General features: G+C 32.0%; 1 protein-coding gene and 1 long non-coding RNA gene across 3 annotated transcripts in view; both read right to left on the bottom strand.

Moving 5' to 3' along the window:
• Nucleotides 1-25,406: 25,406 nt before the first annotated feature.
• On the bottom strand, nucleotides 25,407-28,146 carry LOC107915025 (uncharacterized). Of its 2 annotated transcripts, XR_001689162.2 has the most exons (5): nucleotides 27,627-28,146; nucleotides 27,334-27,413; nucleotides 27,179-27,247; nucleotides 26,565-26,967; nucleotides 25,407-26,471 (listed from the first exon to the last, which is right to left on the bottom strand). It is a non-coding gene; the product is annotated as an uncharacterized lncRNA (long non-coding RNA). The 2 variants fall into 2 exon arrangements; XR_001689161.2 differs by having other exon boundaries at nucleotides 25,407-26,967; nucleotides 27,627-28,140.
• A 43,835-nt stretch (nucleotides 28,147-71,981) lies between these two features.
• Nucleotides 71,982-72,089, bottom strand: part of LOC107914372 (homeobox-leucine zipper protein ATHB-6) — a 1,922-nt gene continuing 1,814 nt past the window's right edge. Inside the window, exon 3 of the mRNA XM_016843272.2 lies at nucleotides 71,982-72,089. This exon is cut by the window's right edge and continues 686 nt beyond it. The gene's annotated coding sequence lies outside the window, so the exon portion shown is untranslated.

Here is a 72,089-nt window from a genome sequence, read left to right as displayed (position 1 = left end):
TCTACAAGAAAAAGAGAAATGCGGAAGGAAAAGTGGAAACACACAAAGCTAGACTTGTAGGGAAAGACTACACATAGAAAGAAGGCACCAATTATGATGAGACCTTATCTTCAATAGCCTTGCTCAAGTCTATCCGCATACTTTTATCCATTGTCATTACTTTCGATTATGAGATCTGAAAAATGGATGTCAAGACAGCATTTTTAAATGGCTATCTTGATGAGACCATTTATATGGCTCAACCTATTGACTATGTTGTCAAATAAAAGAAGTAGAAAGTTTGCAAATTGTTAAGATCCATTTATGGATTTAAGCAGGCTTCCCACTTATGGAATAAAGGATTTGATCAAACGATCAAGACATTTGGATTTGAGCAAAACATTGATGAACCTTGTATTTATAACCGTATAAAGGACAAAAAGGTGGTCTTCCTCGTTTTGCATGTCGATGATATTCTACTTATCAGAAACGATGTAGAAGAATTGTCATCAGTTAAATTATGGTTAGCTCAACAGTTTAGCATAAAGGACTTGGGTAAAGCTAGTTATATGTTTGGAATTTGAATCCTTAGGGATCGAAAGAATAAAATAATAGCTCTATCCCAAGCTTCATACATCAATAAGGTACTAAAATGTTTTGTAATTACCGATGCAAAGCCAAGCGCTCAGCCGACTGCATCAGGTTTTCATATTTCCTTAGATGACTGTCCTAAAATAGCGGAAGAAAGAGAGCATATGAGTAAGGTTCCATATGCTTTGGCAGTTGGAAGCCTTATGTTTGCAATCCTTTGCACACATCCAGATATCTGTTTCACAGTAGGAATGGTTAGTCAATATCAGGCGAATCCAGGTCTCAGGTATTGGCAAGTTGTAAAGCATATATTAAGGTATCTTAAAAGAACCATGGATTATATGCTTGTGTATTCTGGGGAGAACCTTACTCCTGTTGGATACATAGACTCAATCTTCCAAACCTGTAAAGATTTGAGGAATTTGACGTCAGGAAATATATTTTTTCTAGGTCATAGAACCATAGTTTGTAGAAGTGTAAAACAAACTTGCACTGCTGACTCTACTATGGAGACCGAGTGTGTGGCTGCTTTTGAGGCAGCAAAAGAAGCAATATGGCTTTGAAAGTTCTTAACCAAACTTGAAGTTTTTCCGGGTATGGAAAAAGCTATAACACTGTATTGTGATAACAGTGCTGCAATAACAAATACCAAGGAAATGAGAAGTCACAAGAGAACGAAACACATTGATTGGAAGTATCAATTGATACGAGAGGCAATAGCCAAAAGAATTGTAGATGTGATAAAAGTAGCTTCTGAAAATAACCTTGCGGATCCGTTTGCTAAGACTCTTGTAGTTAGGAGTTTTAACAAACACGTCGAGGATATGAGATTGCGAAACATGACACATTTACTTCACTAGGGCAAGTGGGAGATTATTGGGAGATGTGCCCATATTGTAATAAATATGTAACTATTTTCTATTTATTTAAACGATGAATAAATAAATAAATAAAGTTAACTTCACATTTCACTATTATGTCTTTTGTACTTATGTCTTTTATATTTTGCATGCATAGCGAAATTATGACAAGCAAATATTAGCTGATTTATTATCTAAGTTCAAATTGAAGATAGGTAGCATTGTAAAAACGTTTATATTGCTAAAAAAATAACTTACTTAAGTAGATAATCAAAATGAGCCTGTAATCCCGTAAAAAAATCAAAGTGATCATTTGATTCAAATACTGAGAATGATTATTATGTCATCTAAATTCCAATTGGGGAGATGGCTAGTCTTGGCTATTGAAGCAATAGACTTCATGAGTAGAGACATAGATGTATTCATTGGTAGAATGATTCATTGGATTAGACCCAAGATGAATTAATTATGAATCTGTTTCTGACTTAATTAACTTTTGATGTTCATGGTGTGATTTACCTAAATCCTAAGTCAGTCATTGACCATGCGTATGCAACTCATGTGCTTTGATATAAGTGGAGGCTTATGCTCTATAGATGATTGAGCCTATACTCGGTATGTTGGGTGCATGACTTGTGTATGGCATGGCTTTACTAGCAATAGTGGAATTCATAGCTCAATTAAAGAGTTGATGGTATCTTCTCATTGGTACTATGTGGATTGATAAATATGGAAAGTTGTCACGGGTTGCTTGTTCTCGAACGAGCAATTTATTAGTGTCATTTGTTGATAGTGATCATATTAATCATTAAGAAGACACAATGGGGTCAATGTGATAAAATAGGATTGTATCGAGTGAACGAATTGAACTTAAAGGAACTAAGGATATCATATGAGGGTAACTCACACATGACGAAGTCATTAGATAAAGCAGTTGGATGAATTACTTTCGTAAAGAGTATAGAATAATGATTTTTCAATCATGGTATTTCTTGTGAGCTGACTCCATGATTAAGTAATCGCAAATTATCGAAATGATGCTTCCGGACACAATTGCAATCACTAGAGCCTATTTATATGTTCGTTATGTCCCTTTACTAGCTCAACAAAAGCTCGATTAGACTACATTTTAATTAGAAAAAATTTCTACGACTTCGGGAATAATTTAATTGAGTCGAATTATTCGATGTGAAATTAAATTAGGTGGTCGTGAGAATTGTTCAACTAAAGAATTTGATTAAATAATTTTCTTGAAAAATTGATTTGGAAAATATAAGTGATTTTTGGAAAAATTAATTTTGATCAAGTAAAATTAAATTAATCAAATTAATTGAAATTAATATAATATTTTTGGAAATTAATTTTCAAGTTAGACAATTGACCCAATGGGTAATTGAACTTGAAAATTGGATCTGAGATCATAAGTTGGACTCGGGAGCCCAAAATCGAGACTAAGACCCAAAAACTAGTAAAATCGGGCCTAGTATGTGAAACCGGACCGACGATCCAATCGGTGGCTAGACCAGACTGGTCGGGTCGTCACTAACCCAAACCAGACCGAACCAGCAGCAGCCAAACGGGCTCGGGGTGACGTAAGGGTATTGTAGCTACATCATCGGACATGGCGATGCCAGTGGCTGCAACGGCGGCGGTTGGTCATCGGTGGTTGAGCAGTAGAAAAGTTACAGTCCTTCTGGGACTCTACTAAAGAATTTGATTTTAGATTAATTATTCCAAAAATAATAATATTTAATAGTTTAATATTAAATTAAATTTAATACTTATCTTAATAGTATTTTATTAATTTAATATTGAAGTGATTATCTTAATATTAAATTTAATTTAATGTTTATTTTGTGGATAAATATTCTATTATTTTAATAAGATTTAATATTAAATTTAAAATATTATATTAATTTAATATTAAACTCTTCCTATATAAAGAGAGCATTGGGTCATTATTTACACACATTTGGATTCAAGAGAAAGTTGTAGAGAGAAAATTCTCTGAAAAGATTATTTTAGAAAATTTCTAGAGATATTTTTCTGATTTATAAGTTGACCCAAAAGTATAGAGAAATTGAAAAACTAACCCCATCGGTAATTTTTGTGAAAATTTTTCTGATTCGAAGCGAGCCCATACTCGGCAAACATGAGCTTGAGGATAACGGAGAAGACTACTCGGTCGAAGCGCTCATCCTAGTCGAATGAAAAATGTAGAATTTTGATTAAGTGTTTATTACTTTAGATATCATAATCAAGATCTTGTGTTGGAAAAAATTTTAAAACTCTGGTTTTTCTCTAAATTTATTTTTCGCAACGTTTTCTAAACCCGTTTTTTTCCAACAACTTTAACATCAGGCAAACTCTAATATCGGGCATATACTTTCTTCCTTAACATCAGGCGAATACTTTCATCCTTACACCAAATAGAACTTTAACCTTAACAAAGCTACCACTTCCCAACCAAATACAATCTTTTCTAACACATATATTTGCATTTCAAACATCTCATCAGGCTAAATCAGACGCGCATTCATTAGGGCGGATTCTATACACGAAATACTAATACTTAACAAATGCATTACGTTTCTAACACAACGAATAGGGAACAGAACTTACCACTTAACATTCAACTTTTCCTTTCTGTCAACAATTGTACATAACATTTAACACCTACAGAGTTATATTAACTTACTATTTTCAATACATAACATATATCACATACAGAGTCATATTAACTTACTCTTTTCAAATATTTCCTAGGGTTAAACCTCGGATCCCCCAACCACATGTCATAACATATATAACATTTCTTATCATTTTGAACACATGTGTGTTCTTGTAAATTCAGGGCTATTTTCCATGGTTAACAACTAACATGCCCTACCGTAGGCAGTACCTATATTGCTAGGCTGGTTAGCAACTAACGTGCCCTACCAATTCTAGCACTCACGCCAACTGGTTAGTAACTAATATACCCTACCAGTCGTCGCCATTCTGGTTAGCAACTAGCATGCTCTACTATTGGCTCTTCATATCTGGATATCGAGTTTATACCCCAAGGAAGTTATATCCATTTCATGCAATAGGCACGCACACACAAAAGATTACATGTAACAGATTCACAAAGCTTCATGCCAATGGGTTCACTTGAACACTAAGCTATAACGCCCACAATTAGTGGTACACAAGATAAAAGGAAACTCATAGAAGAGCAAAACAAATTGGATACTTACAGATATTTCCAACGAGGTTTGTTATACTCTCTATTGCTACACGCACAACTATTCATTACTAATCGATCACTTGCTGATCCCTCTCCAACAAAGAACTCTTCCTTAAGAAGAATACTAGAGTATAAATGAGTAAGAAAAAAGGGAAGAAGAACCCTCAAGCAAAAGTCCCACTGATATTTATAGCTCGCAACTCCTCTCAAAACTAACACGTAGCTAACATGTAAAGCTAACTCATACTTTATTGTGGCCAACATAATTATTCCTAGGTATATCACATAATAAAATCATCATAAAACTTCGGTTAATTCTTAACTAGATCTGAGTAAGAGCTCAACTAAAGTGGAACAGTAAACATACATTTTCAAATAAGAAAAGTAATCGATTCCATAATCCCACATTCTACTACTGGCGTATACTAACAGAAAGATCTATCACACATCCTACCAAGAGAAGACACTGATTGGAGGGTGCCCACAATGACTACGTTAAAACACAAAACCAAAAATTTAACACTTCGCCCAAAAAGTGATCCTTTCAACCAAAATCATTACAAACCTACCAGATTAATTAGATAATCCATCATTCATGGCATAATAAACATTTCAAAATACAACATTGGTGGATAGAACATAACTCAGCCTTTCCATAGTTTAATTTTAGCTAACTCTCAACCCACACAAACCATCAACAAGACTGTGCCAGACGGAGTGTTACAGGATCCTACAGGGTCACACCCTATGGTTGAAATGATCAGAATAAAAAAATGTTAAAATTATATTTGTACCAACCCGCCCGATGAAGCCCTAGTATTTGGGTGTTGTTTTATAAGGAAGAATTTTGGAATGAGTTATGAATAAGTAAAGTGATAGATTTATTTAAGAAATAGAAGTTTACGAGTACGCCTTTGGGCGAAGTCCTAAAATTTTGAAATATAGTCTATAGGAATAAGACTTAAGGGGGATACTTTTGAGTGTCCAACGTTAGGATTTGATTAAGTATAAGTTAGTTTTCGAGTACACTGTTAACTCTAGTTTTTCAAGTACTTTGATATAATAAAAAGTATATTAAAAATTACCTACTTAAATTTGTAAAAATTGTTTATAAGTCCTTAAAATTATTTTCAAAGTGTTGGACAAAATAAGCTTTTAAAAAGCCTTGAATTAACTTAACTTTGAACGAGTTTTTGAAGTCTGAAGAACTTCTACCGGTGCTTAGGCGGACAAGTATTGGTAGAACTCAAGATGGAAAGACCTTGAAAAGGCTACATAATTCTACCGGTTAAACTGAGAGTTCTATTGATACAATTCTGGGTTCTACCGATACAACTCGGACTTCTATCGATAGAACGTACTTCAATGTGCAAGGCAGTTTTGGCCTGGGATCTTTACGATACCCTGATTCGATCTACTGGTAAACTAAAGTTCTACCGATACCTTGAGAACTTCTACCGAAACAAGTCAAGGCTATAGCAAAAGTTCAACCTCCCTTACACTTTTACTAATACTCTGTTGGGTTCTATCGATACCAGTTGAAACCCTCAGATTTCTACCGGTACAAAAAGACCTCTACCGATACAATGAGTCTAACGGCCATATTTTAGAAGGACTTCTATCGATACAAGTCCCCTTCTACCGACACAACGAAGCTGCAGACTGCATTTAATGCTAGTTTTTATGGCTACAACGATTCTATTTTGTTTCCAACGGCTACATACATCCACAAGGTTGTTAGAGGACTTAAATACAAGGTCAAGGCTCCTCATTAAGTAATAGAAACAAGTGTCTAAATTTCAGTAACTTAATTTTCCAATTTTTCTCAATCTTTTACTAAATATTTCTTGTACACACTTGTGGGTTAAGTCTTCTATCATTATTTCAATTGTTGTAACTTTGTGTGAGAGTGCTTAATTATTGATTATCTACCTTTTAGAGGTATCATCTAACTCATCATTATTTTCTCTTATTTGTGAGGTGTTACTTAAGGTTTTGTGTAGAAAACCTTAAGAGGAAGTGGTTCTATCTTACCTTTGAAAAGATAGAAATTTGTAAGGTTAAACCTTGTCCTTAAAGTTTAAATCTAGTGGATTTCAGAAATCCTCAGTTGAGGAAAGCTAAGGTAGTGGAGATAGGCAATTGTGGCCGAACCACTATAAATACTTGAGTCGTTTTATTTTTTGCTATTTCCTGAAAATGTTTTAATACACCAATTCACCTCCTCTTGGTGTATTTCGATCTTAACATACACCAATGATGCTCTGGTTTGACGGATTCTAAAGGAACGAAGCCTATGGATAACCCAGGGAAAAATTAAGTATGATGAATCAAGAGTAGTGGTAAAGGTATAGGTATGTGAATAAGTTGCCTAGTTATAAAGACGTACAATAATCTAAGTAGTGTTCGCCTAAAAAGACCCATTTTGGCATATAAAGTTGGCGAACCAAGAGTATTTTGTTTATACGGCCCTTTGTAATAGGAACTATTAAGGAACCATAGGGAAGAATATTTGGCTGAGTAATAATAGTCTCCCAAGTACATTTTTGGCATATAGAATGGGCGAACTTTGATATGGAAATAAGTAAATAAAGATTCCTAGTGAGATTAGGATGATAAGTGAAACAAAAGTGATGGTTACAAGAAGGATTGTTATGAGGTATGAGGTCATTCTAGAAGGTGTAATACCTTCAGTGACTAATGTGGTCCCATACCAATTGATTTGTAAGGAAAACTAGTTGGGAACTAACCAAACGTGAACTAGAAGAGTCAAAAGCTGAATGAGTATCAGGTAAGTTTCTTAGACGTGACAGATTTTGATAAATCACTTAGTCTTGACGTGAAGTTCACCAAGTTCGCATGAAGACTTGGGTTAAGTTAAAAGGGCACCCGGGTTAAGTTAAATGGGTTATCTTTCTTCTTAAGGATGAGGGCTAAGAGCAGATGAAAGCTGCCCCTCATCAAATGAGTCTGAAACCCCCAATTTCTACTAATAAGCTCTCTCTCAACAACTTATGTCTCATAACTCTGTCTACTAAAGAAACGCAGACCTGTGAGTATACTTGAAGAAATAAGGCTTAGTGATATGTCTTAGTTAAAGTAGAGGTAAAAGGGTTACCCGAATGAGTTCTAAAAAGGTCACTATTTGTTGAGGCGAGAAAGTCGTAACATCTGGCTAATTGAATGATTTAGAGCTCAAACGGTTGATTTCAAGAAGAAAGGGATAGATCTGAAGCTAATCCACCATTGAGATTATAAGGTGGGTCTCTAAGCTGACTCTTGTAAATGTATTATGCATGCTAGAACCATCTGTGAAAATGAGCTTAAAATGCATGATGTGATGATTCTATGAAGAATGTATGTCTGATGAACTTGCATGAATTAGTCATATAAATATAATCTCTATGGACAATGGTTAGTCTGTCTGAAGTGTGTACATGTGTGTTTTGATGACATGAACAAGTGTGTTGTGAAAGAGTCTGTCAAGAGTAAGTCAGATGTGAATGAGTCTGTCAAGTATGAGTTTGCATGAGGTGTCTGTCTCTGTCTTCAGAGTCGTCTAAAGGGGCCTGTCGAGACTAAAAACACGAAGCCCTAACAGGAAAACTCCATGGCACTCTGAAGACCATATAATGTAAGACCATGGCTAGGTCATGGCATCGTATGTAATATGTAAAGGACGGTTGGGTGAGTACTAGCGATGAGAGGCAAACCTCACAATAGTGAGTTTAGGCGAATTCTTATCGTCAAAAATACCAATTTTTGTATAAAGAAGCTTTTTTTGTCTATCTTAGTTAAACGAACGCCTTTTTAGTTTTCTTAGTGAAATGAATGCCTTTGTGGCGATCTCAGTTAAAAGGATGCCTTTGTGGCTACCTCTGTTAAAAGGATGTTTTTGTGGCCATCTCTGTTAAAGGAACACCTTCGTGGTGGAATATGAAGAATGGGTCTCATGATGACCATCTGAATACAACGCCTTTAGGTGGATACTGAATGAATGACGAACCTCGTATAGTTACAATGGAGGAATAGAAAGGCTAGTGTGTGCTATAGTATGTGGCGAGGCAAAAATATGAGTTATGAGTAAAAATAGAGAGTGTACTAAAGTAAGGAAGATATGGGCAAATTTTGATATAAGTATTGGGTGTAGTCTACCCCGCCTATAAATAATGATAAGACTAGTGAGTATGAAATAAGTTATTAAGTCTGATAATAAGGTAAATAAAGAAGTTAAGGATATGTAAAGATAAGATTTAAGAAAGGATACAAAAGGTAAAGAGATGTTAAGTATAATACGCATAAAAGAAGGAGAATTGTTCTGAAGAAAGAAAGATGGTAGCCTCAGTATTGTACTCGCCAAAAAAGGTAGTAAGGTCAAGAAACACCCCAATGATGCGCAAAAAAAATGCAATGTAGAATGAATGAAAAAAAATATATTAAGTTTTAGCTCACTAAGTTCTTACAGACTTACAAAATTTTTTTCTATTTTCACGTCTATAAAGGAAAATGCACCGAGAGACGATGCCAGGGATACGCTAAGGGAGCAACGCGTTGGGCAGTTATGCATATAGAGGAAATCAAAGGGCGTGTCAAAGTGTGCGCATAAGTCATTTAAGTAGAAATTGAATATGTTTATAGCTAAAGTCTGGGCCTAAATAAATAAGTAGTACTCCAAGATGTACACAGTAGACTTAGAGAGAAGTAGGAAAGTTTGATATTTTATTGAGTCGAAATGATAACCATGCATTATATTTTGACAAGAAACTTTGTAGTAGCCTTAGATAGTAGTTCATACATAGGCAAAATGTAAATGTATGCCAATACGAGATTCTGTTACACTCATAGATAGCCTTTTACATAGATGAATAAAAGAAAGAAATTTCAAGTTACATATGTAAGAAGGATGTAACACCCAAGATTCAGATCTAATAGATCGGGTCGGGTCGGGTCGGGTCGAGGGTGTTACAATATTTACCATGTCAGACAAATTAAATTAATTATATAAATGTTCTTATAATTAATTTAATTTGACATAAATAAAAATAAGAAACAATATTGGTAGAGGATCCAATTAAAACCATGTAAAATGTGTTTTACATATTTTAACTGAGCATAATCTGATTTATTGAAATTATTAAGTAGAGTACTTACAATTCAGTCAACGAGATTATAAAGGATTTTTCTATTAAAACAAAAATTCTATTTTATGGAAAGTAGAAATTTTGTTTTATGAGATTTTCTAAAATCCTCATTTGATTGATTCTTATTAAAAAATTAAAAGGGTTTTTAAATGAGGCTGAATAGCAAAAATTTTCCCTTCCTTTTGGTTACTTGAAATATCACTATTTGACTAGCAACAAAAGTCTTTGGTTTTCTCTCTAAAAGGTTTGGAGAGTGTTCTGACCGTTGTTCAACCGGGTGAATCATGTAGAGGTCGGGACATTTTCATTGCGACTAAAGTTTTCCATATCAACAGATGTTTCAAACTCATATCGATGTTGTTTTTAGATCATTTTAAGGTATATTTTCAACTTTTCTCAACCTGGATTTGTTCCTCGTACATAAAGCCATAGGTTGTGATCGTTGAATTTTTTTTCTTGCTACGACATGGGGTGTACCGACGTTTCAACAATTATACACCTATACCAACATGTTGTTATAGAGAGATAATTGTTGTAAACCATCATAAAATTTATATTGTGAATTTTCATCAAATAAAGAAAGTGGAAATCAAATCAACAAAATTAAAAAATATATAGCAGGTGCATGCATTAGTACTTTTATGCATTTTTTATTTTACATTCTTTAGTATGACAAATTATGAAATTCATAAATCTAACAAGTTTAATTAATTAGTATAGGTTATCAAATTAATTAATTAATTAATTATGAGTTATTAAATTCAAGCAAGCAATTTATAAATTTATGATGTTTCAAATTCATAGTAGAATATTTAATCAGAGAACTTACTAGTTTATTAAATTGATATATTTAATTCCACTCATTGAAGATTATTATTATTTAAAAAAATATGATTAATAAAAAATTTAAACATTTTATTTGAATAATATCACTTTTATTTAATAAATCATAAATAATATACTTACTTATATGAAATAATTATAATTACTTAAAATTTTAGAAAATATGAGGTTTTTCACCCTCATTAATATTGTCCAAAATAGAACAAATTTTGCTAAAGATCGATTTGCTAAATCTGATTTCCAATTGAAAAAAAAATTGCTAGTTGGGATGAAAAGGATAGAAAAAAGATTATGTAACAATATGGAGAAACATTTCCTAGTTTGGGATTTATTTTATTTTATTTATATTAATGGTAATAAAAAAGTTATATGGAATGAAATGCACAGAAATCAAAGGGGGACAAAGGTTGAGATGCTTCTAGGGATTTGTGAAAGTAAAAAACTAAAACGGCCTTATTATGCCTGTTTTTTAGTGTATCTCAAAAGGTTCCCACCCTCTATCACAATCGACGACTACTCCATGAAAGACAACCAACTCCTAGGCCCCACCTCTTTCCCAACCAAATTACACTAGAGGATCAGAACATAAAGATTTTTTATGCATTTTATATTTACTAATTTAATCCTTGGCCTGATTTTATTAAATATTTAAAATTTTGAAATAATTTTAAATAAAAAAAATTAAATCAGAAAACATTGATCTACAAATAAGTAATCCGACTTTTAGCTTGATATATATATATTAGGAGAATGAAGGCAGATGCCAGAAGTGGTTCACATGCTTGGTTTGAGGGCATGGACAGCATCAAGTTGGCATATAAAAAGATGTTCCCCAAAACAGGAAATTGTAATTTCATGCACGCACATATATATATAAACAAGGGATCCTTCCAGCTGATGTTCTGTAATATGTTGGAAATGGGTAAATGTAACAACCGGCACACAGCGTACTTAATACCAGTTGGCGCTTGCTAAATTATTGGATCCATCTACTATGAGTGTTGGTAGTATTTTGTTTGTAATCATCCAAGTTTGTTCCTAAAATGAAGACAGAAAAGCAATTTCAAATGTTTTGTGCATATTTGTATGATGCATTTCATTGTTTTTTTTTAGATTGGTATGGGATGTGGTCACGTTCCACCTTCTACTTCAACAACGGATGGTAATGGAGGGGTCAGGAAATTTAGATTTTGGTGTTATTTCTTTAAATTTTAAAATATTTATAAAATTCAAATGAATTAATACATAATTATTTTTCTTGTTCTTCCTTTATTTCACTAATAGATTTTGTTTTCATTTTTGTTTAAGTATTTAGAACAAATAAATCTAAGGGTCTGTTTGATTGAAGGAATTGATTTTCCGGAAAATCATTTCCAACTTTTCCAGCGTTTGATTGACGGAAAACATTTTTCATTTGAAAAATAAACTCCAAAACAAGGGAAAATGGGTTACATTTTAGGGAAAATGTCTTACCCTTTCAATTTCCGTAAGACATTTTCCGTGCTCTCCTCTCTATCGCCTCCTTCATTCCTTCCTTCATTTCCGGTAGAAAATTGCTTCTATTTATCGATTTTCCAGTAACTTGTTTTTTTAATTATTCAATACTTGTTTTTTAACACAATTACAAATAATTTATTTGATATTAATTTTTTTCAATTTATAACGATTAATATTGTGGCTTAATAATTGAGTATTATTATAAATAAATCATTGCAATATATGTAAAAATAATTTAAAATATAAAAATTTATTAATATATATCAATATATGTAAAAATAATTTTTTCGAAAAATATTTCCAGGAAATCTGCCAAACAGCCGAAAATATTTTACACAGATTCAATCAAACACCAGAAAATATTTTCCAGTAAATCATTTTACAGAAAAGTAAAACATTTTCCTGAAATCATTTTACGGAAAATATTTTACTGGCAATCAAACAGACCCTAAGTCTTAAACACATAAAGGTGTTCATGAAGCCAACATACAACTAGTAATTTTTGTTTACAAAAATAAAAATCATTTAACTACTTTTTGATGCCATGAAAATGCAAATCAAATTTTCAAATACAAGATTCATAATAATCATAATGGCAACAATCACGAGGCTATTTAGGAGTATGTCAAAGACTTCAACAAATTGATGCTCTAAATCTCTTAATTGAATGAGAAAGAAGAATTCTACTTGTTTAAAGATGGGCTAAAGCCGTAAGCAAAATAGGAGTTGCGCCAACAGGGCATCACTGAACTTACTTTAGCCATGATCGAGACAGAGTCCTTTATCGAGCTGGGTCTAAGGAAAGACAAGTTCGAATCTTCCAAACCCAGATAGCCGGGCAGTGGTGGGGGAGACCATGAGGAAGAGGGACAAATTAAAAATGGCAACAAGGGCAATGATAAGAATGGTGGCAATGGGAAACCACCTAATAGGAAGTGGAAGCCCAACAACAAACCGAAGGGGTTAGTGAAATGCTTCCATTTTGATGGTCTACATATGGTAAGGGACTATTCAAAGAAATTTATGCTTTCTAACATTAAATGTGTGATGAGCCAGACAATGCAACGATAATACTTGGTTTGATTGTGTTTCTGTCGAAGCCAAGAGGGTCAGAAAGAATGAGAAAAAAACCAATAAAGTGTTATTTATGTTGTGGCTTGCATAGGATGTGGGATTGTCCAGAGCGATCTAAGTTGTCCTCAATTACTAAAGAAGATGAAGCTAATCTAGCGAGTGAGATTTTAAAATTTAAGTTAATGATACTTAATTATACAAAAGCGAAGAGGGATCACAAGCAGAAAGGGTTGATGTATGTGGACATCAACATCGTAGGTTAAAAAAAGAGTGCTTTTATTGATATGGGGGCATCATACTTATTCATATCGAAGAAAGTCATGGGTAAACTTGATCTTTCGGTTAGTTAATCGACCAAGAAGATTAAGACCGTAAATTCAAAAAAGGTCCTAATTATGATAGTAGCACAAGGATTTAAGCTACAGGTTGGTTAATGAAAATGAAAGGAAGACCTCGAGGTAATTCACTTGGATGATTACGAGTTTGTTCTTGCTTGAATTTCCTTGACAAGATTAATGCTCTTTTGGTTCTTTTTTCCGATTGTTTATGCATCTTAGATACTTGACAACAATAATGCATTGTACCGATAAGTCGAAACATGATGGGTGGAACCAAGGTATTGTTGACAATATAACTAGCCAATAATGTTCTGTTTGGTGGGAATATTGACTTGGTAGATCAGAGTGCTATAAAGACCCCCTTGAAAAAACTAGAGGGGTAGAATACCTATATGAAGCCTGTTGAGTTATCTTTAAGGCTACTATTCATTAGAGGGGTGGGTGGTGCATCAGACTTTGTGGGAAAAGTAGCGATGCAAACTGGACAGTTGAATTGAGTAAGTGCTATGAGTAAGGTACATCTCAAACACTTAACTAGTGTTTTAAATTATGACCTATTGTTGACTTGGCAAAGACAAATGGGCCCTTTTAGAGTTTTGAAGTAGGTAAGCTGAGGGACTTACAGACTAAAGTTAGCAGCAATACTCAAGGTTAACTTGATGTTCAATGTGAGTGTGCCAAATTTTTTTATGTAGATCAAGAGGACCCTAATTGAGGCAAGTCACAATAGGAGCAAGCAATAGCAGTGGTCTCTTACGATCGAGATGTACAAGAGAGAAATACAGTTTGGGTTAGGCAACGATGGTGACATAAGTCGAGCAAATGTTCCGATGAGCGAAACTACCTGACAGAGAGACTATTTGAGAATTAGCTGAGGCATCGAGACTGTTTTAAGACGAATCATATCAATGTCATTCTAGGGACATGACAAGAGTGTCGTGAGAATGGGTGGGGGAGAATGTCACGGGCCGCAGATGAAAGCCCGTGACTATTGTGCATAGAATGTCTCGTAGAGGTCAATTTATTAAATGAGGCTCATTTGACCTGCTTGAACTGGTCCAACTCGTTGAACACATGGAGATGCCCATCTACTTGAAGCCTTGGCGGCCCAGTAAAACACTCTAGTAGAACTAGAGTTACCAATGTAGTTATTGTAAATCCTAAGGAATAAAGACACATAGAGTTTAAATCTCTTATGATTCTTATCTTGTAGATAAGCACTAATCTTAGCCGTCGATGTAATTCAATATGTACCATTGGATCTGGGGGAACTCAACTATAATTAGAGGCATTCCCCCTCATTTGTAATCACTCAATTGTAAACCTTTAAAGTAATAGAGAACTTTTAGGAGAACATTTACTTAAACATTTAGTGTGTAGTATTTTTTGTTCATTCGTGGCTTTTTTCTCTTTCGAGTTTGCTTTTGCTTTGCTTTGGTACCTTATAGAATTTCTACGAGAATTCTCATTTTTCGAGTGTAAGCCTAACTTAGGCGGATTTGAAGTTAAGAAATCGCCTAAGGTCGCGCGATTTGCTAGACTAAAGTTCTAGCTTCGTGACACTGGCATGAGTAAATCAATATCCTACATACACCACTAATAGGTAATTATTACAATTCAAACCTACAACATCACCATAGAGATGAGCACTAGCCAATGAGTCGAGCGCTAAAGTTCAACTCATTATTAATATTTTGATATATGAAATATAAATTTTAAATATTTTTTTAAGCAACTAATATAAGTTATTTGTAAATTTTATTTTAAATATATAAACTATATTTTAAATATTAAAATCATTGTAAACATAATCAATACAAAATCAAAGATATAATACTATAGATTTAAAATAAATTTCAAAAGGAAAATCAATATATACCCTATATAAATATTATAAGAAATACACTGGGTGATAAATGAGGATTAAAAACATAACTTTTAACTCTAAAAATGATTTTCCAAACCCACAATTTATAAAATGTAGCTTTTTTACATTTAAGTTTTAAAAATACTTTTTAAAAAAACTTTTGCTTTCTAAAATTATTTGTTCAACTTATGGTTTGAAAATTGTTTTTACTCCAAAAATGCTTTTTAAAAGCAATTGTGAATACAACTTTAGACACCCAAAGTATAATTTTTTATTACACCCCACTTTTAAAATTAAAAAAAAAAAACTTGAGATAATTTTCAATATAATTTTACCCATACTTTTTCCAAAATTTTTATTTTCCACCTACATTGCAACAGTCAGTCCCTTAAACATCCGTCTTTACAATCATTAACCTTTTGCCTAAAAAATTAAAAATGGTACTTTAAAATGCATGGCTTCATTGTGCTACTATTTGTAATTATTTTAGTAGTACAGAAAAATTAAGTTATAAGAATTTCATGAGTTTGAAAATAAATAAAAACTGATAGTAAAAATACATGTATAAAACATATAATTAGATTTGTGAAAGATATATAAATATTATTAATAAAATAAAATATAGAAAAAAACCTATTAAATTTAAATGAAATGATATTTTCTTCTTTGAATTTTTATTTTATAATGGATCTAAACTTGAGTAGAGGTATATACTTTACAGATTTTAAAATCTTGATTATCTTCATTTTTAAATTTCTTAAAAAATTAATAAAAGAAAATATCTCTGCCCAGTTTCTCATCCCAAAGGCATTCAGACTCATTCGCCTTCATCTAGAAGACTACACAGCGAATTAATTTTTTTATATATTTTTCGTTTCAAATATTAAAATATTGCGTTAACTTTGTTTTATTTATCATATTAATCTATTACTATTTTTTTTAAAATGGATTAACTACAAAAATAGTTACTTTTGTTTGAAATGTTACGTTTTAGTCACTTACGTTATTGTCTTGTTACGAAATGGTCACTCTACCGTTAAACTTCATTACATCCCTAACGGCGTCCTACGTGGCAGTCCTACGTGACCACTTCATAACAAAACAATAATGTAAGTGACTAAAACGTAACATTTCAAATATAAGTGACTAAAATGTAACCTGAGCCAAACAAAAGTTACTATTTTTGTAGTTTACCCTTTTAAAATTTATTTAAAAGATAAAATATCCATTTAAAAGAAATTCCAAGTTCACAAACATGTGAAACTAGCAATTTACTTGGACCAAAGTTTGATTCAAGGTTATAGTTAGAAAAAATTAATATATTGAGAGGTATTTGAATATGGTAATTTATACTTATTTATTATTATTTTTATCTAATTGGTACTTAAATTTGAAAACCTTAAGTTAAGTTGGTTCCTTTTATTGGTTTTTGACTAATACTATTAGATTTTGGACTGACAACTAATAGAATGTTGACATGTGTCATAAAAATTTTAAGAATATTTTTCAAAGAAAAAGAAATTTAGGGTGCGTTTGGTTTCAAGTAATAGAGGTCATTTTCGTTTTCTTGAAAAATGAAAAACATTGAAGAAAACATATTTGATTCAATTTTTTTAAAAAAATGATTATGGAAAATGAAAATATATGAAAATTAGAAAAAAAAATTGAAAAGTTGTTTTCATTGTTTTCACTAAAAATACTTTGTAAAAGTGAAAATGATAAAAACAAGAATTTTAAACTTTAGATGAACTAGTCCTAGTTCAAACCAGAACCTTATTGAACTTGAAGGCAAACCTAAAGGATCTTGAGTTTGGCAAAGTCTTTTTGAAGGGGGTTAGAGTTTTGAATATGGATATTAAATGGAATGTTAGCAATGGTAGGAATATTCTCATATGGGATGACAAATGGCTATTCGATCACAATGATTGGAGAGTTAGGTCACCCTGTCTAAGAGCCAATGGACATGTTTTGGTTCACCACCTTTTCAACAAGGATAAAAATGATTGGAATTATGGTATGCTTGATTGTTGGTTTTTAGAGGAAGAGACTAAGATTGTGATAAATCTAAAATATATAGTTATTTTAATGCGTTTTAACTTACAATTGCATTCAAGTTTGGGTTGATTAATGACAAATTGTGTTGTAATTGTTTAAATTTTTGTTTATTGTAAAATTTATTTTGAATAATTCACTTCGGTTGATTTCTTTGCTAAAATAGGTAATTTTCATCCATAAAGATGATTGGTGGACTCAGAAGAAAGAAATGACTGAAATGCATATTCTGATGCTCAATGCCGCAACATTGTTGCAACCTTGGACTGGCGGGGTCAATCTCAGAAATGCACATATTTTGACGCTCCATTTCTACTTGTTGGACTTTAAACCTGTTCTCAACCCAATAGGAGAGTGGATAGATAAATATGGATAGCGCAAACCATCCAATCCAACAAAAGAAGAACTCAAACCGTCCACTAAGGGAATGAGAGGCCCAAACTGTCCACTAGAGAGGAGAAAAGAGCTCAAAACTATCCATATGACTTGGTATTCACCTACCACAACCACCAAATCAGTTATGGAAAGAATCAAACAACTCCTCCACAAATTAAGGAAACCGTCCACCTCTTCCCCCAAATCAATGAACTTTCCACCTACATGGAGAAAAACAAAGGTGAGACACCTAAAAATAGTAAAGGGAAAATGGAGGCTCACTAGTACAAATAGGGAGCACTAGCTACACTTTAAAAACATCGTCACACACCACAATTGAGAGTATTCTTCTCAAAAGTTGAGAGTTGAAAAGAAAAAAAACACAATCTTGAGAATTTAAGGGAGAGCGACAGTTAGGAGAGGAGGACAGCCACCATGAGAGAGCAAGTAGAAGTTAGCCATGGAAAACCACCAGATTCAGCTAGCATCTCTTCTCAAACATGCATGAGCCACGGAGAACCACCATTGGCTATTCATCTTTCATCTTTCCTTTATCTTATTTGTTGTTTTGTTGTTGTGTTGATGAACATGATTTCAAATTGTCTTCTTGCTTTCAATTTAATGATCATGAATTAATATTGTTTTGCTAGAATGATTATGAATCTTTTACATGTTATTATTGATTCTTTGCTACTAATGTTTGTGCTTATGATAGTTTATTCATTCAAGGAATTACATGTTCGACTTACAAATGCATGACCATCATTTGTAAGTAAAATGAATTAATTATTTAATCTGAGAAGAGGTAATAATTGATAGACACACAACTTGAATGGTGCATGTTGATGTTGATATCGAGAGATAATCGTTGCATGCATAGTTCTTATGAACGATGCTTGAGAAGGTGATCTTGATGTTGATTTGGCATAGATATATGTTAAGTAACTAAAAGATTAATGTAGGGTTTCGAGAGAAGCCTACAGATTGAAGAAATTGAATTAATAAATCATCATGTCGAAACCATATTTTTGAAAAAAAATTATTTAGTTGTCGACTTAAAAATGAAAATGGGAGTCGCCACGGATCTTTATTAAGGTGTGATCGGTTCACCATTAAAAATAAATTTTAGGTCTGCGAAATTTAAGAAAATAGGTCCGGGAGTCGGTTACGCACGAGGAAGGGTTAGCACCCTCGTAACGCCCAAAATTGGTACCGAGTTGATTGTTCAATGTCTTAGTGTCGAGAATTTGAAAAAGATTTTGAAATACGATCCTTTGAAAAGAAAATTTGAATAAAATGAATTGGATGATGAGACTCACTTATTTCAAAGAAATAAATCGTCACACTCAGTAAGTTAGAGTGCAACATTTTAAATCCTCAAGATTAAATTTGACTTTTAACTTTTAAAACCTATGCATTTTGAGAATGATATCTGATTATTTGGGTCAAATGAGAAAATCAAAACCCAGTAAGTTAGGGCTCGATTTCACAAAATTCCTAAATATCGAATATTGCCTTTATTTTCATTTATTAGAAAAATCCTTGTCTCGAGAAAACAACATGTCACATCCAATGCGTTAGGACACAACGTGTCAAATTCCCGAGAATGAGCTTTTTATTTATGTTTTCATTAAAAGGGATATTCTTGATTATTTAGATTCAACGAGGAAAATTGGAACCCAATACGTTGGAGCTCCATTATTTCGAAGATTCTAAATTTCGAGTATTGCGTTATTTTGAAAGCTTTTGAATAAAACGATTTTGATATTTAAATGATATTAAACGTAACCTTTTAAACGAATAAAGCGTGATGGAGCGATAATGTGCAATGCGAAGTGATAATTCGTAAATTAAAAAAAAATACACTAATGTATGAAGAATAATCAAGTAAATAAGCAATACAATACATAGGAGCAATGGTTACATGAAAATACTAACATTTAAAAACTAATGAATTAAAAATCAATAATATGCATGTATTAATTTAGAAGTAATGCACATGGAGTGAAGAACTTGATATAAATAATAGTATGTATAACAATATATGTATAAAAGTTGAAATAAGCAAAATAAATTAAAATAGGGTCCTTTTTTAAAAACAAATTATATGTATGTATAGATAAATAAAAAAAATACAACGTGAACTCAATAACATGTTATATATGCGCATATGTTTAATAAAATGGATTAAGATAAATTATATATAGTTATAAAATAGTATTGTATAAAAAAGTTAAAAACTTAAAATAATATTACATAATAAAATAAAATAGGGTATATACGTAAAATGGTGATTAAATATACGAACTAGTATAATAATATCAAAATAAATTTTAAAGCAAATACATAAATATATATATGTATATGTAAAAAGGAATGGATTAATAAAGTCCAATAGAAGAAATTATCCAAACAAAAAGGAGTAAATTGAAGTCAAAATGAAATAAAAAAATAAAATAGAAGAAAGGACTAAAATACAATGCGCGAATTACATGGAGGGCCAAATGAGAAAATATTCCCTCCCTTCCAAAATGCAACGTTTTATGTGGACTTAATTAAAAACAAAATAATAAAATGCGGGCAAAATTTAAAGGAAATAAAAAGATCTATTTAAACACTCTATAATAATCAAGGGACCATTTGTGCAAATTTCCCAACAGAGGCCAAAACACGCGGATCCTTTCCCGGGTCGGGTCACCGCGCGGGTCTACTCCTTATACGATGTCGTTTCGACTCTTATGATTCCTTGTTAAAACGGCACCATATAAATGCACCATTTAAACCGAGTTTCTGTTAAAAAAAACATTTGCATAAACAAAATAAAATAAAAAAAACTAAACTCTCTGCTAGGGTTTTAACCCTAGCTTTCACGCCACTCGGAGACTTCGTCAGTCCTCGTCCCACTGTTCTCGCTCGAGCTCCGATCACGACGAAGCGAACAAGGACCTAATCGACGTCGATAAGGTAAATCCCTCCTTTCCCTTATCTTTTATTTATTTATTATTAAAAATAATATATATGAAACAAAGATAAAACCGAAAGAAAAAAGAACTCCAAAAATAAATCACCTTTAGAAACTATTTTTCTATTGCTTTTCAAAATTTTTCTTTCGTACAATATTTGTGTGTGTAACCTTACAAGAATGAATCAATCGGCTTTTTATATTGCCGAATATTACAAAAATGGTTTTATCCTTTTCTTCCCTTTTTTCTATTATTTCTTCCATTTTTTATATGCTGGCCTATTGTTGTTGTTTTGCTGTGTTGTTTTCGTCTTCTTTGCAGGTACGGAGGCCAGCTGGTGTACGGAGGTGGTGGACGTGGCGTGTACGGAGGTGTGGTACGCGGCGGTGGTGCACGTACAAGGGCAGTGCCTGTGTTCGATTGCGGCGCGATAACTTGCTAGGGTTTTCTATTAACTGTCTTTAGGTGTTGGGCCATTGGGCCATTAAGTTTAGGTTAGTGGGCTAGGTGCACTGGGCCTCTGTTTAGTGGGTTTTGGGTATGTAATTTTGGGTTTTTAAATTGGGTCAATGTAATGGACATTTGGACTTTGGTTTTTTTGTTTCCTATTGGTTTTATTTATTTATGCTTTTGGGCCTGGGCAAATTGGGCCTATTGCACATCATATTGCCACAAATTAATCGTAACATATTATAGCTTGATTTTTAATAACTGCATGTTAAAGAGAAATATTTGTTCTAGCCTTTCATGTTATTATTGTTGAACTTTGTGTTAAACTTTTCTATTGTTATTCTCTGTTGTGTTGTTGTTTAATTTATTTTACATTCTTAGTTTAGTTTAATTTAGTTAAAGTCCTTAGTTAAGTCCTCTTATCCAAATCTTTGTTACTCATCAAGTTGATTAATAATTAATTTTGCAATTATTGATTCACATATACAATCCCTATAAAGACGGTAACCCTTATACTCACTACTTTATTACTTATTGACGAAAGCGTACACTTGCACATCAATAGTAACATTAACTCAAATTCACGACAGATTATCAAAAACATCCCTATAAACCCTTCACATATTGATGACTTTTTGGTTTGGCACCATAACAGAAATGACATCTATTTTGTTCTTTCAACATATTATGTACTTAGAAATATTTTCTTCCAGTAGACTTCTAACTCTTCTTGTTCGGAAAGTTCTTTAGGATCAAATTGGTGAAAGGGATTATGGAAAATAAAATTCTCTTCTCGCATTAAAAATTTCTTGCGGATATCATGTCATAACTCTAACCCTGTAACAACCTATTTTCGGTGGTGTCGAAAATATTGATTTTGAGATCACAATTCTGACGATCGAGTCAGTATTTTATTATTTATTTAATTTTTATGAGTAATTATTAGAGTCTTATTAAAATTTGGTTAAGAAATTGTAACATTTAAATAGTTAAAAAGGTAAAAAGAACTAAACTAAAAAAGGTGCAAAAGTAAATTTCTATTAGTTAAAAGGGTCAATTGGCTATGGAGTATTAAACTAATAGACTTAAATAGTAAATGTACCAATTGAACTTATAGAGGATGGTTTTAGGTGATGAAATGCATGAAATTTGATTAATTTTAAAAAGGGTAAAATTGTAAATTGATAATTAAATAGAAATTAAAAAAACAAAAGGCCAAAAATGTTATCATCATCTTCTTTTCTTTAAACAAATCGAAACTGCCATTGGAGAGGTTAGAAGCTCTCGGCCAAGCTTGAATTCCTTGCATAGTATGGTGCGTTGTCTCGTTTTTAGTAATTTTTATGTTTTTGAGCTTGTATTAGCTCAATCTAGCTAGCCCATGGGTCAATTTGTTAAGTTATTAAAAATATAGGGAATTTCCATGAATGAATTTGTAGTGTTTGTGAATTTAATTGATAGATTATTAAGTTTGGTTTTTAAATAGACATATTTTGTTAAGTGATCTTTGATAATTTTAAGTTTTAAGGGCACATTTGAGAAAATGGTAAAATTCAACGTTAATAATGTGAAATAGTAGAAAATATGGTCTTTTTGTAGACCTATTAAAAATCGATTAGCATGATTTTCAGTTAAAAATGGTTAATTTGTAAGTTTTGGATTTAGGGACTAAATTGTACAAAAGTTAAAATGTTCGGGGTAATTTCATAAATTCACATTAAAATGAGTTATAAGCTATAATTAATGATATTAAGCTATTTTAATTATTTAATTGAATGAAATTATTATTTAGATCAAGATATACAACAACCGAACTTGAATTGAGCGAAAACAAAAGTCTCGGATTAGTTTCTAACTTTATTGTAACAACCATTGTAATCGAGGTAAGTTCGTATGAGCATTAAACTTATTAATTTTTATTTTGATTGTATGTTAATTAATGTTATGCTAGGTATAGTTTAAATTGATAATAATACGATGTTTTGGTTATTGGATGGTTTAGTAGTCTCATTTGAACCTTGTGAATACTTAGGATACAAATGACATGTCATTAGGAATTATATGGTTTCGGGTGCGGGTCTTGGATGTCCTACTGATGGCTGAGGCCCTGTATTTGTTGCGGATTCTCCGTAGCTCATATGAGCAACATCGTGTACCTAACATCCCGACCTATAGCTCATGTGAGGAGGCCCATTTCTTAGCTCATGTAAGCATTATTGAGATTATTTCAGTTACATGAAAATGCCTACTTTGTGTGAGCATTTCTCGAGTATCTGATGTTATTCTATATGGTTCAACAGGTAATTAAGGTTTAATGGAAAGCCATGTATATGAGTTGGGTTATGTTAATGAGCATATGAAATGGAAAGTATGATATGTGAAAATGGATTGAAAAGGGAACTAATTAAACATATGATGAATGGTATGTATAATGGAAATTCATTTCATGATATATGACCTCTTTTATAGGTGATATATTTTTAAGTTTATGTACTAACTAATTAAATTCTTGTGGATAGGAAAGTAAAATATCCATATGATTTAATAAGCAATGTGAATGGTTTATCATTTTATGACTGGTTGGAATCTTGTCGGAGCTCTATCACACTATCAATCAACCGTTTTGGTAGTTTTTTTTAAATTTGGCTATGATTATAAATGACATGTATAGGGCTTAAATGTAATAGGAGTTTTAATTATGCTATTTGGACAATGTGATGTGGTTATGTTTCTTGTGTATATGTTTTTCTTTTGAATTGTAAATGCATAGGTAAATATATGTCTTTTGGTCACTTTTAAATGCATTGTAAGCATATAACATATGACTTGTTGATATATAAATAAGGTGGTTCAATAATATGTAGGTGAGAATGATGTAGGTTTAAGGTATGAAATTTAGTTTTGAATGAATTGAATTGGTGTATGAATTGAGGTGCCTTTGGATGGCATATTGGTTAGATATGGGATGGACAAATATTTGGCATGTTTTTGATGTTTTAAATGTGCTTTTAACCATGTGAAATAGGCTAGGTATGGTGTGTCTTGTTGTGCAAGAATGGTTCTTGATTTGGCTTATTTTAGAGGTTAAAAATGGAGCACACGGCTGTCACACAATCGTGTGCCACATACGGCTTCCCCACACGTCGTGTGTCATTATTGTTTTAGGTGCAGGTTTCACATGGTCTGAGACATGGCCTGCGACACGGCTACGTGACCCTTTTTCGTATACCTACATGGGCTGGTACATGACTGTCTTTATAGACTTCGAATGTCTACATGGACTGTACTATTTCACACGGCCTGGCCACATGGCTGTTTATACCCTGTTTCCAAAATTTTCAAGTTTTTCTAAAATTTTCTGATTTGTTTCAAATTGATCTTAAAATATTTTCAAACTGTTTTAGAGCACCATGGGCTCGATTTAAGGCCTGTGAGTTTTACCATGATTAGATTCAATTGTTAAATGTTAAAATTTAATTTGTATAATTGTTTCTGTTATGAAGCTAAATATTCTAATTTTTTCGGTAATATTTTGTAACTCTAATCTGACAACAGAGATGGGTTAAAGGTGTTACATTTAGTGGTATCAGAGCTACGGTTTAGTCGGTTCTCGAATTGAACGTAGCATGTATAGAGTTTAAAATACATGTCATTTTATAACCTGTGATTGTGTGATATCTTCTAACTTAAATTAATTATGTTTTTTATATGGATAAAAGATTTCATCCAACTTGGCTAATTTTAATGAATTTGAGAGCAATGCTCAAGCCTCCATATAAGGAGGGTCGTGGAAGTGAGGCGTGAGAAGCCTTCTTCCATATGATGTCTGAGTGGTTTTCATATTTTATTCGAAAAAATCCAATTACTTAGCGACCTTCGCCTCCTCCTGTACCCCAATTAACTCCCCCTATTCCTCAACGTTTAGAAATGGTACGTATAAGTAGGCCCCTAGTTGATAAATTTCGTAAATATGGGGCAGAAGAATTATGTGGTAAAGCTGAAGATGATCCGGGAAAAGTTGAATTCTGGTTAGAGAATACTATCAGAGTTTTTAATAAATTGTCTTGTCCTTCCAGTGATTGTTTAAAATGTGCAATAGCTTTGTTAAAAGACAAAGCGTATCAGTGGTGGAACACTTTTATAGTAGTGGTACCGAAAGATCACATGAATTGGGATTTATTCCGAACAAAATTCAGAAAGAAATATGTTAGTCAGCGATATCTTGATAAAAAGCGGAAAGAATTTTTAGAACTGAAGCTGGGTCGTGTCAAGGTGATCCTTTAAGCCCCTATTTATTTTTAATTTGCAGTGAAGGCTTGTCATCGTTGATGAGGCTAGCAACACGGAAAGGTACTATTAAAAGGGAAAATGTATGCCGTAAGGGCCCTACAATTACGCATCTTATTTTAACGGACGATTGCATTTTATTTGGGGACGCCAAAGAAAAGGGAGCCCATAACCTTAAGACCATTTTACAATAATATGAAATTTGTCTCAGTCAATACATAAACTTTAATAAGCCAATGACATTCTTTAACTCAAATGTTTTGAAGCAAACAAAGGAGCAAATAACAAGAATTTTGGAATTTCGAACCTCAAGAAATCCGGAGAAATATTTAGAGCTTCCAAAAATAGTAGTGAGGGATAAAAAAGAAATTTCCAACTCCTAAAAGATAGGATAACTAGCAAACTTAAAGTGTGGAGTACAACATTCTTGTCAATTGGGGGGTAAGGAAGTGTTCACAAAAACAGTATTACAGGCAATTCCTACTTACTCTATGGCATGTTTTTTGTTACGAAAATCATTTTGTGCGGAATTGAAAACATTATGGGATGATTTTGGTGGCAAAAATGACATGATAAACGTGAAATCCATTGGTGTGATTAGAGCAAGCTTGGGGAGTTAAAAGAAGATGGAGGAATGAAATTTAGATGTTTATCTAAGTTTAATGTGACATTGTTAGCAAAACAAGATTTGTGTTTAATTTGTTACCCAGATTCATTGTTAGCAATGTCATTAAAAGCTAAATACTATCCAAATTCAGACTTCATGCCAGCAAGGTTGGGGAACTTACCATCATATACTTGGAAAATTTTATGGTCAACTAAAGGACTTCTTGAGATTTAAAGGAATGTGTTGGTGAGTTGGTTCAGGAAAGCATATCTGAATTTGGAACGAGGCGTGGGTTCCGGGCATTGATGAATATAAAATCTAGCATTCAAAAATTGATCAGAATCTAGTTTATGTCTCAAACTTAATTGAACAAAGCTCAAATCAATAGAAGGAAGATCTAGTAAGAAGTACCTTTCACCTTAAAGATGCTGAGAGGATTCTATGCATGCCTCTCCCTCTCGAGTAAGAAACGGATTGAGTGGTATGGCGAGGAGAAGCTTCAGGGGTTTACACAGTGCGAAGTGGTTACAATAATTTAATACATACCGAGAGATCAACAAATTTACAAGCAAACCAAAATTATTACAAAACCATGTACAAAAAGCTATGGAAGGTTGAATCACCTTCAAAAAAAATCTTGGTATGGAAATCCCTAAATAAATTTCTTCCTACTTTCTCTAATCTATATCAACGCAAACTAGGGAATGCAGCAAATTGTCCAAGATGCTTAAACAATACTGAAACCATTGATCATATGTTTCGAGACTGCCCATTTGCAGTTGATGTTTTGTCCAGATTGGGTATCAGGTGGACCCTGTAGCAAGATCAATTATAGCATAAGTACTGGATGAAGGTTTTATTCGAAAAAGAATCTAATCATCGAATTAAAATAATAGTGTGTGTAATTTGGGGATTATGGACGGTCATAAATAAAGTGGTTCATGAAAATAAGATACAATCAAAGGTAAGTTTGGTGCAATTCATTGTAGATTATTTGCGGGATATAGGAGTTAACAAGAAAGTACCAGTCAACGTAGTGGCAAAATAACACTAGAATCCTTTGGGGGGCACGAATGTTAAAATCAACTTTGATGCTGCATTTGGTAAACAAAATAAAAATTCATGTACAGGAACTGTCATCAGAAATTCTTTTCGTAATGTTTTAAAAGTAAAATCTTACAATAACGGGCATATACTAACGACGTTTGTAGCAGAGGCACTCGCATGCGTCCAGGTGATTAGATTCGAAGCAGAGTCAAGCTTTTTAAGAGTTGAAGTTGATGGCGACGTGTTAGCTATTATTAAAAAAATACTAAGTGGGGAAGAGGATAGATATGAAATAAGGGATTACATTTTAGATGTTAAAAGATTAAGAAGCAACTTTGTTAGTTGTATATTTAAGCATGCAAGGAGACAAACAAACAAAGTGGCTCATATACTTGCAAAAAAAGGTTTAATCGAGAGCGGGAATACCTATCTGGCTTCTGGTCTTTCCAGTTCGGTAGCTATGGCCGTCGAGATTGACATACAAGGTGGAAGAGGAGGAAGTTGAAGGGATTATGGTAAAATCCAAGGAACTTTATAGATTTGAATACAAGGAAACAATAGATCTGAGGGGTTGAAGAAAGAGTATTTCTATATTTTAAGAGAAGAAAATGATAAGAAAATGGAAAGACATTTGAGATCCAAAGTTTCTTTAGTAAAAGGGTAACTAAAATAGCGAGTAAAATCGCTCATTTTAGAGATGCCTTGGATTAGTTGAGAGTTTTGACGTGGTTGACAGTTATTTTTCAGAGCTTGAAGAGACAAATTGTTGAAGATGAAGAGGGATCATCAGAAATGGAAACTGGCTACGGGGTAGTTTCTTTAGGGTTTTGTTTTGAAATGTGTGTTTTTTAAGGTTTGGACTCGTTTAGGCTTTAGGATTATAGGACGAATTAGGTTTTTAATGAGCCTTGTTTCTAGTTTAGGGTTTGTTTTTACTTTGTTACTTTTCTTTTTTCTAATTTGAATAAAATTACAGGCCAAGTTTTATCAAAAAAGAAAAATATATTCTACTTTGTCTTCTAATTGAATTTATTCGTAGATCATGACACTAAAACCAGACCAACCAAAAGTATTGTGTGAAAATGAGTTTCATATTATTTGTAAAGATAAAATATTTATATTTATTTTAAATTCTTTTATTAAATTAATGTTATGAATCAATTAAATATCAATTCAATTATGAAATATTAAATTAGCATCTCATATAAAAATCAAATTATATTTTTTATTAAGGTGTATGAATCTTTTTATTTAATAATTGTATAGAAAATTGGTCATAAAACATGAAAAATAATTAATTTTATTTTTGTAACCAGTATATAAAAAGAAAGTGGTGGGATTTGATTTGAGGTCAAAGAAAGTGAGGAAAAAGTGAGCATCGTTGTCGAGAGTAATTTGTCCTAAACGACGACGTCGCATTCAACTTTCCGAATCTATCAACCACTCAATGTCGCTGTCAATGGTTGTGCCTTCTTCTACGCCACTCACCCCTCAAAGTTGACCGTTAATAATATATATATATATATTCTCTTTTTTGGTTATTCTTTTAGAAAAATTAAATATAATTTAATACTGTTATTTATACAACATATATTTAATTCATTGCAATATAGTCCAATGTAAATAATAAATATATATTATTCTTGATATCATTTTTTGCTGGTAAAATTAATTGTGACCGCTGAATTGGATTTTATAGCGTGTGAATTGCAAAATAGGGGTGATTTAAGAGGTGTTACAAGTTAATTAGGCTCTAATTTAATTACAGGAATTCTTAAAATGTCGTTTCGTGTTTAAAATAAATTATATTATTCTAATTTATTTTAGTATTTTTCATTTAAAAATGAAATACATGTATATGATAAAATTTAATCTCATACCAATTGTATTAGTAAAGCTTTAAATTTACTACTCAATTAATGTTTTATTTTCATTTTTTTTATATATTTTAATCTTATTATGCATACTTTTATATCTATGCTATTATTTAAATCCTTAACTGAGTTGGTGTCAAAGTCAACATGACACTAGCTCCATTAGAAAAATTACCAAAATGTTTTTTCATATTTAAAATAAGTTATATCTATATTGTTATTTAAACCCCTCACTGAGTTGGTGTCACAAGTAAACTAGGCACAAACTCGACTAGGGAAACTACCAAAATGTCTTTTCGTATTTAAAATAAGTTATATTATTCGAGGGTATTTCAACCTTTTTATTAAAAAAATAAAAAAAAATGCATTTTGTGAAATTTGATTCTATGCCAATTGGTTTATGAAAACCACGAATTTATCACTCAACCGATGCTTTATTTTAATTTTATTAATAATGTTGTTGATTGAACTGATGTCTCAAATTAACTCAACATCAATTGAGGATTAATGACAACACTATGATAAACAATTGTGTTCTTTTAGTATTTTTAATTTGAGTATTTATGTGTTTTAATTTCATTTTACTCACAATTTAATATAATTTTTAATTTAAATATTGTACCTATTTCGTGTATTATTAATTAGTTTCAAACCATATATTTCATTATTTATGATAAGTTATTTTTAAAACCACATATATATATTCTAATTACGTGATTTCCACTGTGAAACAACTTTTAGTTAATTTTAATTTCTTTTTGGAAAAAAATAAAAGAAAAATAATTTAAAAAATATATATATATATATGTTGAATTCTCATGATATGGGTGCATGCTTTAATCCTTCTTTTATCCTCTACCTCCCAAAATAAAATTCTTAATCAGGCAAGTTTAATGATGTTTAAAGTCAATTATTACTTAATATTGAATTTAAATAAATAAATTAGGTACGTGTTGGTATTTTAATTTAAGAGTGATAAATTAAGAAAATTAAAAAGTTTGATCCTAAATGGAAAATATTGAGTGTTAAGTGCTCCATGCGTAGGGCATATCGTTCATTTCATTTTTAAATAAAAAATTAAACCATTATGGAATTTTTAATATTTAATTTTTTCTTTGCTAAAAAACTAACCCATGAAATAGATGTATCTATTAAATAAACACCACCACCATATTTTCCCTTTTTTTTCTTTTTTCAAAATTTTTGTACTTTTTCAATATAAATTCTTGGAGATAGAAGAAGAAAATGACGGATTTGGCCAATATTGAGATGATGATCAATGGGGTCTATGTACTTATCATAATATATAGAGAGAGAATTTTAGATGAACGATGCTAAATGACAAATAAGCAAAATATCAGATAATTTGTTGCAATGTTGGCATTTAATTAATATATTTATTAGTATTATTTAAACATTGAAAAAATAATTTAGGATTATTTAAAAATGAAATAATGTAACTTTTGGTCCCTGAATTCGGTAAGTAGGTCCACATTGGTCATTGAGCCTTTTTTTTTATCCACTTTTACCCTTGAGCTTAAAAACTGTTATTTATTTAAGCTCATTCTATTAATGACTGTGAAAAAAAAGGGAGGTCCACAATGGCCCCTGAACTAGACAAGTAGGTCCACAATGGCCCCTGAACTTGACATCTAAGTTCACTTTAGTATATGTATTTTTTGGTCTATTTTGATCCTTAAACTTGAAAAATCTAAAAGTTTGATGATGTAGCACTCTAAGTTTGAAAAATATTTTTTTAGATGATAATATAGTACAACCTCAAAGTGTCATATTCAGTATTTTAATAATTGTACCCGTGATTGAATAAGTTAGACCATCAGTTCTCAATTCAATAAGTTTGATTGGTTCAATCGTCGGACGAACAATAATTAAATAAATAAAATTTCTTAAAAATCTAAAAAAAGTAAAAAAGAAAGATAAAACTGGTTTTACATGGCTTTTAGATTTTTATGACTTTTTTAATTATTGTTGGTTTGATAGTTGAACCAATTGAACTAGTTGAATTGAGAACTAGTAATCTAATCTTTTCAACCATCAGTTCGATTATTAAAATATTAAAAATGACACTATGAGATTGTACCACACCATCATCTAATTTTTATTTATTTTTTAAGTGATGATGCGGTACAATCTCAAAGGATCAAAATGGATCTAGTTTTCAAGTTCAAAATAGATTAAAAAAAGTACAAAGACCAAAGTGAACATATATGTCAAGTTTAGGAGCCAATGTGGGCCTACTTGTCAAGTTTAGGGGCCAAAAGTCATATTGTCCCCTTTTTTTCACGGTTATTACCAGAATGGTCTTAAATGAATAATTTTTCTTAAGTTTAGGGGTCAAAGTAGATAAAAAAAGTTTAGGGGCCAATGTGGACTTGCTTGCCAAGTTCAGTGACCAAAAATTACATAATCCCTTTAAAAATCAAATTGATTTTTAAAAATATTATATGAAAATATTATTATAATAATTTTTTATTTTTAAATATTAGGTAAGTTATTAACATGTTATATAAATATGTTTAAAAATATTTTATTTTTAAAAGAAAAATAAAATTTTAATCCTTTTCCAACTGAGTTAATATTACTATTGACAATAAATTTGGTCCAGGCTTTTATGTTGATGTGTATATATATAAATGTGTAAAAGATTATTATTTAGTACACTGGTGAAGTAACGATGGACGAAAGTTTATTTTTAAATTCTACATAAGATTAAGAAGCTACTATACATCATATTTGTTTATTATTATTATTATTTAAACATCAATTACGAACAAGTGACAGATTCTCAACTCCACTTAAGAATTATCCTTATAAATATGAATATATAAACACTATTATAAAACTTCTAGTTGAGTTAAGTGTCACTTGATTCTACGATATCAACTCATCATTAGTACAATAACAAAAAAAAAATCTAAATTTAATTACAGTAAACTTATTAAATAAAGATAAAAATATAAATTTTATAATACCTACCCCTAAGGTATTATTATTTTCTTTTAATCTGTATTACTAAAATAACCATTCACTTAAAAAAATTAATTTTTAAAAATATAATTATTTAAAATATTTTTTTTTTGGAAAAGATCATTTTTAAGAGAGTGGTGAATTCTAATATTAATAACATATGAATTCAAAGTTTCAAAAAGAAAGGAGAAAGAATTAAATTTAAAATAAAATAATGGAAAAACAAACAAGAAAGGGAAAAGACTTTGCTTGTGCCAACAAAAGTGGAGCATACCACCCCATGTGTTAGCTGCTTGAAAAAAAACAATAACCAAAAAAAATAAAGCGAAATGGAGTTGATCAAAATTCAAAAAAGCAGTATTAAAGTAAACCAACGTGAAGCACCTGAATTAGAGAAAGAGCCAACAAGAAGATTCCATATTTGCTAATTTTTTAATACAGAAATTACTTTCGTTAATATTCTAAACTAATTTTTGTTTGAATAAGTTGTTATAGTATTTTGTACTTAAATAGGTAGTTTTTACTCTTGATTTTTATATTAGGAAAAAAGTTATTTTCTCGAGACCAAGGGATTTCAATTTATTGATATTTTGAATTGTTACAACCTTTAGATTTTAAAGGTTTGCAATTACACGATGGATGACTCTAAATTCCTTCTTCTTTTAATTCTAATGTTGAGTATAAATTCAATCTTGTTAACTTTGAAAGTAATGGTGTTGTTTAACTTAGAATTTTTTTACTTTAATATTAATGATTTTTTTATTATATATGTAATTAAGGAGAGTAAAAACCTATTTCTCGTAATACGTTTTTTTAATACTCTGATACCGGAGAAATTACCTATAGCGAATCCAGGCAGCTGGCAGGGGCCTCGACCCCACTAAAATGGAAATTTTTTTATTTAGGCCCTTTTATAGTTTATAAAATTTTAAATTAGTAAAGTTAAAATTAGACTTTGGTCCCCCAAAAATGGTAAAAAATTTATTTAATCCTTTAAAATTATAAAGATATAGACTATTAAAATGGTAAAATTGCATTTTTACTATTGTAAAATATACAATTTAATTCCGCCCCCAAAATTTGTTTTCTAGCTTCGCCTCTCACAACTACGATAAATTATATTTAAATTAATATCATTAATCATTCAAATTCAAGTAACACATACTTATAATACGATATGTAATCATTTTCGAGTCTTATACGAGCTTACAAAAGCTCTTTCGTTAACCCAAGATCGAAGTAGGTTCAAATTGTAAGGATTGCAAAGTACCGAGTTGACGTCACGACTTCAGGGGTTCCTTGTTACAAAGCAACTCACTGACTAGGTCTCATCGCGACATTGAGAATACATTATCGCGACGTTGAGTGTTCGTCATCGCGACGTTGAGTGTTCGTCATCACGACGTGACTGACTGTTTGTCGAAAGAACCAAATGGTACAAACTATAAAATACCTGAACAAAGTTTAAACTTCACAATTTCCAGCCATTACCATGATAAACAAATTTTATACATGCCAAAATACACCAAAATCATGATTCAAGCCAATATTAACCAACCAATTACCCAAAACAACCATTTGTGATACAAAACCAGCTCAACACTAGGTACATGCCATATACTAAGCAAAAGAGGACTATACAAACATTGTTGAGTTGGGGATCACTTCCTGGATACTGGAATTTTAACACCCTATACCCAGCCTGGTCTCCAAGCCCAAATACGGGATGTCACACCACAGTCTCATGTCGCATACATCAAGTAAAAAGCTCATTCTAAACAAAACTTCCATCATTTTATTATTCGTGGAGGTTTTAAACCACTCAAACTTGGTAGTTATCATTGTTTAATGCAAATCTTACAATAATTAGTGTTATAAACATTCTAAAACATGCATAAAGACCGTTTAGTAAAATTTCCAGAACATGTCCACAGGTATCAATACTGACACTAAGGTATCGATACCACTTAGAAAAATGATACCAAACTTGCATTCTGTTTCTTGATTAAAAATCTAAAGTCCTGTCATGAAATATTGATATTTTAACCCCGAGTATCGATACTCCAGCAAAGGTATCGATACCAAATCTCTATTTTGACTTCCTGCACTTTTCAAGCACAAATGTATTGATTTTTAAAACCCGATTATCTATACCTCTTCTCTAGACCTAAAAAATGCAGCATATATATGCAATTAATCCATTCCATTTTAGTTCCTAAACATTATACATCAATTACTTCAACAAATAATCTTTCAACGACCTAATTAACAGTTCAATATCACATAATCGTGTTCGAGCAAGTAACCATCCTCATGTTCATAAAGCCAAAGCATAACAATAACATGTAATCCTTATAAACCAAACTAAAAAGTAGCAAAATGTCTAGAAGTTAACATGACTATAAACAAGTCTACCATATTGCCTTTTTCCCAAAATGTAAATAAATAAAGAACACCTACGCAAAACATAAAATTGGCTTAGATCACTTCTCGAAAAACCACACCGCTCACACCGGTACGCAACTAATCTGCAATGGGTAAAGAAGGGAGTGGGTGAGCTTAACAAGCTTAGTGAATGATTAGAATAACGAAATCGCAAACATGTCATCATGCATCCACAAAACAACTATATATAAGTACAATTACAGAAGTCTTATGTCTAGTGTCATATAGTAACTATACATGCATTATCTATTAGTTCTTTTACACAGCGTTTACATACCCACACAAACATATATCATAAAACACATATTCATTCAAACATATATCACAGTTCACACAAGTCACATCAAACGATAAATTGACACTTGAGGTATGAAACATAAAGTGAGATCTATCATCACTCATTGGATACACAGATCTCCAACATACCACATAGACTCATAGAGTAAAACATGTCTCAAAAGTGTAGCATATAGCTAACACTCTTCTTCTTTCCCCTCACATGTCCCATTGAATGGAGCTTAGCTCACATTCCCTTATCCCTCCAACATGTCCCAGGGCCTCAACGCCTAAAATCACTATACATATAAGTGAGTACTCACAATCCTATGGCAAACCAACTATATCCAATGGTTTCAAAATCACAAGGCCAAAATATTCGAAATCAAACACATAACACTTACTGATTATCCGTGCACTATCACTGCATGTTAGCATCTTTTGCAAAACAGTATCACTTTCATGTAACGTATATTTTTCATGTATGCATTTACACTTTTCACAACAGTTACCACATCCACATATCACATATTTGAGCTTCTTATCACTATGCACAATTTCATAATCATATAAGCATATAAACCACAAAATAAATATAGATACAAGAAAAATTACACTCAAAATTTAGAGTAGGGGTTTAAGCTACTACTAAATTCCCAAATAACACATGACTCGTGTCTACGAGTAGCGATTCCAAACACTCACCCCTATGCTTTCGTCCAGAAGTTGAAAGTTCAAACTAGCTTTTCCTTTAACTTGTAGAAGGCTCCAATGAATCTGAGGCTTTACACACAACAATCATACAATATTCACAATCAGATAGTAGCCAAGGACTCACTTAAACCAACTAAAACATCAACCTGTTCTAAGTTCTCATGTAAGCAAAAACCTTTAACATAACAAACCTAGAATGCTCATAACTCGGTCTACGCTTAACCTTTTTGCCTAAAATGAATTCCGTTCATCTAATTATTCTTTTACGCCTAATGTTCATCCTTTAAACCATTGAAAACTACCCAATTCATGGTATCAAAATTTTTTTGACATCTTTTTGGTAATTTTCACAAAATTCATTAAAACGTAAGAAATCATTAACGAAACTTCAAGGTAAGTTTAGAAACCTCATGAAAAAAAGTTGAAAAACATTTTGAAACCACGCTTTTACTTAAAATCCAAAAATCCACCCTTAATGTCCCAATTTTCAGTTTTTATTAAAAACTTGATATTCAATGGCTAATTCTTCAATTTTAAGGACTAGATATCATGAATAACTCATAAGAATTCGAAACATTACATTTGATGAAAGATTAAACGAGTTTTGACATAAATCCAAAAAACCCACGTTTGGAGAAGATGAAACACATGGAGTTTTTCAATATTTTTCTTAGAGTTTTAGGAAGGTTTAATGTTCAGGAATGATGGGAAATCAAAGTATTATGGTTCGGGAATAAAAAATCAAATGGAATGGTGAGGGAAAAGCAAGGGACGACAACTTTAAAGAGAAAGGAAGAAGTTATCATGAAATATGCTGAGAGTGAGGGTTTATTAGGTTTAATTTTAAAAATTGATGAAACTGTAACAGAAATGCCCACAGTTTTGACTTTGTGACAAATCAGTCCTTTTTCTAACATTAAGGGTTTCCAAAACACATTTTCAAAAAAAATTCATTTAATAGCTAAGATGACATGGTCAAATATAATTTTGATTTACCATGCTAGTAAATTTCGAGCACTCTAAGACTAAAATTCCTAGAATACCCCTAAATTCTTTATTTTGGGGTGTTACAGGAATCACATCTCGTAATCTAAAGGTTCAACTAAACCTACGTACGGAGAAAAAAATAGTACATTGAGTGAGAAAGCTTAGTGGTATTTCCATGGTTCAGGTCAATATAAAACAAGTTTAAATCAATTGCATACATTCAATTCAAGTTCAATTCATAGCTAATTCTCATGCAAATTCATACAAAAAAATTCCATTACTATATAAACATAATACTTATTCAATTCATATTGTCATCTATAGGCACATATAATTAATTTCATAACAACAATTCAACCATTTTCGAGCTTATTGGCTCATCATTGCACAATCGGCCTCTAGGGCTCGTTTTCAACTCATTTTTGGTAATGTTTCACATGTTGTCGTATATCACATAAAAACTACATTCATTTCACATATTATATAGCCAAATCATATTTATAACCCTATTAACCATAAATAGACTTAGAACAGATACATAGATTGGTCACCGTGGGTTGTCTGACAAGGATGACTCTTAACATGTATATACCACATCAGGTTGCCCAACAACGATGATTTTCAGAATTTGATTATTCTGTCATCCCGAGTTGCTCGAAAATAATGATCCTATATGTACATTCTACAACCTCGGGTGGCCCGACAACGATGGTTTTCAAGCCATATCCTGACCCTATGCCATGCCAACTATATCCAAACCAGTTCAAATAGCTAATAGAGTAACCAATTTTCCAATTTTATTATATAATTCAATTCACATTCCAACATTCCAAATTCATCAATAATTCACCATTTCAAATAATCATATAACATGTTTCAACACAATTTTATATCAATTATCATATATCAATTAAATCATACTAGTTTCTATTTTATTCAATTTAGTCATTATCTTGATCTTCAATCTCAATCATATCAATTCAATTCAAATAATCATTGTAAACTCACCTCAATACAATATAATACAAGTACCACACATATGCAATAACTAACTTGATCTTGAATCATAGAAATACAAACCAAAAGCTCGCGTTACTCGTCGTCGAGTCTTACATTTCCTTTCCCTTTCGACTGCCCGATGTCGTCTTTAGCTATGAATAATAATGAAAAAATTAAAAAAATATCAATTTCCATCCAAATCAAATTCAAATACAAAGCCAAATATATTTTTCAATTTATTCAATTTAGTCCCTAAACCCGGGACAAGTATGACTTTAAATCAAAAGCTTCAGATTAAAATCCGATTTCACATATAATCATTAGGGATCATCAAATTTCTACTCCTACCACAATTTCATAACATATTTACATTTTATTCAATTTGGTCCTTAGTATACAAAGCTAATGATTAAGCTTTACGATTTAGTCTTTTTCATAATCTAAGCTTAATTTCTATCAATTTCACACCTAATTCATCCAATTCTCAATAATGGAAACTTATCAAAGTTTCAACAATTTAACACATTGATAGAAGGGTCAGTTAAATCAACCTCCCATGATTTAATTTCTATAAAAATAAAAAAAAGCTAGGGACTTACTTGAATTGACTGGTCAAATGCTGAAAATTTCAAAAATGGCATCCTACCTAGTTTTCTTTTCTTGTTTTGACCAATTGGAGAAGATGAATTTTCATCTCTCTTCCATTAATTACATATATATACACTATGTTTATGATTTCATTAATCTTAATTGATCAAGTTTAATCATACTTAAACTAAATTAATGTTGTCCATCATCATCATCATCTAATAGCTTTCGTTTTAAGATGGTTTATCAAACATTTTAGTCATTTGGTTAATAACTATCTAAGTTCCCAAGCCTTTTCCTAATTAAAAATCTATAGTGATTGGACTTTTACAATTTAGTCCTTGGGCCTTAATTAACCCCTTTTTCGGCTAAATTACTTAATCAAATTTCAATTAATTTTTATCATAAATTTGTAAATATCCCTATTTTATATTTACAAGCTTGATTTACAAAAATGAGATTCCAAAATTGCATTTTTTAACACCACTAGAAATCGAGGAGTTCCATTTTTCTTTAGTGCTTTATATTGTGTGTGTTAAGTTGTATAATAAATTTTGTGCTAACAAGTTCACATTGCCCTATATATTCTTAGTAATAATTATAAATTAGTTATAATTCCTCGAGTTATGTATGATATGAGAGAGGAGACTTGACCATTTGATACATTTAAGGGTTTAGGAGCATTGCAATAAATGCAAGGAGATTGACACCCAAGGGTGTTGAGTTTAATAGTACGTATGTTTTAAACTTAAATATTTAACCTATCCCTAAAATAGCTAGTGTGTGGAACTTGACACCCTACTGTTGTTGAGTTCTTGTATATCATTAATTTTCACAGTTTACCATAAATCTAACCATAATAAATATAGGAACTCGACACTCACTTAGGAATGAATTTGACAGTTTACCATAATAAATTTTAACCATTTAACTCAACTATCTATAATTAACTAAAGTTAGCACCTATGGGCATCGACTTCTTAAGATTTTTTTACTGGATCTATAAATACCCTTCCCCTAGTTTGGTTTTTCACCTAAGCCAAAGTTACCTCCTATTGTTGTTGACTTCCTAAGCCAGAAAACTCTTTGGATCTTTTTTTTTTGCCTTAATATCGATCTTGCAAACTCTATTATGACTCTATTGAGGGAAATAAATCATATAACACAAGTAATCATTGATATGGTGATAACAAACTAAATTTGTATGTTTAACGTACCCAATTTTAGTATTTTTTTCTACTGAGTCTACAATTTTTGTTTAATTTTCTTAGGTATGCAGTTGGAGTATCAAAATTTGATTTAACAATCAAATTGAGCTAAATTGGAGCATAAACAATAAAAGCGGGGTCGAATTGAAAGTTTTGAGAAATTTATGGCTGATTAGATTTTCTATTTGACTTTGAAAAAGCTAGATTTAGAATAAAGTTTAATATAAAATATGATTTTATGTGGTTGGTTGTTAAATGAATCAGGCTAAAATTAGCGTATGTAATGTATATAAATACCTTGTCTAGTGACTTTGGAAAATAGATTGGAGATTGAATAAAATATAATTTGTTTTCTCTCATCTCTGTCGTATGTCTATAGTAAAAACTTATGAGCATTCTGCCATTTCATTTGAATTTCCTTTTTTCTTCACATTTTTGGTTCAATTGCTTCCTAAGTCATTTTTCCTTTCCACCCTTATTCATTACCATTAAATTCCTTCCCGTTAACCAACAAAGCATGATTAATCTCATGCTCAACTACTTTCCTTTTAGCTATAGCCCAGTTATCACTCCGACTAAAAAAAATGGTGAGATATGAGCCCGCACTAAAAACCTTTCAACATGGTATTCGCTACCTTTCCAGTGTATGGGATAGTCACAATCATCCTATAAATTTGATCTAATTTCAACTCAAAGTGCACGTTGGGTGGGTGTTGTATTGGCGTACCGTTGGGAAATCAGGTCGGTCATCTACTGTATTCTAGTTCTCATGAATAAATTGGCGTGTCCAATTGGAAAAAGCTAGTTGGGTTCCGTCAAGGGAGATAGTGATTGGATTTAAATGACCCACGCAGTTGAGTCCGTTAATTCGAGTTAGGATTTTCTAGATCGTAACGCTACCGAGATCTTAAATCACGAACGTTTGTTACATGGTTAGATAATCGGTAAGGGTTGGTTTGCAGGTCTTACTAGAATCAACCACACAAAGAAGAGTTGGTGGTTGGGGCATCATTGATTGCTATAACCAACTTATCGTTAAGAGAAAGAAACCTCTGATAGGAAAAAAATGGGCGATTAGATGAGCGTAGTTAGTAGCTATGAGATGAGAAAGCATCATTGAAAATACGTTTAGCCTATAGCTCTTGTGTATGAACACCAATTCTTGTGTCAAAAATTGTTTTTTAGATAAATTCATTCGTAATTTGACGGTGAAAACAATGTTATCAAGATTGAAAATTTGGGTTCTAACCTTTCATTCATCTTCTATAAGGAAATTGGGTAAAACCAGCCTGGGATGCTCTTTCTCCATCTCTATGTCTGCCATTTTTCTTTTGTTTGTTTCTTGAAGTCCAATCTTCTGATTTTTTAACTAAGTTTAATTTTCTATGGGTTTCTAGTGAATTATTGTGGTTTGAAATGTTTTTTTGGGGGGGACATGCTGCATTTAATTTGATTTCAGGTTTGCTTTTATTTTGTAGGTAAGTTTGATTATGTGCTTTGAAGATATAATTTTTCTCTATAATTTCTGCAATTTCTGTAAGTTTATCATCAGCACGTGTTGCATTCTTGTGGTCTGTAATTTGTACAAGGATTTTTTTATTCTTTTTAACTTTGCATTGTGTGCTTTGAAGATATAATGTTGCTTTATGTTATGGTCAATCTTGTTATAAAGATTGGATATTGTAATGAATTCTTGTTATACCCCTAACTCGTATTTATCACCGGAATAGGGTTACGGAGCATTACCGTAAAAACATAAATTTGAAACATACATTTCAAACTTCAACATAAACATAGCATACTTCATTCATCAACATGCATACCGTCCCTTAAACGAGCCTTCAAGGCCTTAAAAACACTTTAGAAACATTTCGGGACTAAATTGGAATCGATAGGAAAGTTCAGGAAAAAATTCAAATTTTTTAACTGTAGGGGTCACATGGCTGAGACACACTCCTGTGTCTCAGGCTGTGTAACATTCGAAATAGGGACACACGACCGTGTCCCAGCCCGTGTCCCTGCCCGTGTAATACTCTAACTTGGGTCACACGGCCAAGCCACATGCCCGTGTGTCAGGCCGTGCAACTCTCAAAATGGGCTCACACGTCCGTGTGCCAGGTCGTGTATTAGGCCATGTAACTGTCTGTCTTGTAAACCTTAAAACCTACAGGTGACACATGGCTGTGTCACACACGGCTGAGACACACGCCCGTGTCTTAGGTCGTATGGACATGAAATTGGCCAAATTCAAGTAATTTCTAACACCAATCCAAACACGCACCTACAAGCATTTTGTACCCAAATTCAAGACAACAAAAGCATACCAAAACATGCATAAAACAACCAATTCAATAGACCAAATCTATTCAACCAATATGCTGCCATATAAGGCTCTACAAAAGCAAACATACAAATTCACCTAGACAAGTATACTTACCACATCTTCATCATACTCATATAATTCAATACCACTGTAATGGCCCAAATTCAAAATTATCGGAATAATGTTTGGGTAGTCAATTAAGTGAAAAGGACTAAATTGAAAAAAATGTAAAAGTTACTAAAGGGATTAAATAGCTCAATTGTGAAATGAGGAGGGGCATAAATTGCAAATAACCCCAAAAGGAGATATTTTGGGCGGCATACGCTGAGAAAAATCAGGAGAATTGAAGAAATAAGGGTAAAATTGGAATATTACAAAATTTACTTTAAAAGTTAGGACTAAAGTGGAATTATCTAGATTTCTCTTTAATTTTCTGCACTCTCATCATCCACAAATGTCCTAAGGGTTTCTTCAAGCTGGTTTTTCATAATTTTTTCACCAAGTGAGTTAATTCTTGCCTTTTTCTTGTAATTTTTGCGTTTCTAAGACTTTTACAACTAGGTCCTATTACTTAATTCATTAGTTTTTGATTTTATGAATGATATTGAAAGTTGATATGAATATGTGCTGGAAGTTTATGAGGAAATAGGATGAAATTGATGCTTCAATTTGTTTATGAGATGATTTTATTAGGTAATTCCAATAGAAATTGATTTGTAGGACCTAATTGTGAAAAAGTTTGGAATTAAAGTTTAGTGCTAAAATTCTGATTTCCAAAGGTTATAAGGTAGTTTAAAGTGATATAATAAAGTGTTGATTGAGAAAAATCAGCTCAATTGAGAGGTTAATTGAGCAGGGACGAAATTATCATTGTTGAAAGTTTAGGGGAAAAATGGTAATTAACACCATGCACTAAAACAGTTTTGGACAGCAGCAGTACTCTAACTTTGAAAAATCACCAAAAATTGTAGAGATCGAATTAGAGGATGAATAAAATATGAAATTAAAGCTTATCGAGTCTAGTTTCTTATAAAAGAAACGATGTAAGTAATGGAATTGTAGAGAAAGTTACATATGAACATGAAATGTATTAGATTAATGATTAAATTTATTTATTTAGATCCGGAAAATTCAAATACAAAGCAAGATCGAGGACAAGAAAAAGTTCGGGATTAGTAGATTTTTGTTTACGAACAATTGTCGAGGTAAGTTCATGTAACTTGAATTATATTCATAAATGCTTGAAATGTTTGTTATTGATGTGAATATGATTTGGATGTTTAATGTATGATAATTGATGAAGTATTAATATTCTTGATGAAAAGAGGAAATAAATCCTGGTTGAATGAAAGGAAAAATTCGATGGATCTCTGAAAAAGGAATTTACGGTAAAAAGGATCTAGCCCGGACAGGTGATCCTATCCTGATATAGCCCTCCCGAAGAATATGTGGAAAATGGATTTAGCCGGGACGGGTAATCCGAATTAGGGTCTGAATTTAGCCTGGACTGGTAATTCAGATCCAAGCTCATTAGAGTAATTGTCGTTGCAGGGGATTTAGCCTGGACTGGTAATCCTGACAATACTCTATGAGTTTATATTACAGGGGATTTAGCCTGGACTGGTAATCCCGCTGTAAGGATGAGGTTCACGGGAGTGTGCTCTCTGAAATGGAAATGTGCGCACATGAATATGAATTGACGGACCCGAATTTGTACACTAAAGTGTACCTCTGAAAATCCATCGAAATTCCAAGTAATTCAACGGGATAAATATGGAAAAATAACAAGGAAATGGAAATCATGGAATTGATGAGCTCATCAATCATTTATCTTTGTAATGAATTTGCATGAGGTTGAGTTTGTATGTGATAGATTTATGTTTATGTGAATTGGATGTGTGCCTGTGTTATTAAATGATGGATGTATAAGTATGGTAAGTATAATTCCTGTTGCATGAACTTACTAAGCACAAAGTGCTTACCCTGTTTCTTTTTCCCCTGTTTGTAGAGTTAAGAGCTCGGAGGTCGGATTTGGTTGGAGACACATCACACTATCAATCTCGAGATCTCGGTACATAAAGGAACTTTATTTTGGAAATCAATGGCATGTATAAGCTAGTAAATTAGATGTTAATGTGAAATGAATTTATGGTTAGCCATTGGTATGGCTAACAAATTTTGGTTTTGGTATGTGATGAAATTATCTTATGAATATGATAAATCTATCTTGAAAAAAAAATTCGGTAAAATCTGGTAATGCCTCATACTATATTTTGGCGACGAATACGGGTAGGGGGTATTACAACCACTTCTACAACATACCATAATTATGATCATTAAAACTTCCACAGAAACATACCATTTAGTCACTCAAAACATGCACCATAACTTAGCCATATTCACACACATCAACAAGGCACCAAAAGTACCAAGATTACGTCAACCAAAATGACATATACATGCCAAACTCATCAACTAACATTCAACCAAACATCAACCATAAGTCCACCTATACATGTCATTATAACCTTGATCAATACATCTAAAACTAACGATATAATCAGTGGATAGTGGGATAGATCTTCGACGAGCTTCTAAACTGATCGAGCTTCTGATAATCTATAAAGTAAGAGAAAGATAACTACGTAAGCAATGAATGCTTAGTAAGTTCATATAAACTTTAAACTTAACATTCCATTACAATAATGAAATTTATAGATTAAAAATAAAGTTATACCAATGCCTCAAGATTTATCAACTACTTAACTATCAACTCATAAATGAATAAGTTTATCAACATCACATATATTTTTCATTCCTAATATAATATGATTTTATAAGACATATTCCACAATCATTAACCTTTTCATAAGATTATGAACTACTCCATTTACTTACTTTCCATTCCATTTACATAGCATAAACTTAAATAACATTATCAATTCACAAATTAGTGTATTTATTCATGACATAGGTAAATTCATCCATAGCATAAGAAAATTTCTCACATATAAGTATGTCATTCAACTCATCAATCCTATTATCATCATATTATATCTCAATTATGAACATAGCGTTTCATTACATTTTCTTAATCGTTTCATTTGCATAATACGAGACATAAGCATAAACACCAACCATAACCACAAGCTTGACACAAGCCTAAACATCATCATCAAGACACAAGTTAGTGCATTTATACATAACCCTTTTGGGATCAACCACATGATAAACATTTCATTAGAAGATACATCTTTTGATTCATACCACCTTTTGATGAACATAGGCATATTTCTATTTGGACACTTACCCTTCCAATGTGTAACATTACAATTAAACATGATATAATCCAACCATAAGCTTGGCACAAGCCTAAACATTATCAACAACACATGTTAGTGCAGATACACATAATTCACTTGAAATATCATAAGATAAGTCATTGTACATGAACAACATCACTTGAAATCATCAAATTCATGAATATAAACATACTGTCATTGAACATTTCCTTTTGATTCATTTTCATAGATTCATGACACAAGTCATTTGAATACTTACCATTCCTTCCCTTTTCATGCCCGTTGAACCACCTAGAATAATATTAGATAAGCGGGAAAGCTCACACAAAATGTGCTAAACATATGGTTGAAACCATTCCTTTTCCTTTTCCTTTACATCATTGCTCATTCGAGCCATAAAATGGGTCTACTCATACAAGCTAACGGTTGAAATGTAAGCTACACGATGCTACTCACACAAGCTGATAAGTATCCGCAACAAATGCCAGAACTCAGCCATCGGTAGGACATTCAGGACCAGCACTCAAAACATGGTAACCCTAATGACATGTCATTTGTATCCTATACATCCCTAAGGTTCAAACGGGGCTCGATAATCGTCGTAACGTCATTGGATTTCCATCATTTATTTACATGATAAATAGTAAAATAACATATATATATTGATTCATTTACATTAGAACAACATATTAAACATTCAATTTAATTATCATTTAAGTGATTATAGTTCATACAAACTTACTTGGTTAATTTGCAGCAAAGACTAGATATAGGGGCTATTTCGTAATTTTCTTTTCTCCTCGATTTTTCACTCGTTCTCGATCTAAATAATAATTTCATTAAATTCATAAATTTATACAGTAAAACCAATTCATTTTATGCAATTTATTCCTTTTTGACATTTTTATAAAATTACCCTCAACTTTTCATTTTTATTCAATTTAGCCCATATGTCCTAATCATGCAAATTAACCAATTTTATTGAAAAAAATGCTAGAAGAATGTTAATGGCATGCATTATAGCCCACATTTGCAACAATTTCACATCAAATCCTTGTACTTTTATCATTTTAATAATTTAATCCCTAATCGATAAATTCATCAAAAATCACTTAAAAAAAATACTTATAAATGAAAAATAATATTTTAAATTCATCATTTAACATCTAAAATCACAAATATTCATCAATGACAACATTCAAAATCTTTAACAGTTTCAAAAACGAAGGTACGAGCTAGTTGGACCTAGTTAGAACAATCTCAAAAACATAAAATTACTAATAACGAGTTTAAATTTCCTGCCATACAAGAGGCCGAATGTTGAAATGTATTTGAAGCTACCAAATTTTCCTTTCATGGTGGCTTATTCGGTGGGAGAGAAGAATGAAAAAGAATGGAAATTTTCTTTTCGTATTTTTATGTTTTATTTATTTTTAGATGTTATTTTAGTAATAAACTTTTAATTTAAACAACTAAAACCACTTGTTCACCGTCAATCATAGTTGACCATGATATAATTTCCATTTAAGTCCCTTTAATAATTCTAATTAACTCATTTAGCTAATAAAATTCAACTTTTGTAGCTTTTACAATTTAGTCTTTTTCAATTAATTAACTATATAAACGTTAAAATTTCCTAACGAAACTTTAATACAACATTAATAACAATCTGTAAATATTTTTATAAATATTTACAACTAGGTTTATAGAAACGAGGTCCCGATACCTTATTTTCAAAAACCACTAGACTTTAGGGTCTTACCACTTGAACCTAATTGTTCTCCCATTTAACACAATTCATTAAATCAAAATTTATCATTGTACTATATATTATTCATAAATATTGAATAATATTATTTACAAACTCACACGTCAAATTTGTGGCCCCGAAACTACTATTCCAACAATTTAGAGAAATGGGCTATTATAATTCTAAGGTAGTTAAGGGTATTTGTCTATAGTAAGAGAGTGGCTAAGATTGCATTTAAGAGTTGCTTTGAAATGATGTTCAGTACCATTCTGGGGATTTTATTGCCCATTATGTTATGAAATGGAATAGGACAACTTATTTGTTAAATATATGCATCACATTCTTGTGTTGCTTATTTCTTTTCATTTATGGTTAGTTAACTATATGGTTACATTTTTCCCTTCCTTTATAATAGTCGTAATGACTAATGAGAACTTATGCATCCTAAAGAATTCCTCTGTCAAGTCTAGATGTCATCTTGCCTTACCTATATTAACTATTGCTCTATAAATGAATATGCAAGTTTTGGTTGGAGGGTGTTTTCAAGGTAATGAGCATGCCATTTATATTTCTCATGGAAATTAATTTGATTATAAATTATTAAGTTATTTGAATTAAGAGAAAAAGATAATTTTTAAGTGATACACATTTTATGTTTTGTGAGCTCGAACTTGTTAGTAATTATAATTTATTTTATACATGGTAGGTGTTTTTCTTTATTTATCTATGCCATCTATTGTATCAAAGAATTTTGCATCCTTTACCATATGTGTTGTAGTTTATATGCTCTTTCGATTGCTACTATTTGAAATGGTAATAAATTAAGTTTTGCAATCCTCATCCTTAACTGCCTCGCTGAAATAGTTGTCGTATATATATATATATCATATCTTCCTTTGGCACACATTTATGGACAAGTTTATCATGCTGCTTTAGCATATTTCAGATTTGCAGTTGAATTCTACCAGGGAGTATGAGAGTAAACCTAAGCATCTTCCCTCTTATATAAGATCTTTGATTGGTTCTATGTTTTTCCTTAAACTATTTTTGGTCCACTTTTGGATTGCATACTTCAACCTGCCGAGTCAATGAAATCCTATACTTCTTGCTTAATGAAAATTGTAGAAGCAAAAACTTTATCTACGATTGTTTAAATGTTTATCATTAATTTTGTGAATCCTACTTTCTCCTATTTGGAACTTTAAACTAGATGAGGGTCAACTTTTATTTTTCTTATTTCTTTTGTTGAAGATGTCATGTTGTTTATAAATCCAAATTACATATAATTGTTCTAATTTATCTAGGAACTCTATCTTATCAAAGGTATCAGCCTTACCATTTTTCTCCTCTCTTTATCTTTAGCTGAAATTTTTTTACAGAACACCCTTTTTTTTCTTTTGTTGAAATGCAATAAATTTTGAACTTAGAGATTAAGACATATTGCAGACAATACCTTTTATTTATTTGCATCCATGAAAGTATAAAGACAAAAATGGGGAGCTTGGATGAATTGATATTGGTTTATACAAACATACACTAGTTATTAGTTGAAAATCAGTAACTCTTTGTTGACATTTTTCTTTTCAAAGTTGAGGATATGCACTTTTGGGTATTTATGCTACTTACTCTGGTTTTGTTCTTTTAATGGGCCATCTTGCTCATTTTTTTAATGTACAAGGACCATTTTGTTTATTTTTCAAATAGAGGGATTGAAATGCAATTCAAGATATAAGACAATGACTTGTATAATATTTTTACCATTGGTAATTCATTTTACAAATAATGGGATTAATTTGTTAATAATTATATGGTAATTCCCTGAGTATATACTTTGTGAAAGAAATATTAATATACATTTACATTGTCTTTTTTCTTCTTTTTATATAGTAATATGTATCTTAGTTACTCAGTTTTAAATCTTAAATAAAAACTAAATCTTTTAATTTGGCCCAAAATCAAAGGCCATCCTCGGCGCTGATAATGAGTGTAATCCCATCAATTTCGTGGGCTATTGGAACGTTGGATTTTACAGTTTTTGGTTATTTTAATTTTATTTATTTATTTACATTATATTTAAATATTTTAATGTAATTTAGTTATCTTTAAATATCATTTTTAAAACAACTATAATTTTTGTTCAAGACATTATTATTTGCTAAACAAAGAGCCGATTTTGTTGAATGAAATTTGATAAAGAAATGAATTTTAAGTTTTTTTTTTACTTGCAAAGATAGTTGTAATTTTTATTTTGTGTTTTTTAAAGATTCTTAGTACGTATTGTTCATTTTTATTTAGCAGTGTGTTATTGCTTCCTCTCCTTCTTTGGCTTGCTTGATTGCTTCCTCCACCACAGGTAAGCCTCTTGTATTCACTGAATCACTATAAGTTCTCTTGTAATTAAATTCTTTGATTTTGTTTTATTTTTATTGAGATTAGTATTGAAGAAATGTGACCCTTTTACTATCATTTGAATATACGTAACACTCTAATATCTTGCAGTAATGGCTCGTCTGCCTTTAATGGTACAAAGTGAGAGGTGTAAAAGAATTGGTTTTGCATTAATAGTATGGTTGCAAATGTTTATAGTTGTGATTTGGTTCTTAGTTATATTGGGTGTCGTTCATAGCCTACATGCTTATAGACCAATGATTAGATCATATATATTTTTTATTTTTATGCAAAACGAGATTATGTGAAATGACTTTTATATGCTAGTGACGGGACCCGTACTGAACAAGCTAGGATGAATATAATTATTTTTTTAAAACTTTATGAGATGTTACAAACTTTAGAAGGATTGAATTCGTCAAGGAACATGCTTGTTGATGAGCAAGTGACAATGTTTTTACAGATCATTTCTCATCACCTTAAAAAATGAGTTATCAGTCATCAGTTTAATAGGTCCCGAAAAATCGTTAGCAGATCATTTCACAATGTTTTAAATGTTGTCATATGCTTACAAGATATGCTATTTAAAAAGGCAGAGTCAATTACAGCTAATTCTACAAACCTAAGGTGGAAATGTTTAAAGGTATTGAAGTGAGTTTCATATATAGCTCATACATAATTTAGTTGATTTAGATTTAAATATAGTATCCTAACCCGAGGTTTTATACATTTGATGTAGAATTGCTTATGTGCTTTAGATGGATCCCACATCAAGATTAGGGTTCCAATAGTTGATAAACCTAGATATCAAATGCGAAAAGGTTACATAGCAACAAATATGTTAGGTGTTTGTACACCTAATATGCATTTTGTTTATGTTCTTCTTGGTTGGAAAGGTTTTATTGTTGATGGACGGGTTCTTCGAGATGTCATTAGTAGAAGGCATGGACCAAAAGTTCATCATGATAAAGTGCAAAATTGGAGGAATTTGAATTAATTTTTAAGATTATACTTTTTTGGGAAAATTAACCATTATAAATATTTTTTCTTTTTTTATAGGTTGTTATTATCCAATTGATGTTGGTTACACAAACTGTGAGGGATTTCTTGCGCCTTTTAAAGGAAAAAGATATCATTTGAATGAGTGGCATCAGATAACGCCAAGTAGTCTAAAAGAATTTTTCAATATGAAACATGTTTCATCATGCATGTTGTTTGCTCCATAATTTTATTCGAACCTATATGAGTCTTGATCTTATTGAAGCGGAGTTGGGAGAATGATTACCTAGTAATGTGATAGATGACGATGAATCAAATATCGTAAATGTTCATCCATCAGATACATGGACTACTTGGAGGATGGAACTAGCCAATCAAATGTTTTATGAATGGCAAGCATCTAGAAATTAGTTAGGTTTATTAAAAAATAGTAGAAGGTTAATTTGTTTATGTTATTTCATGTATCTAGTTTACGAAACTTTGGTGTTGTTTGAATTGTCTTTATGTATTGTACTGGACTTGTTGAATTACAACTTCAATTTATTTTCTTTTGATTGGTCATGTGTTATAATTTTATAAAGTGTCAATCTTTTAATTCATTATATTGAACCTAATTTTAATTTACATTTTTTTCTTAAGATAGTTATGTTAAGCTTTTCACAATAAAGTATTTTTTTTCCAAAATTCTCGAGGAAACAAAAGGAAATGGGTTCCAGAAGAAGATGTTGCATTGGTTGCCTGTATGGTTGACTTCTACAATGTTGGAACCTATAGCGCAGATACGGGATTCAAGACCGGCTATTTAAATAAGCTAGAAAGAATGTTAGAAAAAGTTTTACCCCATGCTATGTTGAAGGCTAAACTTAATCTTGAATCGATGATTAGGACATTGAAAAGGGATTGGGCAACCGTTTACGATATTCTCTTTTTTTACAAAAATGATTGGCTAATCATTGTGTCAGACTTAAAAAAATTATTTTTTTGGGTTCTGGCCTGTCAATGGCCGAAACCCATGTATTTTTTTAAAAAATTGTATAATACTGATATACGGATATACAAAAAAAAAAACAAAAAAAAAATTTTTTTGGGTGCTAGCCTGTCAATGGCCGGCACCCAGTACACAGTACAAAAAAAATTATTTTTTTGTGTCAGAATCAGATATAAAAATACGAAAAAAAAAATTTTTGGGTGCTAGCCTGTCAATGGCCAGCACCCAACGGTAAATTTTTTTTGAATTTTTTTATTTTTTTCGTGTCAGAATCAGATATAAAAATACGAAAAAAATTAAAAAAAAAATTTTTGGTGCTGGCCTGTCAATGGCCGGCACCCAACAGTAAAAATTTTTTAAAATTTTTTCTTTTTTTTTTTCGTGTCAGAATCAGATATAAATATACGAAAAAAGTAAAAAAAAATCCTTTTTGGGTGCTGGCCTGTCAATGGCCGGCACCCAACAGTAAAAAAAAATTTTGAATTTTTTTTCGTGTCAGAATCAGATATAAATATACGAAAAAAGTAAAAAAAAAATTTTGGGTGTTGGCCTGTCAATGGCCGGCACCCAACAGTAAATTTTTTTTTTGAATTTTTTCTTTTTTTTCGTGTCAGAATCAGATATAAATATACGAAAAAAGTATTTCGTATATTTATATCTGATTCTGACACGAAAAAAAAAAGAAAAAATTCAATTTTTTTTTTACTGTTGGGTGCCGGCCATTGACAGGCTAGCACCCAAAAAAGATTTTTTTTACTTTTTTCGTATATTTCTATCTGATTTTGACAGGAAAAAAAAGAAAAAATTCAAAAAAAAAATTTACTGTTGGGTGCCGGCCATTGACAGGCCAGCACCCAAAATTTTTTTTATTTTTTTTCTTATTTTTATATCTGATTCTGACACGAAAAAAATAAAAAAAATTTTACTGTTGGGTGCCGGCCATTGATAGGCCAGCACCCAAAAATTTTTTTTTTGTTTTTTTTCGTATATCCGTATATCAGTATTATACAATTTTTTAAAAAAATACAAAAAAAATAATTTTTTTAAGTCTGACACAATGATTAGCCAATCATTTTTGTAAAAAAAGAGAGGGTACTGTTCATTTTAGGTTATTTTGGTGATTGTTTTTAAACTTGGGTTATTTTTGTAAATATAATATTTTTTGGGGTTATTTGGGTAAAAGAGCCTGAATCAGTAAATAAATGAAATAAACAAAATATGAGCAAAGGAAGTGGGTATTTCTATAAACATTACGAAAAATAGTACAAAAATATGGATGGCAAATTTGTATATGCAGTTCGGTTTCTTTATATTTATAGAGTCTAGTTCAATGAGAATAATTTATTATTGTTGAACTTAATACAACTAATAATCCTAGTTCTAGCAAACCCGATTTAAAATCCTCACTTTTGTATTCAAAGACTACATGTCCTACCACTAAATTATCCCCTTAAGAATTTAGTTTGTAAAACCACAATACAAAAGTTTTACTATCCAAATATATAGAAGTTCGAGACTTGCTAACATACTAGTAATCAATTACCATCCAAATCCCTATTAAATAACAACTAAAATAGCTAAAAAATAATATACTAATAAAGTCCTAAGCAACATGGGCTGTTGAGAGATATGTATTCAATTCTCTCGATCAAATCTCTACAAAGTAAGGGATTTGATTGCTTGATCCGACATCATCTTCAAAGATTTGTAGCTCCACAAGATGGATCTTCAAAAATGGGTCAGCACACATTCACAAAAGCATTTAAGTCATTGCTCAACTGATTTCAACTCCAATAAGGCAAGTTATATTGCTTGTCAATGTGCTAGTGAAAGTGGCCACTTCCCTTGGCACATCAATAATCACTTAAAAAAACACTTGCCTTAATAATAAAATTTCTATCAAGGTTGAACAAGTGACTAAATTACCAATAAATGCCAAAAAAATTTGGAATTTACCAGATTCGGCCGTTTTTAGAAGAATTACGAGAATAGACCGATTTTACAAAAACACTTCCACATAGACATGTTTTCAGGTGAAATGCAAAAAGATACTTTTTGGTGGACGTGTTTTCTGTATACTGCTTGTAAAACGCTTCCAGCTGGAAGCATTTTTAGTGTGGTGTCAGGAAAACGCTCCTAGATGGCCGTGTTTTCTGTCAAATCAACTGAAAAAGCTTCCAGCTAGAAGCGTTTTCCTCCTGCATATTTTTGGTGTTAAGGTTTTGCATTTTAGGGTTAGGGGATTTGTATTTTAGGGTTTAAGATTACGGTCTTTGAAGTAGGGTTGTTTAGGGTTTTTGAAATGTTAAATAATTATTATTGTATTCGAAATTTAAAAACTTCGTATTTTCATCGAAACTCAGAGTACTCGTTTGGGATGAAATATTAGTTTTTAAATTTTTGCACATTTTAAATACTAATTTGATCCAATATTTCAGTAAATTATTTATCACAGTGCGTTAATATTGTCGAGATGAGTTTTTAAAATATATCTCAGGATTCCCAGGATATTTGATGGGTTTTTTGTCCGAAGTGGGGGTTGAAATTTGTAGAGAGATAACACTCCAAGTAGGATGTACTGTTAGCAAAAGTATTGAAAACGTGTCTAGTTGGAAGCTCTTTGAGATAACATGGTATTGAAAACACTTCCAGCTAGACGCGCTTTCAGTACTTTTGCTGGCAGTGCGTCCTACTTGGAGTGTTATTTCTCTACAAATTTAAACCTCCCCACTAGTTGGGGAAATTTTCAAAATCAACTTGGAGCTCATCCTTTGATCTATAAATGAAACATATTTCAGCCTCGAGTGGCATAAGCCATTTACGAGCAAATAAAAAGTTGTTAGGGAGGTCAAAAGAAGAGAAGTTCATAGAAAACGTATAAGTTGGAGCAATGATGCAATTTGCATAAAAGTAAGCATTGATTTTTGTTGTTCATATTTAGTTGCAGCATTAATTTTTGCACAATGTTTTTGTTTCAAACGTCTTTCGATAGATTATTTGGTTGAAAATGAGTGGACGAATTAATGCTATTGTTTATTATGATGGTGAAATGCGTGATAGCAAGAACAGGGTCGTTTTTTTATCAGAGAACACAATAAAGCTGGCTTTTAACTAGAACATACAATCACCAGAACTACGGACAAGAATTAGGCAAAAAATCGTCGGATCCAACCAGCTAAGAGTACCATCCCTTACATATCAATTTTGTGCTTCGGGCAACCCCGTCAGATATGACGCTTTCGATATCGAAGGTGCGAGAGGGTTGGAGGCGATGGTGCAAACGCATCTGGATAGTGGATTACCGTTTCTTAAGTTATATACCGAGTTCTCAAGGCCAGATCAAGGCCCTCAGATGTCGACATCTGTTCTTGTTCGAGATTCTAGAACGGAAGAACATGCCAATACCAACGACACAGTTGTGTAATGGGTTCACCACTTTGTTAGAAATTTCTCATCATGATATCCTAGAATCATCAATGGGAAGACACTTATCTGTCTCGACTTTAGATTTCAATTGCAACAGACAAAACACCAAACAGTCGAGTTGGGGTGGTAAGACGAAATACACGACTCATGCACGACACTCAATTAGTGGTATTGATTTGAACTTAAGTCAACCGATGTTTAATGTTGGAAACTCTTACAGGGGAATGACATCAACTTCCAATGGTTGCTTATCGAAAAATAATTTTGGACGTTTCGACAACTACACGAAAAGGGATGATGTACTCCCTACGACATCCACTGGTGAGAGGACATCCAATATGGTAGATATTGGTAGGTTTGAGAATGAAGACGATAGTGAATTCGATGCCAATCTAATTTGTGAGCCCGATCCTGTTGGTTCAGAAATTACATTATTTTTTGAACCATCATTTCTTCCAACTAAACCAGAAGATGGTGAAAGAGGTGAAAATCTTGACGAAGACACCGAAGAAGATTCACGGTTCAAGGCTTACTTGCCTCCAACCCACATGCATAATGTGAACCTATCGGTAGAGGATGGGATGGAGTTTAAAGAACTACCACACAGAAGACCGGTCCACGCGAGTTCTTCATTAGATTCAGGAGATTTAGAAGTGGAGAAGGAGTTTTCCACTAAAGATAGGTTTGTCGCTATAATGAAGCGATACAACATTAGAAATGGGCTAAACTTCCACGTGGTTAAATCCCGATCTGAGAAGTTTGAGGTGAAGTGCGTAATGCGAGACAGTGGATGTACATAGAAAATCATGGCTTCTGTTAAGAAAAATACGAAGTTTTGGACGATAAAGAAGTTTACCGCTTCGTATACTATATTGCAATGGGTACTGTATCAATACCGGTATATATTACATCACAATTGAATTGCTAATTTGAATGTACTCGTGTTGTTGCTGGTATTTCACGGGATTATCCATGATTAGATTAAAAATAATCACAAACATTATACTACCTACGATAAAAGAGTGTCCCAAGATTATTGTGCTGGTTGTAGTTGTAAATATTCGTACCAAGTTCAATTACACGCCTTCGTACCGCAAGGCGTTAATCGCAAAGCAAAAGGCATTGGAGAAGATGCACAGTGGGTGGAACACGTTATACAATGAGGTATAGCAGTGGTGTCGCATCTTGGAGATGTACATCCTAGGTTGCATAATTGATCTAGAAACTGAGCATGCGTACTGCAACAATCGGTTGCTCTATGGATGGAGAGTGTTCAAACATTTTTTTTCTAGAATATCAAGCAATATCGGAAGGCATTCCGGTATTGCAAGCCACTTGTACAGATCGACAGTACTTTTATGTACGGGAGATATACCCATTGGTTGTTGTTGGCTGTTGCATAAGAAGACAATAAAAAAAAATCATGTCGATTGCCTTTGCAATCACGCTTGGAGAGTTAGCAAACGATTGGAATTTCTTTATATCTCAGTTGAGAAGGCATGTTTGTCCCCAACCTGATATTGGCGACATCTCCGATCGGGGACCTGGAATACTAACTACAATTGAACGGCAGGAAAGCATCTGGGGCCGTACACACCATAGGTACTGTCTAAGGTACGTTGCATCAAACTACCACAATCTCTCAACTACTAAGTGAGCACAAGTGACCAAGATGGGTATGTAATCGCCACTATTAAAGATTCTTTAAAATTCTTTGGTATGTAATCGCCACTATTCACTTCCCTTGATAGGGTACGAGCTCATGAAAAATTTCTATAAAATGTTGGTAAACTTATAGGTAGTTAACGATGTGAGTGCGAGCTACCTCTCTAATATACCCTTCGATCGATGGACACAATCCTATGACAATGGTCTACGATATGACCACATGACGACAAAACTTGGTAGAATGTATCAATTTTGTTTTGAAGGGAACACGTCATTTATCGATAACATTAGTTGTAAAAGAGATATACTTCCATTTGGCTCAAATTTTCCCGAGCAAGTAGCGATTTATGTTGGGAAAATCCAGATAGGCTACGTTTGGAGCCAGGATGTACTGAAAGAAATTAGAAAGGCTATAACACGAGCAAACTCTATATATCCAGTGTGCCACTCGTGCAAACAACTATGGGTTTGGGTACACCTGAGACAGAGGACTTTCTATTGTGAGAGATTTGACGCACTTTATTTTTCATGTGCTCATGCAATTGCAGCATGTAGCAATCAATGCTTGGATCCCATGAGTTTTGTGGACAAAGTGGAGACACATATTCCCACCAGTCTTAAATGAATATAGGTGGCTGTCTATACCGAACGCTCCATTTAAGTTGTTACCTGATAGATCATTGAGTCACAAACAAAAAGGTCAACCGACATCGACTCGAATACATGAGAACATAGATATTAAGGAGAAGTCAAACCAATCGAGGTTATGCAGGTGGTGTAGGAACTTAGGCCATACAATGTCGTCATATCCACTGTAGTGCCCTGATTAATTTGATTCTGTTTTTGTGAAATCTGACACAAATGTGTATCTGCATCAATGGCTAAGTGTTTTGGGTGTGTGTGGGAGGTCTTGGGTTCAAGTATCACTTTTGGAAAAAAATTGTTATTTTAGATCCAAACCCTATCCTTGTTGAGTGGGATTATATAAAATTGTCTGTTTATCCATATTAGAATGAGTCTGCTGGTTTGAATGGTAAGGGGGTTAGTGTGTTGAAGGTCTTGTGTTCGGATCCCTATGGGAACGAGGGTGTTAATTTTTGTTCCGATTGTCTGTTAGTGGTTCGGTAGAGTTGGGAGTCTGAGGTAGTTGGATGTGGTTAGTGGGTGAGATTTTAGTAATATTGTGTAGTTAGTGGGATATCTTCTGATACTTGTCATTATTCTATTTTTGTTTTTATTTTTTTCCTCTCTGACGTCTCTGTACTATTTTCCCTGTCAAATTTTTTCCTCTTCCAATCACGGCGTTTACTGCTCGTTTTTGTCGTATATTTTTAAAGGAAAATCAAGACTCTTTAGTGGTGTAATAAAGTTTTGAGGCTACTGTTGTCAAGGGTGTTGTTCACTTTGGGGGGTGTGAATTCTTCTAAAACAAACCAGGTGTGTACTTGAAACAAAAAAATTGAGCATCAGCAAAAGCCGAAAAGTTTTCTATGGACGCCACACAGACGTGTGCCTGGTCGTGTGTGAGACACGACCATGCGCAGGACACGACCATGTGATAATATGAGTGTAGTCGTGTGGCCATACGGGCTAGGCCAGTTGAGCGTGTGGGCCACACGGGCAAGGCCAATCTAGGCGTGTGGGCCACACGAATATGTGGGCTCATAATTTTGAAATTTTCCCTAGGGCCACATGGGTCGTTCCTATCGACTGTAGGCCTACCGTAGGGTCGGTAAGGGCTAACCAAACCCTATCTTGTATGCTATGATTTTTTGATAGATTGATCTGAGTAGGATACTAAATGTATGTTTGACTATTCTATTAAAGTATGCATGTTATTTGTATAGAAGCATGCAAATCATGTTAAATCTATTATTTCTACATCTGTATTCAGTATCTGTGTTGGGGTGAGACTTGTATATGTGAAGGAAGTGATCTGTATGGCGACACTTCGCCTATATTCTGGCAGCTTGACTGCATATTATCTATAATGTGTCGCATCAACACTATATAGTGTGTATGAGTGGGTGAGTGTTTTTAACCCCACATGGTGTGATAGGATGGTCGGAGATGGTGCGTAGAGGATGGAGGTAGGACTCACTATATCTGTTCTGTTTATCTGATTCTGAGGACTTAGGTCCGAATCTGTATATATCTGATTATGAAATTCTATGTATGTTGCATGTCTATTTCTGTTGGGTTACACACTAAGTTTACAAAAATTCATATCTGTTTGTCTGTTCTGTTCAGGTAATCCACAGACTTAGGCAGATCGATGCAACGGAGTCACACGGTGACCACAAGTTTGAGAAATGTCTTTAAATAAATGTTTTTATTTAAGTTAAGGTTTATTTCTTAGAGTTTTATAATTATTGGACTTTTTGGACTGTTTGGTTTTTATTTTGGATTTGGATTTTCATTTTGACTCTTTATTTGTGACGGTTGACTAAAACCATGATTTTTACTAAAACAAAGGTTTTCTGAAAATACGAACTAGATTTTCAAATATAACGATTTCTAAGACTTTCGCTATAAATTATGTTTTGGCAAATGAATTAATTAAATAACGCCTTCAGTAATAGTGAAAAACAAATATGGGTTATAAAACTTGGATGATTTTTCAAACAACTATACAAAGCTTAATCGAGATGACTTTGTTTTCAAAATCCTTCTTTGTGACATCTCTAGATTCGACCATAACGTCTAGGCCAGGTTTGGGGTGTTACATTCACATTGAAAGGACAATACAAATACAACACATCATTAACATCAATTTTATTGTAATCCATCTTCTACATAGATTCATTTAAAAACATAATAATATGCAACATCGATACAATGTAAATGTTTTATATTTATTTAAATGTTAACATGATGAGAACAATGATAAAGTAAATCAGTCCAAATGTCAGTCAGGATCTGTGCCATATTGGGATGGTCGACAGTTGCGCATCGGATTCTTTCTTGGTTTAACCTTCGATTGAGGTTGTGGTCTCGACCTCTCATCTTCTTTGCCTTTAGTTGATTGTAATTAAGTGATTCTCGATTGCCATTGTGCACCATTCGGTCTAGGAATTAGTGGTTGGGATGATTATCCACCTTGGTAGAATAATGATCTTGGAGGTGTTTGCAATACAAATGACGTATATGTCATTGTCGGCATCATCTTCATTGAAAATGTAGATGGCATGGACGTGTAATATACCATGGAGGTCTGGAAACAAAACCTAACATAGAAGTAGAAGCATAAAAATGTGGTGGAATATATGGTGCTTGTGTGAAGACGAAATAATTTGTATACGAACCAGAATTAGACGGTACATATTGACCAGTGGGTGGTACGGTCATTGATGTCATTTCTTACGTAGGTGCTAATGATAGACCCGCCTCACTAGTCCTTGGATGTATAGGGGCCCGTCGTGGCTTCCTCGTGTATGATTGCCAAATCCTTGCCTCTTTGCTATACAAGTATGGCTTACCATGGGTCCTAAACCATGACATGTAATCTGGATCACAGGCTAACTCCGAAGCAACAATGGCCTCGCAAATAGGTAAGAATACGTACTTATTGTCCTACATGTTGATATATTGCATGTGGAATATCAATCAATTTGTATCCGCCCCACCTCGCAAGTCGATAGGATGCACATCATTGAGGTCTTCAGGTGCCACGGGAATCGATTGTCGGAACCTAAATTACCGCAACACTTTATCCGACTCTTGCATTTTGACAGTAGTGTACACTACCAATGGCACCTTCATGTGCCAAATGTTCGGATTCACAAAAATTTCCTCAGTGATGCATTCTTTAATTTTTGGATCCTTATATGGTGTCCATTTAAACTATATTAAAATAATAAAAACTTTAGTGATATTTACGTACTACCAAATCTCAAATCGACTACATTAATATTATATTATTCAAATTTAAATAAATACATACCTCCGTTTTTTATCATTGGTCTAACAAAAATCGTATATCTCGAAGCTCATTTGGTAATCTCGCATAACTCAGCTCATGGTTCCACCTATTGAAATAACTTGTTAGCATAATAATTTAAATTTTAATTAATTTGGTAAATATATCATTTGGTAGTAGAATGCAATTGGTACTGCGCCCATGATTGTACTAGTAGAATGCAACCACAAGCTTTAATTTTTCGTATTTGTGTTGCTTGACATATCTCCCGGTATAAGGTCGCCAATACGGTGGACCCCCAATTGAGTTCGCCCGCTTCTCTAAAGTTGATGAGTTTTAGCAGCTACCTTAGATGAACGAGATTTCGTGACTTATCCGGCATCAAGATACCTCCGATGATGTAAAGGATGTATGTTCGAGCGTGTCATTCCCTTTCAACTTTAGTGGAATCCTCATCCAGTCCCCGAACTTTCTTATTAACCAACTCATTTCTATTTGGCCTCTATAACTTCTTTCCGAAACCAAACCCGAAAGTTTACCACATGTGCCTCTCCAATCGGTTGCATAAACTGACATAGTGACTACCGACATGTCCATCGGTAACCCCAACTGTAACTGCACGTCCTCCAATGTGATAGTACACTCACCGCATGGAAGATGAAATGTATGTGTCTCGGGTCTCCACCTTTCCACCAATGCACTTACGAGTGCTAGGTCCAATTCACACACCCGACCTACAAGGGCCACATGCGAAAAAACGGTTTCCCTCAAGTATGGTTCGATCAAGGGTGATAAAGGAGCAGGTAGATTACGAATATAACACTCCAAAATTTGATCTTCCACCTATTTAGGTAAAAAATATACAAAATATTAATTTCAAATATAAGAATGAAATAAAAAATTAAGCAACATTGAAATATATTAAAAAAATATTCTTACCATTCGGAATTGATTGACGAAAATGTGGTTGCCATCAAAACGGATTACAGATCCGACCATTTGCTAATTTAAAAAAACAAGGATTGATTTTTAATAAAAACAATATTTTTTGAAAATATTAAGATAATTCTAATAAAAAAATTATAGAGAAATATAATTTAATAGAGAATTGAGAGAATTATGAGAGTGATTTGAGAACGAGAGAATTTTGAGGTTGATTTGTGAGAAAAATATAATGTGGGGGAAGGGGGTTATAGGAGGGAATGTGATCGTTGAAGGGGGAACGACTATTTAATTAGCCATTGGAGGGGAAAACGCTTCTAGCTGAAAGCGTTTTCAGGTGACCAGGTAAACACGCGTCCAGCTGGAAGCGTTTTACTGGCAGTATACAGAAAACGCGTCCACTTGAAAGTATTTTTTTACATTTCACTTGAAAGCACATCTATGTGGAAGCGTTTTCGGAAAAATGGCCTATTCCCGTAATTCTTCCAAAAATAGCCTAATCTAGTAAATTCCAAAACATTTCAGCATTTATTGGTAATTTATTCTAAACAAGCCTTCTATAATTATTCTTAATGTAAGGATAGAAAAATAATCATAAAATTAGCTCATGTCTTTATGGATTACATAGCTCAATATATAATATAAGTAGATCATATAAGAATCCTTTAAAACTAATTTTTCTTGATTCAATTTCTTCTCCAATGATAAACATGAGATTGATGGCACAAGATCCTCAAAAGAATTCAAGCAAATTATCAAAACATTTTAGTCAAACATGGCAGCAAAGAAGACAAATTATGTGCCTAATCCACTGATAATGGAAGTAAGCACTTTCCTTTAACACATAAACAATCATTTCAAAATCTTAAGCTAAAAGTTTCAATAATAATTAAATACATTTGATTTATTAAAAGAGTAATCAAAATTTGCATTACCATTTAAATGTTTTCAAATTTTAAGTTAATAAAAAATTATTTTTAAAAATAAATTAATTTAATATAAATTTTAATTTTATTATTTTTATTTTTATTATCAAATACATTTATTTAGCCAATGCTAATAAAATAACTATAACCTTGGAAAATATAAATAAATCTTTTAAATCTTTTTATTTCTTATCAAATAAATTTATTTTACCGAAATTTTAATAACATTAAAGTTTTCATTTATAAATGTGATAAATATTTTAATAAATAAATTTATTTAACTAAAGTTTTAAATAAATTAAAATTTTTATTTAAGTGCAGAAGTGGTAAGTTGGCATGGCAGTTGACATGAAAAAATAATGATCTGATAATTAACATGGCAAGCTGACTTGAAAAATGATGACGCAAATGACTTAATTGATATTCCTATTACTTTATAAGGGTTTAATTTTTTTAATCCTAATTTTTAAATAACTTTTGAAAAAAAGTTTAAAAATATTGAAACATTGTTAAATATTTTAAATTATAATATTTTTCTTAGAAATTATTAAAAATTATAAAGAAAACTATAAATAAGTCATAGAAAATTATTAAAATAACAAAAATGATTAAAAATTAGCAAAAGTTTACAAATAAACAATTATTAAAAATGTTAAAAAGTTTTTAAAATTATAGAGAAATTTTGTTATTTTGTTGATTTTGAGTCTTTTGTTTCGATAATACAAAAAATAGGGAGAACGAAGTGTGATTATGATTGGACTTGTGTGGGGATGCAGAGTGAGGTGTTTGAGTGATGTTAAGTTCAATGCTTGATGGCTTAAGTCGAGTGATGGGTAGAGGTATTTATGGTAGATCTAGCTTACTATTCAAAAAATAAATAAAAATAAAAATTTATATTGTTATTTAATATTTATTGACTTAAATAATCAATTAAGCCGGGTAAAATAATAAAAAATCAATTAAGACCTCGTAAAATAATATAAAATCATTTAAGCCTTCCATATCATTTTTTTCCAAGCCAGCTTGCCATGTTATAGCATGTTAACTGTCATTCATCATTTTTTCCATTTTAGCTACCACGTCAACACCTAATGGCCTGTTAGGGGCTTCAACGAAAAAGTGAATTCAAAGGGCTTAATTAAGGCTCCATTTGTTTCGACATAAAAGTTTTTATGAAAAATATTTTTAGCCTTTTACAATGTTTGTTTCATGTAAAATAGGAAGGTCAACGTAAAATTTTCCCTTTATTCTCGTAAAATGTCTTACCAATTTTTTTTCGTATGACATTTTTCAAACTGATAAAACTGTGTTCACTATAACACCCCCATACCCTACCCCAGCATTGGGTCAAAGCATGAGGATGTTACATTCTCTACTACATTCTTCACTTATCAAATATTTTCTTATAAACTTTCATAACTTTTCAATTTAGTCCATTTTTGTCATAAAAGTTCAATATTCACTAATTAATCATATTAAATCAATTTTCTTTCTTGTTATGCTTTAATCCCATAATTTATCTGAATATCTTGTCTCACATATCAAATTTCTATGTATTTCACTTCTATCATTTCATCCACATATTTTCTCACGCTTAACAATTTAGTCCTTGTTATCATAAAAATTCCATATTTTTCCACAATTTCACTTTTATAATACTTTATGCATATTTCATCACCTTATAAAACATTCATTAAACTTAAACCATAATTTCCTTATTCACATATTAAATTGTTTCACACTTAAACTTTTGTACAATTTTCAATTTAGTTTCTATTGCCATGTAATTTATTTTTCACTATATAAGGACTTTAATCAAATAATTCATTATAATATCTTATTTCACATAATAAATTTTCATGCATATCACTTCTCTTGTTTCAATTATAAATTTCAAAAAGTTTACAATTTAATCCTTATCATCATGAAGATTCATTATTTACTATAATTTAACCTTAACACCACTTTACAATTTATTCACTACTTCATTTAAACTCTTTATCATAAATCTCAAATGGATGTTTATTTCATTGAAAACAACTTTTATAAAATAGTTTTAGGAAATCTATCAAAAAATAGTAAATATTTTACACATATTCATTTAAACACTAGAAAATATTAACTTTTCTAAAAAAATAAGTCGTTTTCCAAAAATCATTTTTCGGAAGCCATTTTCAGTGAAACAAACGAAGCCTAAGTACAAATCATGATTCAAATGGCTCAATTAGATGCACTTTTTAATGAAAACTTAATTGATTTTTTAAAAACTTATTTCATATTTTAACCTCAATAAAAACAATAAAAACAATATCGTGTACTTTGTGTTGTGTTTGAATGATCATTTTGGGCATATTTATTTAAATAATATAGAAATAATAAGTTTTACTTAAATAACATACCTTTTTTTAACCAAAATAACATGAAAGCAATATTGAATGTTTTTTACACTCAAATCCCCGAGTGAAATGGCGGTTTGGAGTGAAACAAAAAATATGGTTGATGGTGTTTAATGGGTTAGTTGACTTGTACCATTAGAGTCAACGAGGTAGGGTCTGGAGTTGCAGTATATTTATTTCACTTGGTTCCTATTTAATCTTTGATGTAAGCTTTTTAAATGAATTATGCGTTACGTGCTCTTTTTATTTTGTACTAATAATTTTTAAAATGGTTAAACACATGACAATAGTGGTGGACATAAAGAGAATGATAACATATTTAGATATTTGTAAGCATTTTATTTGTAATTATAATTCTGATAATAAATATAAAGATTCGAAACAAAATTTGGATTCAAATATTTTAAGACACTGAATGAGCATGTTAATATTTCGATATCCATTTTACTTTTAACAGGGAAAAAGTCGAAAATCTTTTTGGAGAGGTGAAATTAAATTATATATTTTTATTAGGGTAAAAATGTAATTTTACCATTTTAATAGTCTATATTTTTATAATTTTTAAAAGATTAAATCAAATTTTTATCATTTTTGGGGCCGAAGTCTAATTTTACCATTATTAAAATTATATAAATTATAAAAGAGCATAAATGAAAAATTTTCCATTTTAAAGGGCCGGGGCCCATGCCAACCCCTAGCTTTGTCACTAACTGTTTTTTTTTAACTTACGAATTAAGATATTAGTCAAGAAACAAATAATTTGTCTTGAGATAGTATGAAATGTTTGGAATAATTGATAATTAATTAAATTATTATTTAATTGAAATAATATTATTTTTCATTATTTAAAAATTTTGAAAAAAATATTATCTAAATTTATCACCTAAAAAATCTACCAATTATAAATTATTATTGATTGAATTAGCTATTATTGTAGGTGGTATCCTTCCAAGATACAACGATCTTATGTTCAAACTCTAGTAGATGTGATCCATAAAATTTTAAAAATAATAAAATTTCTAAAATATTTTTTTTAAAAATTCTATTAGACTTTTTTTTATATATATTTTGCAGTTTTAAAAAATTTTGTAATGTTTTTTCATTTTAAAGGTTTTTAGGTTTTTTTATCATAACATCGTTGTGACATCATTGCATGGTACGTGATAGCATATGGTTGATTGAATTTCCCAATCGATAGGTTTTAACCGTCCTTTGATCTGAATTGAGAAATTTGATAACATTAAGGACTAAAATCAATAAAAAAAATCTTATAACACTCCAAACCCGGCCTAGACGTTATGACCGGATCTTGAGGAATTACATTAACTTGTTTAAAACTTTTGATTTAATTAAACTTAGAGAGCATTTCGAAAACATATATTTTGGCAAAACCCTTACAAATGTTTAGAAAAGCTTAGGTCTAGAGTCACCTATTTAAACCCAGAATTTGATTTTGAAATCGTGTGTTTCAAAAGTATTAATTTTGGCAAGTCGTTTCCCATTTTAAGGCAACATTCGTTAAAAACTATTTATTCACTTATAGAAAAGCATTTAAGTGATTACTTAATTCTTCTTGCAATGGAAATTTCTAAAGTCTTAGTTTTGAAAACCAAATTTTAGTTTGATAATGCAAACGATTTTGTAGTTTAACGTTGAAATATCAAAATCCACTACAAAATCCAACCAATAGAACAAAAACAAAATTAAAACCTACAAACATATTTACAGTCTAAAAATCCAGAAAAGTGAAAATGTAAACCATCATATTAAATTAACCCAGAAACAATTTAAACTCTCGCACGCTGTCCGATCCTAAACTCAAAGATTAGCTAAAAGGTCAGAAATAAAACAAAGGGGTGGGCTATAAAGCTCAGTGTGTAACTAAACTTAAACAGAGATCATACATAACACAATATACAAATTAGAGTATCACAGAGAATTTCATAACGATCAATTACACATAAATGAGAATGCATAATTATGTCAATGCCGTGTTTTTAGAAAACCATAATGCGTATTTTTCAGTAAACTTCCTACCCAACTCCCCTAAACACCAAAATAGTGTTCCCCAAAACTCGTCCAACCAAATCACACTAACACATAATTGTGGACAATGTCACCAGAATTGCAGTTAAAATTGCCAAATCATATATGTGGTCAAGCCACTACTATATTGCAGCCAAGCTACCAGAATAGATGTGTGTGGTCGAGCCACAATAAATGTAGTCAAGCTGCTCGAACAAAAATGTGGTTAAACTACCAGATAATGCATATCATTAAACTGCAAAACTTCTTCCTTACCATATTATCCTAAACCCTATGCAATGTGACATCACATGAATATACAGAACCGGAATGAAAAGCATGTAAGACATGCGGTCGTACAATAATAAAAACCAGAAGGCATGACATTCCACGCTTTTATAGAAAAGAAGTATTACAAATCCAACATAAGCAAATCAGTTTGCCATAGTGTCACATACAGAGTCACACAGCAGATTAAAAGATATACAAATTAACATAATTAGATATCGTATGCTTATATACAAACATAGCATAACAAAACATGCCATCAAATTCATTTATAAATATATCATGTTTACATATTTCACATTACCTACAATATCAAACTATCAAATATCATGTTTTCAAGTCATTTTTATATAGTAAAGACCGTATGGAGTGGCTAAATATGCATCACAAATCAAAACATCCCTAGGTGAAATTTTGTAGAAAATGGGCCCACACGGCTTCACATACACCTGTGTGGCCCACACGACCCAATTGACCTAGATTGTGTGGCTCACATGGTCTGCTACATGGCCGTGTGACGTCGATAGTGAATTTTCTAACATCGTGCTGTTCACTATTTTTTGAGTTTTCCGTTACGCACCTGGTCGTTTTTCGATGCAAATCCAACCACGAGATTTTCAGAACCTAAAAACATTAAAACGACTAATTTTAGTAACGATTCACTAAATTTCAATTAGCTCATTCGATCGCAACCGCTAACACTACACCTTAATAGAACAAAAATTATTTTTTTTGATCAATCAGTTACCCAAACGAACACGACAGTCCCCTAAAACTCCTAATTCACCAGAAGTAAGTCATGTGATTCACCAACCTTGCCTAAACCAACGATTTCGGAGTGGTCAAAATTGCATCATATAAACAAGATAACAACTAATACCACAACCATGAAAACAAGTAGAAATCTTTCCACACATTCCTTACCCGACACCATCTAGATCGTTTAAAACCAAAGATGGCACCAACCTTCATCAAATGAAATAAAAAAAAATAGACAATACACAATGGAGTAATAATTTCTTTCAAGAAAAGATTATTAAAGCAATAATTGGAAAATAAAAAAAAATCAAGTATAAGGACTTGATAAGGATCAAATAAACGACAATAGAAAGGGGAAGAGAAAACGTGAAGAGGAGAGACTAAGTTAACCTGCCCAACAAAGTAGTTTCTTTTTGGGAATTTCAAAAAATAAAAATAAAAATAAAAATGCCCATATTATCTAACCAATTGATTTTCTAATAACTCGAATAGTCTCAAGAAACTTTTTACAGAAATATCGCTAACAATCCCTCTACCTCAGATTCACAAAACACCATTACAACAAACACTTGGATACAAACAGTTGTTAATCAAAGCAAGGCAGAGTTAAAATGGATCATAAAAGTACTTGTATTATCCCTAGATACGTCTCGACCCTCTCGACGCATAGTTGCATACCCTCATTTCTGATTTCATTTCTGAGCCGAAGCTTGCATCTGACTAAAAGAGTGTCGTGAACAATCCCTAACTCGATGTTCAACGAACCCACATATGAAACACGCCCCTATTTTCCTCTAACATTCACCCGAATGGTGCATATCATAGTAAACACAAATTAAAACTCGATCTATGCTCACAACTTCCTCAACCCGTTGAGGCCTGACTATTCTGGCCTGCTTCCTAGGTCACGGATTCAAATCAGCAGGTTCAGAACTCCTCTTATTCCGCCCTTTATTCCTTTCTTTTTCCTCCTACCCAAAGCGATTAATCTCTTCCGCTTCCTTGATCTCATTCGACTGAAGTCGCTCAGTCACCAACTCTTGACCCACAAATCCAAATTGGGTCCCATTGACCCTTTTTAAATCTCTAAACACATCTTGGGGCACAGCAGCGTCCCGAGCTCCCCCCGATTACCACCTTCAGATTAAGGTGTCTTAGCATACTCGCTAATTTTTAGATTGGGCTTATTGCCTAAAGAAGAGGACTCGGCTCAAGCCACTCGGCTATGTCCACCACACCCTTACACATCATGACCACAAGTACTCATTATACTAATCTACAGTTTTAGAAATTTTATGAATTAGCTTAGGTTTATTAAAAATCCTAAGTCTAGAGTTTTAACAGAGTTTTTATAGAATTACCACAGTCTTTAGCTAGAGTAGAGTGATCTTAACACTACAGTTTTGCTAGTTTATCTAGTATAGCTAAAGTAAAGATACTTACATGATCGACGTCGGATTCTTAGATTCTCTTTTTACAGACTCAAATATAAAAATAATCAAAATATGAATACTCACTTTTTATAAACCTTAAATATCAAAGTTAATCAGAAATTCAATTTATTTAAAACATATTTCATGGAGATTTTTGAACCCAAGAATCACAGCCTGAGTTTTGAACTTGACTCTAATACCACTAAATGTAACACCCCAAACTCGGTCTAAGTGTTATGACCAGATTTTAGGGAATTTATTAACTTGTTTAAAACTTTTGATTTAATAAAAACTTAGAGGGAATTTCGAAATCATACATTTCGACAAAACCCTTACAAATGTTTAGAAAAGGTTATGTTCAGAGTCGTGTATTTAAACCTAGAATTTGATTTTGAAATCATGTGTTTTGAAAGTATTAATTTTGGCAAGTCGTTTCCTGTTTTAAGGCAACGTTCGTTAAAAACTATTTATTCACTTACAGAAAATCATTTAAGTGATTACTTAATTCTTCTTGCAGCGGAAATTTCCAAAGTCTTAGTTTTGAAAACCAAATTTTAGTTTGATAATTCAAATGATTTTGTGGTTTAACGTTGAAAATATCAAAATCCAACCACCAACCAATAGAAAAAAAACCAAAACAAAACCCACAAGTAGATTTACTGTCCAAAAATCCAAAAAACTGAAAATGTAAACCATCATATTAAATTAACCGAGAAACAATCTGAGCTCCCGCACGCCGTTCGATCTTAAACTCAAAGATTACTTGTAAAGTCAAAGATAAAACAAATGGGTGGGCTATAAAGCTTAGTGTGTAACTAAACTCAAATATATATCATACATAACACAATATACAAATTAGAGTATCATAGAGAATTTCATAATGATCAATTACACAAAACTGAGAATGCATGATTATGTCAATGCAATATTTTTTAGAAAACCATAATGCAGATTTTTCAGTAAACTTCCTCCCCAACTCCGCTACACACTAAATAGAGTTCCCCAGAACTCGTCTAACGAAATCACGCCAACAGATAATTGTGGACAATACCACCAGAATTGCAATAAAATTTCCAAATCATATATGTGGTTAAGCCATTATATTGTAGCCAAGCTGCCAGAATAGATGTGTGCGGTCGAGCCACCATAAATGCAGTCAAGCTAGCAGAACAGAAATGTGGTTAAACTACTAAATAGTGCAGATGATTAAACTACAAAACTTCCTCCTTACCATATTATCCCAAACCCCATGCAATGTGACATGGCATGAATATAAAGAATCAGAATGAAAAAGATGTAAGACATGCGGTCGTACAACAACAAAAACCAGAAGGTATGGCATTCCGCGCTTTTACAGAACAAAAGTATTACAAATCTAACATAAGCAAATCAATTTGCCATAACGTCACATGCATGGTCACACAACAGATTCAGAGATATACAAATTAACATAATCAGATATCATATGCTTATATACAAACATAGCACAATAGAACATGCCATCAAATTCACCCTTAAATAGATTATGTTTACATATTTCACATTACCTACAATATCAAACTATCAAATATCATGTTTTCAAGTCATTTTTATATAGTACGAACCCTACGAAGTGGCTAAATACGCATCACAAATCAAAACAGCCCTAGGTGAAAATTTTTAAAAAATGGGTCCACACGGCTTCACACACGCCTGTGTGGCCCACATGGCCCAATTAACCCAAATTGTGTGGCTCACACGGTTTTTCACACGACCGTGTGACGTCAACAGTGGGTTTTTTGGCATCGTGTCATTCGCTGTTTTATGAATTTTTTATTACACACCTAATCATTTTTTGATGCAAATCCAACCACTAGATTTCCAAAAGCTGAAAACATCATTAAAACGACTAATTTTAGTAACGGTTCACTAAATTCCAATTAACTCATTCGATTACAACCGCTAACACTATACCTTAACAAAGCGAAATTTATCCTTTTTGTGATCAATCACTTACCTAAACAAACATGACAGTCCCTTGAAACTCCTAATTCATTGGAGGTAAGTTGTGTGATTCACGAACCTCGCCTAAACCAATGATTTCAAAGTGGTCAAAATTGCATCACATAAAGAAGATAACAACTAATACCACAACTATGAAAATAAGCACAAATCTTAACACACATTCTTTACTCCACACCGTCTAGATCGTTCAAAACCAAATATGGCACTAACCTTCATCAAATGAAATCTAAACGCAGAAAACACACGATGGAGTAACAATTGCTATCAAGAAAAGATTATTGAAGCAATAATTGGAAAATAAAAAAAATCAAGTATAGGGACTTGAGAAGGATCAAACAAACAATAATAGAAAGGGGAAAAGAAAACGTGAAAAGTGAGAAGAGGAGAGACTGAGTGAACGTGCCCAACAAAGCAATTTCTTTTTGGGAATTACAAAAATAAAAAATAAAAATAAAAATAAAAATAAAAGAAAATAAAAGTACTCATATTATCTATCCAATTGATTTTCTAATAACTTATCAGACTTTCAATAGTTAAATTTAATCCAAACTCCAACACATGGGCGGCAAGTAAGAAATTGCAAAAATATTGCCAATTGCTCATGTAGGGATTCAAACATAGATCAATGAGTAAGCCAACACTTTACTATTAAACGAATAGGCTCATTTTTGACACAAGTTGAGCGAAAATTAATTTTAAGCCAAAACAACCAAGGTTATAATTCAAGGAAAATGATTTGAACTCAAAACCTCTCACAAACAAGCACAATATCTATCCACTAAACCAAATTAAATTATTTTACATAAATTTCACAACCTTAATTTAAAAAATCAGGGTGTGATCATTCTCAATTTTTCTAACCCAATTTTCGAGATGTAACAAACCTTAAGGACTAAAGTAGGAAAATCAATATATTTTAGGGATTAAAGAGGACATTGAACCGTAATTTAATGATAACTTACCTACATGGCAACCTGAATTAAATAAATCAAATCCAGGTTAAATTGATCTCAATTGTTTAAGTTGTGAGATAAGGAATCCAAGAATTTGGTGTCATGAAAAAGGGTGCAATGGTGGTATAATTATAATATTAAGGTTTCTGAATTGGAGATAACGGGTAAATGTCTGCCCTAAAATTTTCAACTTTCTAAGAGAAATCATGATGATGATGATGATGATGATGATCTACTTTATTTTTTTTTCTGCTTTTTCACCATTAGAAGGAAAAAAAGCTTTACCATTAGAAGGAAAAAAAGCTTTACTTTTCCTCCGAA

The sequence above is a fragment of the Gossypium hirsutum genome, chromosome D10 (assembly GCF_007990345.1).
Source record: "Gossypium hirsutum isolate 1008001.06 chromosome D10, Gossypium_hirsutum_v2.1, whole genome shotgun sequence".
Lineage (NCBI taxonomy): Eukaryota > Viridiplantae > Streptophyta > Magnoliopsida > Malvales > Malvaceae > Gossypium > Gossypium hirsutum.
This window is presented reverse-complemented; position numbering and strand designations above follow the sequence as displayed.